The sequence below is a fragment of the Momordica charantia genome (assembly GCF_013281855.1).
Source record: "Momordica charantia cultivar OHB3-1 chromosome 7 unlocalized genomic scaffold, Mcharantia_2.0 BLBB01000007.1, whole genome shotgun sequence".
Classification (NCBI taxonomy): Eukaryota; Viridiplantae; Streptophyta; class Magnoliopsida; order Cucurbitales; family Cucurbitaceae; genus Momordica; species Momordica charantia.
The window spans coordinates 4,416,267-4,488,355 of record NW_028275165.1 but is presented as its reverse complement, the minus strand read 5'-3'; the positions used below and the strand labels follow the sequence as shown (position 1 = coordinate 4,488,355).

General features: G+C 36.2%; 1 protein-coding gene, 2 long non-coding RNA genes and 1 pseudogene across 3 annotated transcripts; all 4 read left to right on the top strand.

Annotated features, from left to right (window-relative positions):
* The first annotated feature begins 18,975 nt into the window (after positions 1 to 18,975).
* LOC148210039 (uncharacterized) lies at positions 18,976 to 21,650 on the top strand (annotated as a pseudogene).
* A 2,388-nt stretch (positions 21,651 to 24,038) lies between these two features.
* On the top strand, positions 24,039 to 27,096 carry LOC111023443 (uncharacterized). The gene is made up of 3 exons (XR_002603118.2): positions 24,039 to 24,275; positions 25,041 to 25,085; positions 26,393 to 27,096. It is a non-coding gene; the product is annotated as an uncharacterized LOC111023443 (long non-coding RNA).
* A 22,490-nt stretch (positions 27,097 to 49,586) lies between these two features.
* On the top strand, positions 49,587 to 56,328 carry LOC148210038 (exosome complex component RRP41 homolog). The gene is made up of 13 exons (XM_088126755.1): positions 49,587 to 49,893; positions 50,042 to 50,085; positions 53,287 to 53,383; positions 53,472 to 53,518; positions 53,591 to 53,651; positions 53,782 to 53,820; positions 53,917 to 53,984; positions 54,283 to 54,361; positions 54,439 to 54,475; positions 55,291 to 55,407; positions 55,629 to 55,714; positions 55,872 to 55,961; positions 56,100 to 56,328. The coding sequence occupies exons 3-13, from the start codon at positions 53,330 to 53,332 to the stop codon at positions 56,145 to 56,147; spliced, it is 726 nt and encodes a 241-aa protein (XP_087982881.1). The 5' UTR covers positions 49,587 to 49,893; positions 50,042 to 50,085; positions 53,287 to 53,329; the 3' UTR covers positions 56,148 to 56,328.
* A 7,755-nt stretch (positions 56,329 to 64,083) lies between these two features.
* On the top strand, positions 64,084 to 66,466 carry LOC148210037 (uncharacterized). Its single transcript, XR_015792287.1, has 3 exons — positions 64,084 to 64,242; positions 64,809 to 64,852; positions 66,112 to 66,466. It is a non-coding gene; the product is annotated as an uncharacterized LOC148210037 (long non-coding RNA).
* The last annotated feature ends 5,623 nt before the right edge of the window (positions 66,467 to 72,089 follow it).

Below are 72,089 nucleotides of genomic sequence, written 5' to 3'. Positions count from 1 at the left end.
AAGTGTTATTTGAAAAAAGCTTGAGAATTCCTTAGTCAGTTTAAAGAGTATGTAATCCGCCAAGTGCCTCGATCAGAGAACTCTGATGCTGATGCATTATCCCGGCTCGCCTCGGCCTATGAAATCGACTTGCTACGGTCAGTTCCAGTGGAGGTACTGTGCGAACCTTCCTTTAATCAAGCTAAAGTAATGGACATGCAACCTAGTTCGCACACATGGATGGACCCAATTAAGGAGTATCTTGTAGGAAACGTGCCGCCTGATCGAGTCGAGGCGCGTAAGCTCAGATGTAGAGCTGTCGATTACCTGATGTAGGATGACAAGCTTTACAAGCGAGGATTTCCCTCCCACTTCTCAGATGCCTTGACCTGGACAAGGTGAACTATGTCATGAGAGAAGTCCACGAACTCGATCCATGGCAGTGAAGATGGTCCACCAAGGCTATTACTGTCCAACCTTGGATCAGACTCTAAGGAGTTCGTTAGAAAGTGCCACAAGTGTCTGATAGTGTAATCTATAAACCACATTTCATGACATTCAGGTGGGAATTATCTAGCAATTTTTGGTCATTTCTAGCTTATTTATGTGCATAACTGATGTTTTTACAAGATCGAGTCATTAGAAAGAATTGAAGCATAAATGATAAATTAAGAGGAAAATTAGAGCAAAGAGGCGCCGCAGCGCCATTATGTAGCGCTGTGGTACCTGCAGGTCAGAATTGAAAGCAAAATCTCGAAGAAGCAGCTCCAGTACACAGCACCATGGCGCTTGCAGACAAAACTTGGGCCTCTTTCCGTTATGACAGTACCACAGCGGTGTCTTGTAGCGCCATGTCACTCACTAATGGCGCCATGGCGCTGTAGCGATGCCCTCACATAAGTAAAATATTAGTGCGCCGTTTTTGGGGACTACATTGGGGAATTGGAGTTTTTAGAGGTTTGGTTCGAGAGTTGAAGCAAGGAAGGCAAGGAAACGATTTTCGAAGGCTCGTGATCGTGGAGATTGAGTCGAGGGCGGTCAATCGACACTACAGCTTTAGTTTCTCTCCTTTCTTTTATCTTTTCAAGGTTTATTATGAAATTCTCAGTGGGATTTTATTGTGTTTTCATGAACACGAGTAGCTAATCTTCTTGTTATAGGGATTGATGTAGCCGCTGGATTTATGAGTTGGATTTATTAACAATTGTCTTGATTGATTTGTATTTAATCTATTTGTACATTTATTCGCGTAATGCTTTTAATCTTTTGATCACGGATAAATTGATGTTAAATCTGAATCTTACGCTCGGGAGAGGTAGTTTAGATTAGAACTTGAATGCATGACTGAGGTAGTTCTAAGATCGAGAGATTTAGAATTATCTTAGAGGTTGTTAAAAGAATAAGACTTAGGGCTTTGCTTGTTAATGAAACTAGATAGAGATATTGGTTTCTTAATAAGTGGGAGAATTAATTGTACTCGGGAGAGACAGTTATGATTATTGATTTCTTGACTTATAAATTAATTGCATATTCAATCATGACATGTTTAATTTGTCCGCTTGTAGGTTCAATTGGTGAAATCACTTCCCTAGGTGTCGTTCTCCATAAGATTTTTCTTGAGAGTCTTTTATTCGCTTATTTGATCTTTTGTGTGTCAAAAGAAACTCTTTGTTGTTTCTCTAGATAAAATTGGACAATAATATATGTAGTACTTGAGTGACTAAAAACCCTATCCAGTAGACGATATCGGTAATTACTTACCCTTTTTGTTAAAACTTTACCCTTACACTTAAGGTAAGCATTTTCTGTTACAGTGCCAGGGATTTTCGAATATACAACACTGACCTCCGAAGTTACTCACTCTAATCTCTAGCCCTTGGCAGTTTGCCCAGTGGGGCCTAGACTTGATTGGGCCACTTTCCACTAGCAAAGGACAGACAAAACGCGCCATAGTCACCGCCGACTACTTCAGTAAGTGGGTCGAGGCTAAGTTGCTAGCAAAGATAATCGAGGAAAAAGTAATGAACTTCGTATAAAGGAATATTATTTATCGGTTCAACATTCCCAATGCCATGATTACGGATAACGGGAAGCAGTTCGATAATGAACGCTTCAAAAAATTTTGCGATGACCTCAGAATCAAGCATCTCAGCTTGTCACCTGCACATCCTCAAGCTAATAGACAAGTTCAGGCCATAAACAAATTCATCAAACGATGATTGAAGATGAAGCCCGAGTCTTTTAGAGGGTGCTAGGCAATATACTTGCCAGAAGTCTTGTGGTCGTACAGAACCACGACACTCTGATCTACCGGAGAAACCCCTTCCAGCTTAGCCTTTGGGTCAGAAGTTGTTATACTAGTAGAGATTGGCTTACCAACTTTGCAGATCAAGAATTTTGACCAACAAGCCAACGATGACGTGCTCTTACTGAACCTCGGCCTCCTCGAAGAAAAGCGAGCTCACTTACAACTTCGCCTTGTTGAATACCAAAACGCATGGCGCGACACTACAATGCAAGAGTCAAAACCCAGGCATTCAAGGTTGGTGACCTCGTCCTAAAGAAGATCTTGCAACATGTAGGATCCCTCAAGCCAACTTGGGAAGGCCCATACAAAGTCCAAGAGGTACTTCGGCCCGGTACATAGGTCCTGGATAACCTGAATGGCAACAAACTGCCTCATCCTTGGAACACCGACCATCTTCGTGTTTATTATCAATGAATATAAAGCAATTTACTTGTAAATAGGTTGTACACATTTTGTTAATGAATGACCACCGTCAATATTCAAGTCTACCTTAAATAGCTGAGCTACACTCAAATGGGGTCGTAGGATGATGTTAGAACCAAGCACGCAATACAACCAATCCAGTAAAACAGTTAAAGCGCAGCTCAGTTTGGATCAATCCCCCCCATAACAAACACTAAGCGTTAAAAAGATGGAACTATCTTAACACGTTGTTAGACTTGAAGCAGGAAAAATTAGAAGAAAGCAGATTAGTAGATGGAGAAAGTTTAGAGAGAGAGGAGTAGAAGGAGGAAAATATGGTAGACACACGATGTAAGTGGTTCGGTCAAATTAGACCTACATCCACTGAGAGCAGTATCTTCACTATATCAGGTAAAGAGATTACAAAGGATTTTTTTTTAAGTGGTTCGCATCACTCTGCCCTTTTAACATTTGGAAGCTATATATAGCTTAGAGTACAAAAATGTTATTTTACACTACTGCCCTTAAGTGACAGATGGTTTCAACTATAATTGCACCACGTGAAATATCAATTCTCCACCTTTGGAACCTTCTGGATAGTGAAAAACTGCCCCCCTTTTTTTTTCACAACTTTGTTTCAGGGTTAGCGATTCCGGCCAATTTCAGACAGTGTTCGAATTTGGCCTGGGTTACAATCTTCGTCAACATATCTGCGGCGTTTTCTGAGGTATGTATCTTCTCCACCTCAATTAGACCTCGTTCTATCTGTTCTCTTACGAAGTGAAATTTTATGTCGATATGTTTCGTTCGATTGTGAAATTGTTGGTTTTTGGAGAGATATATTGCACTTTGATTGTCGCAATATATTCTGACTTGTGGTTGGTTAACTCCAAATTCTTTTAGGAGTCCTTTTAGCCATAGGGCTTCCTTCACTGCTTCAGCTAGGGCAATAAATTATGCTTCTGTAGTAGATAAGGCAACTACAGGTTGAAGTGTTGATTTCCAACAAATAATATTTTTCCCAAGTAGAAACATATACCCTGAAAGAGATCCCCTTTGGTCTAGATCTCCTGCATAGTCAGCATCTACATAACCATAAAGCTCTAATTTTTTAGTTATGTTTTTCGTGTATAGTAATCTTGTCTCACTAGTTCCTTTTAGGTACCTCAAAATCCACTTTACTGCTTCCCAATGCCTTTTTCCAGGTCTAAACATATACCGATTGATTAAGCTAGATGAATAGGCCAAGTCAGGTCTAGTACATATCATTAGGTACATGACACTGCCTACTGCACTTGTATAGGGAACAGTTTCCATATACTTGATATGTTCAGCTTCTGTTTCAGTTGGAGAGTTTTCTGTGGATAGTTTGAAATGTTGGGCAATGGGTGTTTTTACAGGTTTAGCCTCAGTCATTTTGAATTTTGAGACTATTCTTTTACAATATGGAGATTAGTTTACATGTAAAACCCCTTCAGTTTTGTTTCTCAAGATTTCCATACCCAAAATTCTTCGGGCTGCCTCTAGTTCTGTCATTTCAAATTCATTTTTCAAGCAATCTTTGACCTCAGTTAAGTCATTTTTCTTTCTTCCCGCTAGTAGCATGTCATCCACGTACAAAAGGAGATATATTTTCTCCATTAGGGGTGTTGTTTTCACATAGAATCAACTGTCATATGAACTCCTTTGGAACCCATTTTTAGTCACAAAATTATCAAACCTTTGGTACCAACACCTTGGGGACTGTTTTAGTCCATACAGAGATTTGTGTAGGAGACATACATGATCCTTTTTACCTTCCTGACAGTAGCCTTCAGGTTGCTTTAAATAGATTGTTTCTTTCAAGTAACCATGTAAAAAGGCTGTCTTTACATCTAACTGATCAAGTTCTAAGTCCTTTTGAGTTACCAAGGTTAGAAGTAGCCTTATGGAGATGTGTTTTGCTACTGGTGAGAAGATTTCTGAGTAGTCTATACCTTCTCTTTGTGAGAAGCCTTTTGCAACAAATCTTACTTTATACCTTGGTTTTTGAACTCCGGGTATTCCCTCCTTGAACTTATATATCCATTTTGATGATATGGATTTCTCTCCTTTAGGGAGAGGTACAATGGTCCATGTATTGTTTACTTCTAGAGATTCCATCTCCTGATTCATTGCATTTATCCAATCTTTGGCATGGGATCCACTTACTGCTTCTTGAAAGCTTGTAGGTTCAACATCATTGAGTGAGTGAGCCACACTCAAGGCAGCAGCAATCAAATTAGTGTCATCATATCTTTTTGGAGGTACAATTCGCCTCCTCTGCCTATCCCGAGCTAGAGAGTAATCAGAAAGGTCTTCTGATTGCCGAGGTAGGTCCTCTAGGTTTTCAGCTCCTTCTTCCTCAACCTCTTGATGCATTTCTTCTATAGTGTTTTGGTTTGGTACCAAAATAGGTAGCTCCACCTCCACTGTGATACTCGTACTCTCATTATCACTATTTTCATTTGTGGGCTGCTGTAACATGAACATTTCCTCTTCACGAAACACCACATCTCTACTGTTTATACATTTGTTTTCTGTAGGTTGCCATAATCTGAAACCTTTAACACCTTCTATAAAGCCTACAAACATGCATTTAATAGCTCGTGGTTTCAATTTTCCTTGGTTTATGTGGGCATACCCAACACAACCAAAAACCTTTAGGTTTATTAGTTTAGGAGGATGTTTGGTCCACTTTTCTTCGGGTGTGAGGAAATTATTTGCAGTGTGAGGACATCTATTCACTGTATATACTGCATAAGAGGCAGCTTCTGCCCAGAATTTTTCAGGGAGGTTTGCATCCGTTAAGAGACATCTCACACATTCCATAATTGTGCGGTTTAGTCTCTCTGCTACTCCATTTTGTTGGGGAGTGTGTCTCACACTCTTATGTCGGATTATTCCAGCCTCCTTGCAGTAGGAGTTGAATTCTTCTCCACAAAATTCTAACCCATTATCAGTTCTTAAGTATTTTACTGATCTATTGGTCTGATTCTCTACCATCTTCCTCCATTCTTTAAAGTTTTCAAGTGCTTGATCCTTAGTCTTTAGAAAGTAAATCCAAGATTTCCTTGAAAAATCATCTATGAAGGTTAGAAAATACCTCGAATTACTCAGAGAATGTGTTTGTGCTGGTCCCCATAGGTCAGAATGTATGTAGTCTAAGATGCCTTTAGTTGTATGTTCTGACTTTTGGAAGCTCTGTCTCTTGGATTTACCAAGAATGCATTGTTCACAGAAACTGACTTCTTTGTGTAGACCTTGAGGTAGAACTCCTTGTTTTTCAAGTTCTTGTAGTCCTTTTGTGCTGATGTGAGACAACCGCTTGTGCCACAAATCTCTTTGAGATAGTTGTCATAAGCAATGTCTTTCACCACATACAGACCATTGTTTTTCTCTCCCACAAGAACAATCTTTGAGTCCTTTTTAACTTCTAGAGTTCCTCCTTGGCCATTATAAGTGCAGCCAATTGCATCTAGCATTCCAAGAGAGATTAGGTTTCTCTTGAGATTAGGAACATGTCTAACATTTTGTAATAATTTTGATGTTCCATCCTTCATTTTTAAGACAACTGATCCAATGCCTACAACCTCACAGATGTTATTGTTTCCCATATACACTGATCCACCATCCCATCTTCTGTAGGTATGGAACCATTCTTTCAATGGAGTCATGTGATATGAGCAGCCGAAGCCTAGTACCCATTCTTGATTGTCCCGAGAGCTTCCAGTATAGGCACTGTGTCCTGTGGCTGTTAAAACATCAAAGTAAGTACAAGCCGTTTCTCCCACCGATGCTTCCGCTTGTTTTGACTTGTTATTCTTCCAATTTTGCTTCTTTTTGAGAAAGAAGCAATCTTTCTTGGGGTGTCCTATTTTGTGACAGTGACTGCATCTTATTTTTGTTTTTTCTCTCTCATCCTGTTGTGGTTTCGAGTCTTTCCAGTTATTTTTAAACTTTCCTTTCACAAAGTGGCATTCTGCTTGTGTATTATCTCTTTTCAACGTAATTAGCTTGAGTTCTCTAGTCTTGACAGCAGATATGATTGCATCCGTTGTTATTGACTCTCTGCCATATTTTAATGCTACCTTGACTTCTCTGTAGGCTTTTGGTAGAGAGTTTAAGAGAATGAAGGCTTCATTTTCATCCCCAATCTTTTCTCCTAGGTTCTTGAATTCTGATGACATCTTCTTGAAGTCATCAAGATTATCGGAGAATGATTTTGTATTATCCATCTTGTAGGTAAAGAATTTCTCCCTGAGATATACTTTATTTGGGAGATCTTTAGAAGAAAAAATTGTTTCTAGCTTTGTCCAGACTTCATATGCTGTCTTCAAATCTATAATTTGCCTTAAAACACTGTCACTTAAATTCAGAATTAAAGTTCCATATGCGATTTCCTCCATTGTTTCCTTTTCCTCTGCTTTGATCGACTGGGGTAACTTGGTAGGATCTTGAATTGCCTTCGAAGCCTTTTGCTGTCCAAGTACAGCTTTAATTTTGACTTTCCACAATTCAAAGTCGCCCTTTCCAACGAACTTCTCCATTTCAAATCTTGCTACAGCCATGATTTGAATCTTGATTCTTGCAGGTGACTACTGTTCTTCTTCCAACTTAGCTCTGATACCAGTTTTGTTAGAGTTGAAGCAGGAAAAATTAGAAGAAAGCAGATTAGTAGATGGAGAAAGTTTAGAGAGAGAGGAGGAGAAGGAGGAAAATATGGTAGACACACGATGTAAGTGGTTCGGTCAAATTAGACCTACATCCACTGAGAGCAGTATCTTCACTATATCAGGTAAAGAGATTACAAAGGATTTTTTTTTTTTTTAAATGGTTCGCATCACTCTGCCCTTTTAACATCTGGAAGCTATATATAGCTTAGAGTACAAAAATGTTATTTTACACTACTGCCCTTAAGTGACAGGTGGTTTCAACTATACTTGCACCACGTGAAATATCACACGTAAAAGTATAGAACATCGAAGGTTGGTTCAGCGATCATGTAAACACGATTGAGCTCGGTGTAATAAACATCCAAAACTATTCAATGCGCAAGTAAAACGAAAATGTGCAAGTCTATTCAAGTCAAATGTTCATTTTAAAAGAAGTTCATTCATTTAAAGGAAATTTCTGTCGAAGTGTATAGGCCGCAGTGGAGAATACCAGAGTTGATGCGAAAGCATAAATGTTCCAACCTCACAGTGTAACGCCCCAGGCCAAGGATTCGACACCTCTTTGCCCTGGCATTCTCCTGCGAGACTATCCCTACAGATCAATACGAATCCGCAACTAGGAGGTCACCCAGCGGAAGATTGCTCCAAGTCAAGCACACTTAACTTTGGAGTTATTACGATTGAGTTATCGGAAAGAAAGGTGCACCTTGTTGGTATAGGTAGTGACTATCAATTCTTTTAAGACTTTCTTGACCATTCTTCCATGATCCTATGATCCCTGTCATTCGGATGTGGTATCAGTTCATTCATGTACGCTTCCTCTCTAGTCGGGCGTCACACATAGGAAATACAAAAAAGAAAAAGGAATGAGAGACCAAAATAGGGTTCGAAAAAGAAGAGTGCAAGCACATCACGAGCCTCCGTCTTGGTCAGCTCGAGCATCAGTAGGGTCGTCAACCTGGACTTCTTCTTCTTCTTCCATCCCGACCTCATAGGCTTTGAAGACTGGGGTCAGGTCCAAGTCAGAAGCAATCTTCCTCACCTCGTCAGTCGCTATGTCAAAGCTGCAGTTGGCCAGGTCTCACCAAGTCTGCAAACTCTGGCAACCTTGATCACGTCTTTCAACTCGATATAGTCTGGCCACTTTTTCAGCAAGGTTGCCTTCTTCAGGTCCTATTTTAGCTTGGCAGCTGTCTCTTCAGCCTCTAATGCCCTCACCTCAACAATACGAACGTCGAGCCGAGCTTAGCTCAAGTGGCTAGACTATGTCATCCTCTATTACTTTTAACCAAAAATTACATAATCATAGTACAGTCTTCAATTTTCCTCAACATCTTTTAAAGGTATATACGCTAGCCTAAAATTGTTTCAGAACTTGAGTAATTTGGGACGAAAATCAAAACCCTAGATTACAAATTCTCAATCCAAGAAATGGGGGGCGGGGGGGGGGGGGGGGGGGGGGGGGGGGGGGGGGGGGGGAAATCGAAGAACAAACCTAAATTTGCCTGCCAGCAGCGTCAGCAACAAGGGGCAAGTGAGGGGTTCGTCTTAGAAGGCAAGAAATCAGACTGTAAACGAAGCACAAAACACTGAAAACAAACAATCCGTTAAGATGAAAATAACTTTTAATCTTATCAATCTTTCATGAAAATTGAAAATTGAAAAGATTCACTATAGAAGTCCACTTGGAGAAATCTAAACCAAGAACACAAATCTCACTCTCCAGATTAAGTTTCAAAAATCAAACCCTCTTCTAAACTCATCTTCTTCAAATTTCACTCTGCAGATTAAGGTTCAAAAATCAAACCCTCCTCTAAACCCATCTTCTTCAAATCTCACTTTCCAGATTAAGGTTAAAAAATCAAACCCTCCTCTAAACCCATCTTCTTCAAATCTCACTTTCCAGATTAAGGTTAAAAAATCAAACCCTCTCTCCTTCAAAAGTCACTCTATTAGTTCTGTTCACTCCAAGGAGAATCAATTGTCATTCTTCTTACTGTTAGCAAGCAATATAATACAATAGAAGAAGATAAAATAAGAATTTTTTTAAGAACCAAGCAAAATTTAGGGCTGGATCTAAGCTAGGGAAATTTAGAGTTACCTTACGAGTGAGTAGACCAAACGTGCAGCAACCCAAAGTTTCAGTTCACCGTCGCCACTATCACCACCCGTCGTTCAAGCACCTTCGAAGAGGGAGCCACCACCACTACGCCGTTGGAGTTTTGCCGAAGAAAACGAGAGAGGAGGATTTCGATTGTCGAGAACGAGTGACCATCGAGAGAGAGATTGGAAGGGAAGCCGAAACGTATAACGCAAAGAGAGGAGGGAGAATTTTTTTTGACGTAATGTTGTACACTAAAATTTTAATTAACTTTGCGTGCAGGCCCACCAAAATTTTCCCCCTCATTTTTTTTTTCAGCTACTGCCACTTTTTAATAGCATTAAAAGGTAAAATACTATAATTGAATGCTATAAAAAGCAGTATTTGTTGTAGTGAATTATCGCTGAGCTATGCTAGATTTGGCAAAACATAATAATATATTAAAAGGTGACCATCTTACACTAATATTTTTGAACTATTATGTTCATTTTTCTATTTACTAGGCATACCACTACTAATAAATTGTATTTTTTAGTACAACATGTGGAATGGGGATTCGAATTCACGATCTTTTTATCGGAGATAAGTTTCTTAACTAATGAGAAAAAACCCCTATTTCTACTGTAGGAATAAGCAAAAAATAACTGAGAAATTAAAAGAAAACACAAGAATTTACATAGAAAACTACAACTAGAGTAAAACCACGGTCCAAATAAAACAATAAAGAAAACACAAGAATTTACATAGAAAACTACAACTAGAGTAAAACCACGATCCATAACTAAAAATTTTATTATGTGAAAAATTATTACAATCAAATAGATTTCTCTCTCTAAATTACTCAAAACACTCTATCAAATCAAATACTATTCAGCTAACAAGAACTAGTATACCAGACTTAAAGTGTTTCAATTGAGATGAATAAAACTCGAATGCATAAGCTCCTTTTATAGCACTTGGAGCACATCACTTCGTGTACCTTTTGATGTGGGACAATTTACTCTTCTAATATTTTGCCAAAATCCAACAAATTCCACATTGGCGAGATAATTAAGAATTCACAGCCTCTAATGCACTCATTGTCTTCACTGACAATCATAATTCTCAATTTAAAGAACTATAACCTACTTCACCATAAAAGTAGACCATTTAGAACATCGCCTTCCAAGATTTTTATTCTTTGTCACATGTCGATAAATCCTACTGAAATTTATGGTGTAACTTCCAGCTACTTGGCTGACATGGAAGTTCTTCAGCCATTGACATAACTTCCACCACACACCTTGCATAATCGCGAAGCAAATGCTCATGTGTAATCCTATGGAGCCGCTAACATCACATCCTTTATCATGGTAAAGTTGACCTACCATGAGGATGGATTATCTCTCTCTTCTGAAGAACTCATCATCTCCCTTGACGAAAGAAACATTGTCAATATCCGTCTTAGAGCATTTTGACAAACTGACTCTGTTAGGATAATTTTTCTTCATGCACCCAGACTGTCTGCATCCTCAATAACCTTTCTTTTGCACAAAATTTGTACTCTTCATCCAATTGCTAGATAATAGTGTGTGAATCTTCCTACGAAGTACGTCATTCACTATTCGCCTTCTTTCCTCTGTTAAAAGTTTACTAGTAACCTTTGAAAAATCCAAAGTCTCCATATTGTACATCAAGATCGGTTTCATATGTTTATAAGAAGGTGGAAGTGACAATATGAGCATGAGTGCCTTATCTTTGTTATCTATCATTACTTCGATCGACTCCAGCTCAAAGATGATGCTATTAAAAATATTCAAATGGTCTGAGATTTTCGTATCATGCTCCATTCGAGAGTGTAAAACTGCTCTCTTCAGGTACAACCAATTTGAGATGTCCTTTGCCTGATAGAACGCTTCGTGCTTCTCCAAAGTTTTTTGGCTATCGAAATTTCATGCACGTTTGCAAGGATATTCTTAGCCAAACCTATTCTTATCGCGCTTGCAACTCTCAAATCCATTTGCTTCCAATCTTCATCATTTATACTATACTTCTTTTTACTCTGGTGGAACTACTGTTGGATTCCATTGGACCAACATCACTGCTTAACTTTTTAAAAGAGCTGTCACTCGATTTCCTTTGAAAGCCTTGTGTAACCCGTGGCGGATCCAAGATTTTACGTTAGTGGTGTACAATGCATATAAACATAATGGAAAATATCAATTTTAAACTTGTACTTGACAATGTATATCAATTTGCACCTTACAAAGTGTTATAATTTTCATCTGCAAATTTTACCATTTGATAAATTTTCATTCGAAAATTTGTTGAAAAAATATTTTCAGATGTCAAATGAAAAAAAATGGTATGAAATAATGGATAGGATTTAGGGAAACAACATTAGAGTTGATTTTTTTAGCTTAAATTTGTAAGTTTTTGTAGAGTTATTTAATACTATGTTTTGTGTATTAATCGAACTTAATTTTAGAATTAGTTTTTTATTAAATTAGTGAGTTTTTGTGAATTTTTTTTATTTAATAGAGGGATAAAATTACGACATTTATATAAGTTTAGGATTATGAATTTAAATTTATTAAAAAATTTTATTTAGACATAAAAGTTGAAATTGTTTATTTTAAATAAAAAATACAATTTTCTAAAAAACAATATTTAGATGTAAAAATATGTTTCAGATTCAATAAAAATATATTTAAAAAAGAAAAATTAAAAGAAAAAAAAAGATACGAAAAAATAATAATAATAATAAAAAGCATGCTCTATCTATGACTTCCATGCTATGACGACCTATCACAGATTTACAGGGTACTGAAGATAAGGCATAGAGGTAGGGGATCACCACCGGGGAAAATATATTTTTGACAATATGATGAATTATATTAAATATATATAAAATCTGAGGGGCACGTGTCTTCCTGTCCCCACGTGGATTTTCCCTTATTTGTAACCTAGACTGCCTAGCACATCTTTGACTTGTACTTGCCACAAGCCAAAGTTGATCATTCCGTCAAATTTCTCTACGTCAATCCTAACTGGACTATAAATAATGACATATCTGCTTCATACTCCTAGCGAATATGCAAATAGTAAACAACCCACACTATTAACTGAACCATGGCTCGTTTCAATAAATATTTTCTGATGTGGAAGTTCGGACAATATGCTGCAACCACAAAGCATACTCAGAAATTCAATAACCAAAAAATCTAAAACTATGATACCACTTGATGGGAAAACCCCCCTTATTTCTACTACATGAATAAGCAAAAAATAACTAAGAAATTAAAAGAAAGAACAACAATAAAAAAAAATACAAGAATTTAAGTGGAAATCTGACACGACCGTCCCAAAACACCTACTAGTCCTAGAATGAGCCGCACCGACTACAGACCCCGACTAACTACGAAGTCCGTGGTCAACTTCTTCTTACCTTTAACCTGAACTTTGACTAACAAACCCTGAATGAATGTGCAATAAAATAATATTCTTTACAGAACAACCATTCTTTCATCCATTCTAAACATTCTATTATGTCAAGCTGGTGTCAATATAAAACTCTTTTTCAAACAAACTAACGTGAATATAGAATGTCATGCAACTCTTGAATTACTCTCAGTGGCAGAAACTGATCTACTTTATCCTTGAAACTCAAAAAGTCAGAAACTCAAGTACAGCTTGGGGGAGGAAAAAACAAATGATAAACAGTAAGGTGAAAAGCTAAGTGAGTGGTAAGTTAATAAGAAAATAATTTCATAATACTTATTTCATAAACCATTGGAATTCAAGCTGAACATTATAAAACTCATAAAGACTTGAGAAACTTAAAACTCAACAAATTTTCTCATAAGAAACTTGTAACAACAATTTATTTCTAGGTAAACCAAAAGGGCAACACTCCCAAGTCCAGGATTCAGATCGGGATTTGGAATCCGAATCTGGCCCGAATCGGCCCGGCATTCCTATGCGTCCCCTGCGACCCAATTACGCCAACTTCTCGATCTGCTCTAAAAGCACATTCTAAAACATGTAAAACATTATTCTCCAAACATAAAACAGGCTCATGAAAACTCAACATCACACATGTACCCATATTTTATTATGGTCTACTGGCACAGAGTAATCTCAAATACACAAAGCAGAAAATTTTCTCAACGCGCAGAGTCAAATGGTCCCAACGACCTTCTATTTCTTGGTATATTATAGAAACACATTCACATATCATACGGGTAATCACCTAGATACAATAACATGGTGGTTTGAAAACTATAATCAATCTCATAAACTGTTCTAAAATTCTTTTCTTATTCATTCGAAAAACTTTTCTAACTTTCTCAAATCATTTCTAAAACCTTTTTTTGGAACATTTCATATACTTATAAAATCTCTTTTTAAATAACATTTCAGACATTTCTCTAAAATCGCAAAACATTTCTAAATTCTCACAAACAAACACATTTTATTTCATTCTCAGCAGATACGCTAAAACATACATAATATATATTTTCTCGAAATTCTATAGTAATATATATTATGGGTGCACATTATGGAAGATGAAATCGACCTGACCGACCAAAACCGACCGAAATAGGGTCGGTCGGTCGGTTTTGAAGATAGAGGGGCGGTCGGTCGGTCGGTCGGGAATTAAAAGGGATTGTCGGTCGATCGGTTGACCGAAAAACCCCCTTAAAACCGACCGACCCGACCGAAATATAAACTAAAAAATATATAATATATATATATATATAATATTATAATTACTAGGGTTAGGTTTTGAAATATAACCCTACACACGCCGTCTCCCCTCCCATTTTTCATCTCCCTTGTCTCTTTCTCCCTCAACGCTCTCTCTCAGCCAACACCACCACCAGCCACTGCCTCGTCACCGCCGCTCCTCACAATCTTTCACTCCTCTATCGCGCTGCCCGCTGCTGCCGTGACGCTTCGTCTCCTGTCTCTCAATCTTTGATTTCTTCGTGCATGTACTTTTATCTCTCAAATCTAAGATTTTAGGTATGAAATATTTTATTTCCTTTTAGATCTATGATGTTTTTGGTCCCTTTATTCCATTTCGAACACTTTTTTGAAAGATATATTTTTTTCCGTTATTCCTCTTCATCTGATATGCGAACTCTGCTCCAGGAGTGGTAAAAAAAGGGAATCGGTTAACCGACCTAAACCGACTGTAATCGACCGACATTTGTCGGTCGGCGAGGAAGGAGGAAAGTCGGTCGGTCGGCTTCCATTTCTGGAAACTGACCAATAGTCGGTTGATGGAGATTTTCACGTAACTTCATCTTTTTTTTTACCCAATTACTTTTACTTTTCTTATTTAATTTTACATTCACAATTTCATTCGCTCTTGTCCACTCAACAAACACCAAATCACCTTCTTCTTCAACCTACGACCCTTTCTTCTTTCTCCCTGTCACATTCCCTTTTCTTTTTCTTCTCCTTTCTTTTTCTGCAAATTCTTCAAGAACAAACATAACCCTCGTTAATTTGTACCCAAAATATCAAAAATTAACTCTTAATTTCTCCGTCTTTCTCTATCATTCTTCCCTATCATCAAACCCTCTCATCTTTACCCATTTTGTTTCCCATCTACAACCATTGATTCCCAACTTCTTCCTCAAATTTCTACCATAAAACCCTTAAGCTGTAAATATATCATATATTCTTTGTAAAATCAAGTCTCATCAATTTATCGTCATTCTCAACTAAGAATCAAGAGTTTTTCAGACCTTAAAAAAATACCCATAAAACTCAAACTCGTGAAGGACACTTCATTTTGTAAACATCAACAAATTTACAGTCCAAAAATCCTATGATTTAGGGATTCCTTAATTAAAAATTCTAGAAATTTACAAAATTCCAATTTCTACCACTCTCTTCATCTTTCCCTTCTCTGTTTCTTCTTCCTCTTTCCCTCAGCACAATTAAATCCTTCTTTTTTGTTCTTTTTTTGTTCTTTTCCTCTCTTTCCTTTCCTTTTTTTTTAACACATGTCACACACCAAACAACCCCACCCACACGTGCCCCTCAAAAATGCCCTTTGGAAGAAATATCATCCAACTTTTTCTCTTTTTTTTTACCAAAAAATAAACCTAAACATCCCTTGCAGAAACTCTAGACTAGAGAAAAATCTGTAAGATAGAATGGCATTCAGAGGGGGTGAATAGGGGTGCCTGCAACTTTTTAAAATTATAAATAAATTAAAGAATAATAAACAATTATACAATCAACAAAACAAGATTAATCAAGAATAAGAATTATTGAACAAAATATTTAAGCAAACATATATACAATATAGCAAAAAAATTCAAAAAAGATAAGTACTGAATTTAAAAAGAGAAGACAAAAGAGTGAGTGACGCCGAGAATTTTTATAGTGGTTCAGAAATTCCTACTCCACTCCCCAAATATCCTTCTTGGGTATTTACTACAACGGCCCTCTTATATAGGTGAGAACCAAACCGATCGACCCTCTTTTTGTCTTAGGCTAAAAAGAAACCCACGATCCATTTTACGATTCAAAATCCAACCAATTTACTTTTCTCACAACCCAATGTGTACCTAGACCTTAATACAAAACCCAATTTGAAAAATAAAGAATGCAAAAACACAAGTGAATTATGCACAATTTTGCACCAAAGTAATGGCTAAAGAGCAATACTCTAATGTATCTCTCACAGAAAATAAACAAATTATGTGTAGGAGATAATGAATACTTTACAAAACGTTGAGAGAAGAATTTGAAGAGAAAGATTTTGCTTTGATAATTCGTGTGTGGAAAGGATGAATTTTGAGGCTTTAAATAGAGTTTCGTGGATGAAACTTGGCTAATGGATTTAGGGCAACAAATGATGAACGGTGTAAATTAAGAGGTGAGGTAAGGAAATGAAATAAAGAGGATTTTGGAGATTGGTGGAAAATGATATGAAATTTGTGGAGATTGGAGTGATTGTAGAGATTAAGAGATTTTTGGGAATTTAAATTGTAGAGATTGAAAGTGTCACATGTCGTCTTCTTGCCACGTCAGCATAAGCGTGTCCTCTTGATGCCACATGTCAACTTCTGAGTGGTTCACTTGTCCATGTCATCTGCCACGTAGGATTTTTCTCTTGGTCATAGCATCTTCATTTGAACTCCAATTTGAGTGATTCGACAAGCGTTGATTTTATCTTTTCGAGCTTTACGCTACGGACACTTTGAAACACTCAAATTGTTAGTTTATACTTGGGTTAAAATTCACTATGTGAAAAATTATTACAATCACACAAATTTCTCTTCACAATCTCAATTACACAAAACACTTTCTCAAAGCAAATATCACTCGGTTAGCTCGAGCTAGTATTCCCTGCTTAAAGCGTCTCAATTGGGATGAATAAAATCCAAAGGCACGAGCCCCTTTTATAACATTTAAGCACCATCTGCTTTTTATACCTTTTCGATGTGGGATAATTTGTTCCCCTAATATTTTGCCAAAATCTAATATTAACTAATTGAGTTATGTCTAGGTTTGACCACCACTTGGTAGTAACTAATAAATTATTTAAATCTTAAATATTTTTCCTCTCTTTAATTTTTTTAGTACATCTCTCTCTTTAATTAGTTACCATTTATTACTAATTCAAACAATATATTAGTAATTTGTTAAAACTAACCTGCACATTTTTTTTAGAAACTAACATGCAGGTTTAAGTTTTACTAGTTTGATACAAAGATGAATATATAGGGTCATGATACATTTGAAATATTATAAAGGAATCAAGTTTTTCATCTCTGCTTACGTGAAGATTTATGTGTATGCACCTTTGAAATAAGGATGTTCATTTCGGGCGCCGTTTACTTACCAGGAATCGTAATGAGAATGAATCAGAATGAAAATCAATCGAAATGAAATTAATCAGAATGAGAGTGTTATTCCTTTGATATTGTTTACCATAAATTTTCTAGAATCGAAATCAAAATTCCTTTGATATTGTTTACTAAAACTGTCTAAAATCAGATTTATAATAATATAACAATTACTATACTCCTTTCTTCTTTCTAACTAGTTACAAATACATTATTGTGCTAATCTTTTCTAAACTACAATAATAATAAATTTTAATTTATTTTATTACTATATTATTGATAGTAAACATTTTTTACTATAGTAATTTATTTAATATTATTAAATAATTAATATTTAAAATAAAAAACATCTTTTTTTTATTAGGACAACCATCATTTAATATAAAATATTATTAAAATTTATTATTCTAATATTTAATAATAAAGACTTATGTTTTTAAAAAATCTATTGATATTAATTAATAATAACAAAGTAAAATTAAATAATTAAAAATATACATATAAATTTATAATATTTTAAAATAAAATCACATCAACTAATAAAAATTGTATAAATTCTTATTAGAAGAAAAATTATTAGTACTGTGAATGAAAAAAATAATAATAAAAGTATAAAATAATTAATTAAAAAAGTTATTTATGGGTCTCATCAATAGGTGAGAGAAAGTTGTAAAATAATTATAATAAATATGCGGGACTGACATAGTAAAAAATATGAATGAGATTGACGAGGTTGTAGGAGACCAATGAAATTACACCATTTTAGGAAAATGAGACTACAAAGTTTGAGTTGAATCACATCCTTGATTCCATTCATTTGGTAAACATCATCAAAGGAAATGAAAATTTTGATTATCACTCCTTGATTCTCAAACATGACCTTAATTGAAAGAGAAAATAGAAAATGAAAATTATTAAAATGATTTCTTTAAAGATATAATGCATATTCTTATGAAAAATGTGTATTTTTTAATAGAAATATTTACATAAATATCATAAAATAAATATGTCTTAATATAGCATAAAGAAAAATTACACAAATAACATAATCCAAATCAAAATTTTAACTCAAATGTAATAAAAATCTTAGTTATCGAGTTATGATGCGAAAGAAGGAAAAAAAAGTCATGAGACATTTTAAAAATTGTGTGGCCCCCATGGCCTCGGCCATACGCAAGCCCGCTATCAGTGCTTCGTACTCTGCTTCATTGTTCGAAGCTGAGAATTTGAACCTTAAAGCCTATTCGAAGCGATATTCATTTGGCGCTTGGAGCAGGACTTCAGCTCCACAGCCGAGGAAGTACCAACACTCTATTTTGGAAAGAGTATCAGTGTCGAACACGTGTCATACACAGACATGCTCCAACACGCTTCCATACGTGTCGGAAAATCTAATATTTTTTTATTAATTTTAATTTTTGACATGTTGCTGATAGGGGTGTTCACGGCTTGAGTTGGGTCGGGTTAGACAATATTTTTGGACCAACCCAAAAGTTCGGGTAGATGAATTCACCAACCCGATGAAACCGAAACTAATAGTTAACCCAACCCAACCCAACTCTATATTTTCGGGTTGGGTTGAGTTGGGTTACTGGGTTGGCGACGAGTACTAGATCTGGTGGACGGCTGCAGACGGCGATGAACGGCAGCAGATCTGGCGGTGGACGGCAGCAGACGGCGACGAACGGCAACAGATCTGGCGCGGATGGCAGCAAACAACGACGAACGGCAGCCGATCTGGCAAGGACAACAAAAAACTATGATGAGCAACAGCATATCTAGCAGTGAGTAGCGATGAACAGTAACACAACGAACAACAATAAACAACAGTAGATCTAGCAATGGATAGCAGCAAACGGTGATGGGAAGTAGCGTGCGACGGCAAATAACAAACGACGAGGTAAAGAGTTGCGAGATTAGTATATGAGATTTGTGGAAGAGGTGAGAATAAGAGATCAATAGTGAAAGAAGAGATGAAGACGAAGGGAGATGAGAGAATGGAAATGGAGATGACGGAAGGAAGAGGGAAGGGGAGGAAGAGGGAGACAAGGTAGGCGACTGGGGTTTCTTTATAACATATATGTTGGGTTCAATTCGATTCGGGTTGAACGGGCCAAAAATTCATTTAACCCGTGAACCGAACCAAATTTTTTGTTCTTACAAAAATCAACCCAACTCAACTTGAAAAAATTTCTAACCCAACCCAACCCTTACGGTTTGGGTTGGGTTGTTCGGGTTGCTCGGGTCACTGGGTTTTTTGAACACCCCTAGTTGCCGACACGTTGCCGGCACGCTGGAGGACACGTATTAAGCCCAATTTTTTAACTCTAATCTTTTGGGCTTTTAAGCCCAAAGCCCATATTTATTCATGTTTCTTAAGAACTATAATCAGTCCACTTATCTTTTAAAGTTTTTATTTTTAATTAAAAGAATTAGAATTAGGTTATTGCATTTATTCAAAACTCGTTCCCTCCCTCCTTCTCCGTTTCTTCTTCTCCACGCGCAATGTTTCTTCTTCTCCACGCTTGATTTTTCTTCTTCATTTTTCATCAGCGGCTTCTTTAGTTCTCTTCGGCAGTTCAATACTTTCTTTGGTTCTATTTCCTCCACAACTGGTGGCTGGTAGTATTAATACAGTCACTCATTTTTCTTTTTAAGGTATGTATTTGTTTTTTTTTCTTGTATAAAGTGGTTGGTTGATTTTCTCTGTTAATGTACATTTTTTTTATTTTTTTTTGTTTTTTTTGTGTATCTTTGTTTAGGATTGAGTCATTCTTCTAGTCAAAATGAAATACTTTCAACAAATTCCAACAATAATAAAGATGAAACAAAACCATTGTGGCGGTATGTGACAAAAAATCAAAGGTTAAATGAAAGAGGAGGTAATATTTCTTGGCAATGCAATTTTTGTCAAGAAATTAAGAAAAGTTCTTATACTAGAGTTAGGGCTCACCTAATAAAATTAAGTAGTTATGGAATTGGAATGTGTTGGAAAGTTACCGCTAAGGATGTTGTTGAAATGCAAAAGTAATTGGAAGATGAAGTAAAACTTAAAAGCCACAAGAATGCTCCAAAGAAAAGTTCATTTGCCACCTTCCAACCATACCCAATCTCAATTTTTTGGAAATACAAGTAGCTATTCTTTTTCCGCCATGGAACAAAAGAAAAGAAAATGTAGTACTAGTGCTCTTGAAAAGTCATTTAATATGGCAACCCGTGATCCTTTGCATGCACAATTTGCTAGGATGTTTTATTGCTCAGGCTTGCATTTTCATTTGGCTAGAAATCTACATTATGTTAATGCATTTATGTTTGCTGCAAATAATACGTTGACGGGTTATATACCTCCGGGGTAATATGTTGAGAACAACACTTCTTCAAAGAGAAAAGGCTAATATTGAAAGATTGTTGCAACCTATCAAAAGCACATGGAGTACAAAGGGAGTAAGTATTGTCAGTGATGGATGAAGAGATTCTCAAAGAAGCCCTTTAATAAATTTCATGGCAATTACTGAAGGAGGACCAATGTTTCTTAAAGCTGTAGATTTCTTTGGTGAGATTAAAGATAAACATTTCATAGCGAATTTGATGAAAGAAGTCATTAATGAAGTGACACATCAGAATGTCATCCAACTAATCACTGATAATGCTCCTAATTGTAAAGCTGCAGGACAAATTATTGAGTCGCAATTCTCAAACATAGTATGGACGCCATGTGTAGTTCACGCTCTCAATCTTGCTTTGAAGAATATTTGTGCTGCAAGAAATATTGAAGGTAATGAAGATGTATTTAATGAAAGTGGTTGGATTTATGAAATTTCTAGTGGTAAATAATTTGATAATAAATCATTCCATGAGGCTTGCTATGTTCAATGAGTTTGTATCTTTGAAGTTACTTTCCATAGCAGAAACACGCTTTTCCTCCACGATCATTATGCTTAAAAGATTCAAGCTAAATAAAAGCGGTTTGCAAGTAATGGTTATTAGTGATAAATGGTCTTGCTACAGAGAAGATGACATAGGGAAAGCAAAACATGTAAAAGATTTGGTACTTGATCATATTTGTGAAGGGATCGGATCCCGCAGAGGAAGCGCGCGAGCTCGTGTGCTTCGATCTTGTTTTAGAATTGCAACAAAGAAAAAACACATAAGCATGAATAACAAGAAGTTAGTGATACATACCTTTGAAGACACCTGTTCAATATAGATATCAACGCCACCACAAAGTCTCATTCGCTATCCTCTCAACGTTAAGAACTCGGTTTGTGGGAACCGTCTTATAATTGGAAGGGAAATCGAGAGAGCGAGATAGATTTTCTCAGGAACCGGGGACCAAAACGGAAGGGGAGAGCCTCCCTTTTATAAGGGAGGAAGAGTAGTGGGGAAGTCACAATTTTCCCACTCACCACTTCCCACTTCCCACCATTAATGATGGGAAGTGGGAAAACCTCTCCACTTTCCACCAAGTGGTCATTTTCCATTTTTTTTCTTTTTTTAATTTTAATTTAATTAAAGCTATTTTAATTGAATTAATAATTAACTAAATCATATTTAATTAATTACACAAAAAAAAAAAAGAATTGTTCATTTAATTAAATCATATTTAATTAAATTAATCAACATATCCCATTAATTTAATTAAATCATATCTAATCAAATTAAACTTAAATTAATTAACCATATTAGAATCAAATTCCAATATACATCTCTATCATAATTTTGAATCCAATTCAAAAATTAACCTTATATTATAATGTATTAATATACATTATGTTAATTGCATCTCATACAATTAACTTTAATTTCCTTTAACAAATTTGAACAATTCAAATTCTTTTCAAGATTAAATGTTCTTAACTATCATTTACGAGCTAGCAAGGGGACCTAATGGACCTACAGATCAGAGTCTCCAATGATACAAGATTAATTGATTAAACTCATTAACAATATTAATCAACATTCGTTAACTGTCGGTCATTCCACTAAAGACCCACAGTTGCACTCTTCTCACTGTAGAATATTTTGCGTCCATGGATTTTGACCATTAATGGTAAGTCAATCCTTCACGAGTTTTTGTAACTATAGTTGGGTCAAATTACCATTTTACCCCTGTGTTACATCTTGTACCTTAAGTACCGCTGATCCTCTAATGAACAATCCGGTTATGGTCCAACCAATAACTGGAAGTCCCTTTCAGGCCAGTGAGAGGGTGGAGCCTCTTGTTCAAGTCCTGGAGTCAGCACTTAAGAGAACACTCATCTACTTACCCTGAAGTCGGGAAGAAGTGAATTCCATCTTGTGTAGTTATGTTTCCAGCTCCCCACTCGGTTTCGTCCCCAAAATGGTAGGCATATTGAGTCGGCGACTTGAGCCACTCTCACCAGTACAAATCAAAGGACGAGCCCTAATAGGCAAGAGTCCATAACTCACTCAGGATTGAGATCGAGTTACCTTTTCATCCTATTGAAATATTAATCTATTAGCTAACGGTGTTATAGTTAAAGATTAATTATTTCGTGGTCCGATCTTATACAAACTCATTGTATAAGATACCCCCACTCGCATGTCTCCACATGAATGACTTGGATCAAGTCATTTGTAACTATTACAGAGTGGGCCGTATCCATAGTGTTACCAGGATACGGTACCCAACCTTATCCATATACTATAGACCCTTTAGGTTACTACTGGAACATTATCCACTTGTATATCAAATATATATTGTATATATACACTGTATATCAAATATATATACTGTATATTAAATATATACTGTATATCTGTTATGTACTGTTCCAGTTACATGACATAATCTCAGATGTTAGTTTATTGGATTGAGTTAATGCAATTCTATCAATAACAACTTTATTGTTGAATATTTGTTTTATGTTTACAAACCACGAGTTTAGGGCATAAAACCCAACAATTTGGTGGGATAAGTTCAATTATATCCCTTCTTTTACTTCACCCATATATGATATGATCAGAGCTTGTGATACAGACAAGCCTTGTCTTCATTTGGTATATGATATATGAGATACAATGGTCGAAAAAGTTAAAGCAGCAATCTACAGACATGAAGGAAAGCATTTGGATAAAGTCTTGTCTTTCTATGATGTGGTGCATTAAATTTTGATTGATCAATGGAACAAAAATAATACTCCACTACACTATCTGGCACACTTCTTAATCCAAGGTACTCTAGAACTACCTCCTATTTTTATTTCTAATCACACTCTAGAGTTTGATATATATTTTATATTCTATCTAGGTATTACAGTGAAGAGTGGCTTCAAAAAGACAATAATCGAGTCTCACCACATCAAGGTTTGGAAGTAACTTGAGAGAGAATGAAATGTCTTAAAAGGTATTTTAGTACAAATGAGAAACGCTCAAAGGTACACCTGGAGTTCACCAATTTCTTTACAATGGCTACAGAATTTGCTGACTATGATTCTATAGGTGAAAGGTACTCTATGGATCCTAAAAGTTGGTGGGCCATCCATGGTGTCTATGCACCAACTTTGCAGACATTACGTAAGGACTGTTTAGTCTTTTTGTAACAAAAAAGAAAGAGAGAAATTTGGGAACTATTAAAGATTAGAGTTTAAAGGGTATATTGGTCTTTTAACTTAAAAGAAAAGAGGAAAAAAAAGAATTTGGTTTGAATTTTTAAGGCGACACGTGTGTGTGTGGTGTTGCCTTAGGGAAGTTGTGTATGACGTGTTTAAAAAAAAAAAGAGAAACAGAAAAGGAAAGGAAAGAAAAGAAAAGAAGAAAGAAGGGAAAAAAAAAAGAACAGAGAGGGGTGAAACGAAAATGGAGAAGGAAAGAGGAGGGAGAGGGAACGATGGTGAAGAAGAGAAAGAAGTGGAGAAGAAGAGTTTGAAGAAATTTGTTTTAAAAACAGCGGTATGGAGTTCTGGATTCATAGTTTGGTAAGTTTTTTAAAACTAAGTAGGAGAAATCATGGGTTATAGGACTTTTTAAGGTGAAATTTTGTGGGTTTTATTCTTTAGAAATTCTGTGAATCTGTGGATTTTTGTGGTTATATTCAAGAAATTGCTTAGAAGAAAATTTGAATTTCTGGCCTTAACAATCGTTTTACAGAAAACGTAAATGTTATTATGGATATCTTTAATGGTGGAATTTGAGGGGAATTTGTGAAGAAGAAGAAGGAAAATGAAGGTTGAGTTTATGGAATTTTAGAAGGTTTGAAGAGTAGGAATTTAGAGAGAAGTTCATAAAAAGAAAAAGGAAAACGGAGAAGGGTAATTGATAAGAGAAGGAAGAAGTTGCACAAGAAGAAAAAGAAAGAAGAAAAGGCTGTGGGTTTGGTAGGAGAAGAGAGAGGAGAGAAAAAGAAGATGGGTTGTTGAATAGAGGAGAGAGAAAGGGATTTTGGGATAAAAATAAATTAAGAAAAGTAAAATGAATTGCCAATTGGTAAAAGAAATGAGGTAATTCGTGGTTTGAAAATTAATGAAGGAAAATGTGAAGTTGAAAGGAAAGAGAAAATTGAGTTATGTTTGTGGGTCCCACACGTGTAAGGTGATAAGAAAGAGAAGTAGTGGGCTTTCAATGAAGAGAGAGGATGAGGAATTTTGAATAATTGGTTTTGTTTGAATATACTGTGATTAAAGTTTGGAAGTAGTTGATATTAGAATTAAGTAAAATAATTTGGTATTAAATCGATATTTCAGGTTGGTCAGAAATTGGAGGAAAGGACGACCGAGTTTAAAGGATTTGTGAGTGGTTGCTTTATTCAACGTTTTTGGATATTATTATTGACTTGTGAGTGGTTAATTTACTAAATGTTTTGGATATTATTATTGGAATTTGTGAGTGATTACTTTAGTAAATGTTTTGGTTATTATTGGAATTTGTGAGTGGTTTATTTTGGAAATGTTTTTAGAAGTATATCATAGTAGAATTTCAAGAAAGTACATATGTTATGTGTGTTTTAGCATTTCTGCTGAGAAATTTCTTTTGCCGAGAATTTAAAAATGTTTGGAAAATTTATAAATGTTTCTGAAAATTTAGAAAATGACTCTGGTTGTTTAAGAATTTAGAAATGTTTTAGAATTTGGAGAAATGATTTGTGGTTTAGGAATATGTTTGAAGTTTATTGAAATGTGGTTAGAAAGAGTGATTTAGAAATATTTTTAGAATAACTGTTTATGATAAGAATTAGAAATGTTTTATATTTTCAGTGGATTGTACGAAGTTTTTAGAAAGAAAGATTTCAGAAAGATTTTGAGAAACTATTATGAAGTGTTATTAAGATCGAGAGATTTCATAATCGTTTGAGAAATAGAATGTTGTGAAATGACTTAGAAAGAAAGATTTGAGAAAGTTAGAAAGAAATATTTTAGAAATGAATTGAGAAAGAAAGAAAATTTCTTAGAAAGAAGAATTTTAGAACAGTTTGTGAGATTGAAAATTTTATGCAGAAATAAGTTTTCAAACCACCATATTGTTGTATCCAGGTGATTACCCGTATGCTATGTGAATGTGTTTCTATAGTATACCCAGAAATAGAAGGTCTTTGGAACAATTTTACTCCACGTGTTGAGAGAATTATTCTGCTGTGTATATTGAGATTATTCTATGCCAGTAGACTAGAAATAGAATTATTCTACTGTGCGTATTGAGATTACTCTACGCTAGTAGACCAGAATAGAATGTGGATACATGTGTGGTGTTGAGTTTTCTGAACCTATTTATTGGTTGAAGGAAAATGTTTTATGTGATATTAGAAAGTGTTTTCCTAATTCTGTTTAATATTTCAGGAGAACAATTTACAAATTTATTTAGAGAATGCGTGCTATTACACGTTTATTATGAGAAAGTCTTTATGGGTTTTAGTTTCTAAAGTTTTATGAGATTTAATGAGAATATTTATTAGAACAGTTTTATAAGGTTTGTTTTGCAAAACTTAGAAACTTCAGTTGTTTATGAAAGAAGTTTTTACAATATTATTATTATTATTTTGTATTAATTTACCACTCACTGAGCTTCTCAGCTCATTCTTTACCCTTTGTTTTTCCCCCAGGTTGTATCTGAGTTTCAAAGAGAGAATGGACCAGTTTCTGCCACCCAGAGTCGTTAAGAAATTGCATATCATTTGTAGTTACATAATGAATAGTGTATCTAGAAGAAATTTAAGAATAGAAGTGATGTTAAAAGTTGGTTTAAAAGTCTAGAAGTTTTTCGACTATAGACTCTGCACCTAGTGGGGTCCATGGTCGGCGCGGTCCGTTCTTGAACTAGTAGGTGCTCTGGGACGGTTCGTGTCACATTAGCTATGAAGCTACTTGTGCAGCCTTCATCTTCCTCATGTTGTGAATGACACTGAAGTACATATTCATTTGTGTATTCTTTAAAGAGGAATAAGATGAAACCTCAACATGACTTAGTGTTTATCCATAGCAATCTTCGTCTTCTATCAAGAAGAACTCCAGAATATGCAAAACGAGATACAAAATTGTGGGACATTGCTAGAGATTATTTTGATTCATTTGAGGATGTAGGCATGCTTGAAATAACTTCCCTAGGATGAGCTAGAATTGGAGGTTTTAGTTTTTACTGATGATGGAAGTCAAATGGGTGAAGTAGATGACTCTGATAATGTTGGGAAAATGTGTAAAAGGCTTGGTTGATTTTAATTTCTATTTTTTGTGTTTAAAACATGTTTGTATTGGATATTGGATATTGTTGACGTTGATTATGATATGAATTTTATGGTATTTATGTTGATGTTTAAAAGGAAAAGTTTAATTTAAAAGTATTAAATATTGATAACATGTTAAAATATACATACATATAAATATTAAAAAAAATTCATGTGTCCTAGGCGTGTCGTGTCCTACTTTTTTGGAAATTGACGTGTCGTCGTGTCCGTGTCGCGTATCCGTGTCTGTGCTTCTTAGTCCACAACCTTTTTCGCTGGAGAACTTGTCCACATTCACAATCCAACTGTGTTTACTTATCTCATCTGAGCTGGCGGGGCAGGGTTAATCAGTGATAAAGTCCGTAACCGCTTGGCCTTTCATTATTGTCCTTGATTCGAAGCTTATGTTGTGCTCGCTAAGTTTGAGTGTCTACTTCATGAGTGTTCTCGATGTCTCAGGCTTTTGGAAGACCTGTTTGAGGGGAAAATTTGTCAGGATTTTCACCTTGTGAGCTTGGAAGTACGAACGCAGTTGTCGTGCTACTATAACCAAAGCTAGCGCTAGCTTCTCCATATGCGGATAGCGTGTCTCGGTGTTCATCACTGCCTTGCTGGTATGGTATACTGGACTCTACCAACCTGCTTCTTGCTTGATTAGGTCCGAGCTTATCGCACTTGCCGACACTACGAGATTGAGCTCGTCTCCTAGTAATTGTTTTTAGAGCAGCAGCATTGAACTCAGGTAGCTTTTAAACTCATCGAAGGCTATATGGCATTCTTGTGTCCATTCAAACTATTTTTTCTTCTGCAAGACTTTGAAGAACGACATACACTTATCGGTGCATCGCAACACGAGGTGGTTGAGCGTGATTCGCCTGTTGAGGCACTAGAGTTACTTCAGGTTCTGATGAGGTTGCATGTCTAATACAGCTCGAATTTTCTCGAGATTTGCCTCGATCCCGTGCAGATTGAACATGAAACCCAGAAATTCGCCAAAAGAGACTCCAAATGCACATTTATGCAGACTAAGCTTCATTTGATATCGTTGGAGGACCTAAAATGTATCCACTAGGTCGGCAATGTGCGAGGTCGCTTGTTTGGTCTTCACAAGCATGCCATCTATGTTGAATTCCATATTTCCCTTATCTGTTCGACAAACATTTTGTTTATCATGCGCTGGTAGGTCCCTCCAGCACTCTTTAGCCCGAAAGGCATCACCTTATAGCAATAGAGCCCCTGATTTATGATGAACGTGAATGGATGTGAATTCCAGAACAGAAGCATTATAACGCATTCTTGGAATTTTCTTTTGAAATTTGAAACACATAACATAAAACAGGGAAGAAAACCAACCTTTGTAGAAAATCCCTGCAAAAAGACAGTAGCTTGATTGGTCAGCCTCGAGTCATTCTACTTGCTATAACTTCGGCGTGGACCGAGTTTGTGGGAATTCATTTTAGAAATTCAGAAAAGGTGAGAGATTTTGGCAGAGTTTTTTTACACCATAACCTTGAAGAACTTTTTGCAGAGGTTCTGCATTTATGCAGGTGGGGAAGATAATTGCCTCCTTCCTGAGAAAATGCAAAGAGATTGTTAATTAACTTAATTTAAAACATATTTTAAATCAAAATTAATAAATTAAATAAATTAAATATGATTAACTAATTAAATCAAATTTAATTAAATGATTAATATTTAATTTAATTATTTAAATATTAAATAAATAATTAAAATAATTTAATTAATTAAATATTATTTTATTTCATTAAATATCATATATTTAATAAATCATAATCAAAAGCTTCCCACGTATAGTTTTAATGTGAATCATATTTGTATTAATTTTAACCTATAGTTTAAATATGAATCTAATTTATATCAATTATTTATTGAATCTTATTAAAAAAATATCTTTCATTTATAATATAATGTATCCATATACATTATAGTTTAATTGTATATTATACCACTAATTTACGTTCCCTTAATAAATTTGAACAATTCAAATTCTTCCAAATTCTTGATCCTCATTTTACCCGTCGTGAGCTAACAATAAGACCTAATGGACCTGTAGGCTATAAGCTCCAATGATTCGAGATTAAATAATTAAACTCATTAATTAATTTAAACAACATTCATTAACTATAGGTCATTCCACTAAAAAGCTATAGTTGCACTCTTATGCACTACAAAACACGTTGCGTCCATGGATATAACCATTAACAGTAAGTCGATCTTTCACGAGTGCTTATAACCTCAGCTGGGTCAAATTATCATTTTACCCATGGGTTACTTCTTGTACCTTAAGTACTACTAATCCTTTAATGAACAACTCAGTTATGGTTCGACCAATTACTGGAAGTCCCTCTTGAGTCAATGAGAGGGTGGGCCCCTCAAGTCCCGAAGTTAGTCCTTAAGGGAACACTCATCTACTTCCTTAAAGTTGGAAAGGAGTGAATTCCATCTCACGTAGTTACGTCCTCAACTCCCTATTCGGTTCGGTCCCCAAAATGGTAGGAATGTTGAGTCGGCAACCCGGTCACTCTCACCCATACGAATCAAAGGACGAACCCTCGTAGATAGGAGTTCGTAACTCACTCAAGATTAAGATCGAGTTACATGATCATCTTGTAAATTATTAATCTAAATAGTTAACGGTGTTACAACATTGATTAATAATTTCGCGGCCCAGTCTTGTACAAACTCATTGTATAGGATACCGTTGCTCACATGTCACTATATGAATGACCTGGATAGAGTCGTTTGTAAATGTTACAAAGCGAGTCGTATCTATAGTGTTACCAGGATGAGGTACCCAACCTTATCCATGTGCTATAGACCATTTAGGTTATTACTAGAACATTATCTACTTATATACCAATAACATATATAATTTATATACCGAGTATATTAATTGTATATCAAACATATACATGTTCCAGTTACATTAAATAACCTTGGATCTTAGTTTATTGGAATACAAGAAATGCAAAGCAATGAAAAATAATAACTTTTATTAATAATAAATAAATGTTTACATATTACAAACTCACGAGTTCAGGGCACTAAACCCAACAGAACGAGGTGTGCTCCTGGTCGGGAATGTGCATTTGATTTGATTGTACCCCGAGTAGGCATCCATGAACCTCAAGAGCTCATGACCCGCAGTTGCGTCTACTAGTTGATCGATCCGAGGAAGTGTGAAGCCATCTTTTTGGCATGCTCTGTTTAGGTTAGTGAAATCTACACACATCCTCCATGTTTCTGTTAGATTTTTTTACTAACACAACATTCGAGAGCCACGCGGGGTAATTAACTTCCTTGATATATTCAGTTTTCAAAAGTTATTGAACTTCTTCTACAATAGTTGTGTTTTTTTCAGCGTTTACAGGCCGTCTTCTTTTGTATTACAGGTCGCACAGAAGGGTCTATGTTAAGGTGATGTACCATTATGCTGGGGTCAATCCTAGGCATGTCTTCATGTGACCACGTGAACACATTAGAGTCGTTTTTCAAGAATTGGACGAGCTCCTCCTTCTTAATGGCCCCCAACTTCGTGCCAATGCTCACTCGCTTCTCTTGGTCGAGCAATGGGACGAGCACTAGGTCTTTTACGGGCTCTCCCCGATTTGGCTCGCCCGTCACTTTTTTCTCTTTGAGCTTGAACCCCCCGTGATTGTTGCACAGGTTGGTTTGAACACTACTACTTAACATTCCCTATAGGTCTTCTGCTCATGTAGCATTTCCTAGAGGTCTTCTGTTCGCGTTGCACAATTCCAATTCCCTTGGAAGTTGGGTATTTCAGTGCCTAGTGCAATGTCGATGGTACGACCTGCAGGTCGTGGATGATAGGTCGATCGAATATTGCATTGTATGCTGACCTAGCCTCGACTACCACAAATTCTGCCTTTTTTGTGATCTGGTGCTCTCCTTCCCTCAGAATGATAGGAATGTTTATGCATCCTTCGGGGGTCACTGGTTCACCTGCAAAACCCACCGGTGGGTTGGGGCTAGGCCTTAGCTGACCTCGCTCCCATCATAAGGCTATGTAAGTAGAAAACGACAAAATGTTATCTGAGGTGCCTCCATCGACCAAAATCCGTTTAATTGTAACGTGGTCGATCTAGGCCACAAGGCCGTCATTGTATGGGGCATGTATACCTTCAAGGTCCTTATCTGAGAACTTAATTTGGTGGGAGGTGACATGTGTGTAGCTGGCTCACATCTCGTGTCGCGCCTTGCGGGCGAGTGCCTTGTGTCACAACCATACTAGTAGAGAGTAGGTTTTGACACCTACGTAGTGGACAAGTGGTGGCGACATGCATATGTTGCCCGTCGGGCCATGTGGAGGGCCGAGAGAGAAGTGTCGTGATTCGATCAAGGAGGATGGTGCATCACCTATCACACCCAATGGATGTACTCAAGAATGCCTAGAGAAGGCATATGCATAATGCAAAGCGAAGGCGATGTTAGTGATGTTGGTGACAAGCTCAACGGGGGCCAGTTGGGGCCCCGGGCCATGACCCTAGAAGTCGGGGTTCCATCGAGAGTTTAGACGAGCGACTTTAGAGTTAGATGCATATTAGTGAGATATGTAAGCATGCCAAGTTTCGTGTCGAACGGAGTTCAAACGTGCGCTCTACGTTGGCGAGTGATTCCTCGCCATTTTGCACGTACACTCCTGCCAGACAAAGAATGCCTTAGAATGTACCTTAGGGGGAGGCATGGTGTCAACTCTCCACCACCCTTAGGCCCTGTGGCCTAAGTGAGCTACCCCACGGTACGTGCGTGTGTATAGCGTGGGTGAGCGTTGTAAGTCCAAGGTCTTGGGCGTCTTCCTTCGAGAATCGGAATCTCAAGGACAATGTCGGGCGATACGGGTGTGCCGGCATTGCGCCTCGTCCCATAGGCTGGAGGTTGTACATAAGGGCCGTTATGTTGTACGGTATGCTCGTAAGACAAGGCATGACTGCGGGAGTCGTCGTGCCTCGATTATGTCCGGATGGATGGATGTCCGAAAGGTCCCGATCATAAATACTAGTCCATGGGTCGGTTCTCGGTATGCATGTCCAAGTGATCAGCGAAGCCCGATGACATCCCGATGCTCGGGGTGGCATCCTACAGTACGGTAGGCACTCGATAAGTGAGAAAAAGCTAGTCTTTGCCAGGTAAGCGGCAAGACTCATCCCAGTTGCCAAGTTTAGTCATTCCTTCTCTGGATCTCGGTAGGAATCATCCCAGCAGTACCCGGTAAGGCCATTTAGCCCGTTATTGACTAGTTTCTCGACAGAAATAGTCTTAGAGGCGTTCGATGGGCCCGATAAGCTAGTTTTGACATAGTTAGGCGGCAGGAATCTTCCAGTTGTACCCGGTTGGCGTTTTAAGCTCGTTCTGAACCCGTTATAGGTCAAAACTCATCCCAGTAAGGTCTTGGCTCATCGTAGGAGCGGGACGGCCGAGTGGCCGAGAACCAAGATGGTTGGAAAAGTGAATTGAAGCTAAGTCAAGGAAGAAAGAACCTCGTCTAAGGTCCGACGAAGCCACAAAGGGAGCGAAAAGTAGATTAGGGTTAGAGTTCCCCGTAAGGCTGGCCATGGTCGAGCTTAGATCATGGCACCACACGATTGAAAAATGTACGACCGTGAAAGTTGGTATCAGAGCCATTCTTTGTGCGTTTAGTCGGACAGTTTGTCAAGCCAAGTGCAGTTTGATGACTTCGCAATTGTGTCAAGAGTGCCGGTTTGGCAAGGCAGTTGCGCCAGTCAGTATTAGAGGCAGAGAAAGAAGGGTCAAAGCCGAACTTCTTGCGACTCAATGATGTCAAGAGTAGGCATCTGATTGAGGGAAGTTCATCCCGTCATAAAGTGGGAACCAAGCTTATTTGCCAAGAGCTTGGGTGTTCTGTTGAACAAGAAAAGAAACCAAAGTCAAACCAGGTAGGGTGTCTTCGAAAGAGCCATTGCCATCAGAGGGATAGTGTCAATGGCTGCAAGCAGACAAGCCGGGGGTCAATGTGACATGCGTCGGTCAAGTGCAAGAGTGAAGGCATGTGAATCCCGAGTGGAAGCGGACCGTCGTTCGTGACTTTTGGGAAACAAAATCAAAAGTGTTGAGAAGAAAATACAAGGGAAAGTCTTTTACCTTTGAAGAACTTTTCTTCAACGAATTCCCGATGAACACCACCAAATGGTCTTCTGTGCTATCCTCTGGGTACGAGATCTTTGCTTGTCGGAGCAACAGTAGGGAATTTTTGAGAGAGCAAAAACCATGAGAAACCAATTCCTCTGTGTTTTTCTTTGCAAGTATTTTTCTTGAGAGAGCCTTGCAGAACTATTCTACTGGGTACCAAAAAGGAGGTGATGCGGGATAACTGCCCACATCACCACATCACCACATCACCACTCCCCAACGTTTTTGGGGGGAGAGGTGGTGTTTGTTTGTTTTTTTTTTATTAATTAAAATCAATTAATTAAATTAACTAATTAAAATTAATTAATTAACATTTAATTAATCAATAATTTAATTAATTATTAATCTAATTAATAATTAATCAAATTCAAATATTAATTAAATATAATTATAAGTTTGAATCATATTCAAACAACTCTCTCTTGTAAATCTATAGTTTTAATGTACATCTTATGCACATTATTTTTAACCTATAGTTTTAATATGAATCTTATTCATATTAACTTTATTTGAATCTCATTCAAATAATTTCTCTCATAATATATAGTTTTAATTTAGAGTTAACTATATATTATAATGTATCAATATACATATAATCCCTTAAGTAATTTGAACAGTTCAAATTCTTCCAAGTCCTTGATCCTCGTTTTACCCGTTATGAGCTAGCAAGGGGACCAAATGGACCTACAGATCAGAAACTCCAACGATGCGAGATTAATCAATCAAACTCATTGATCGAGTTAATCAACATGCGTTAACTACGGGTCACTCCACTAAAGACCCGCAGTTGCACTCTTCTCACTGCAGAATGTTTTCGTGTCCATGGATATATGACCATTAATGACAAGTCAATCCTTCACGAGTGCTCGTAACTCAATTTGGGTTAAATTACCATTTTACCCCTGAGTTACATCTTACTCCTTAAATACATTGCTCCTCTAATGAACAACCCGGTTATGGTTCGACCAATAACCAGAAGTCCCTCTCGGGCCAATGAGAGGGTGGGGCCCCTTGTTCAAGTCCCGGAGTCAGCATTTAAGAGAACACTCATCTACTCCCCTAAAGTCGAGGAGGAGTGAATTCCATCTTGTGAAGTTATGTTCCCAGCTCCACACTCGGTCTCGTCCCCAAAATGGTAGGAATATTGAGTCGGCAGTTTGGGCCACTCTCACCCATACAGATCAAAGGACGAGCCCTCACGGGCAGGAGTCCATAACTCACTCAGGATTGAGAATGAGTTACCTGGTCATCCTAAGAAACAGCAATCTATTAGTTAACGCTATTACATCTAAAGATTGACTATTTCGTGGTCCGGTCTTATACAAACTCATTGTATAGGATACCCCACTCTCATGTCTCCACACGAACGACCTGGATCGAGTCGTCTGTAACCTTTACAGAGTGGGCCGTATCCATAGTGTTGCCAGGATAAGGTACCCAGCCTTATCCATATACTATAGACCCTTTGGGTTATTCATGAGACATTATCCACTTGTATATCAGGGGTATATCAAACATATACCTCGTATATCAGGGGTATATCAATTATATACCGAGTATATCAAATATATACCCAGTACATATACTGTCCCGATTACACTAAAATAACCTTGGATGTTTAGTTTATTGGATTTTGGACAATGCAATGCTATGAATTCAACAACAAATTTATTGAATAAAACTTTATTGAATATACATTTGTTTTTACACAAAATACAAACTACGAGTTTAAGGCAACACACCCAACAAAGTTAGAGTGTTTAACTAAAGATAAGAAAAAAAAGGAAAAATACCTAATCTACAAAATCTTTGACTAAAACTAATTCAAGATTAAAACCTTTTAACAAAAAAAAAACGTTAAAAAAACCAAAATGGTCATTTCATTTATTTCTTCATTTTTTTTCCTTTTGATAACAACAATTAAATAATCTCATTTTTAATTTAATATATTATCACTTAGAAAAATAAATTCTTTAATAAAACTCAAATTAACTACAACTTACTTATTTAAACAGAAAAGAAAAGAAAATATAAAATAAATAAAACAAAATAAAATAAAATTTTAGCCGGACCAAATACAGTGTCTACAGCTTGCCCCCATTTGTGTATCCTTGCAAAAGTAAAAAGGTAGACAAAGGGAAAATGACAAAGGGTAAGGCGAAAAATTTTATTCAAACAAGGTAAGATAGAGATGGACCAAACTTGACACTAGGTAGGATCTCAACATGTAGAGGACTTGTACTTGATACAGGCCTTAACCTCGATCTTCGATCGGGTTCGATTTAACCAACAGGATAAAAGCAACGGATCTGACTTTAACACAGGCTTCGACCTCAACTTTTATTTATTTTGCAATAAGAAAAAGAAAAAAAAAAGAAAGAAACGCCATTTTGACTTTTAAAACAAAATCCTTTATTTATAAAAGAACGTTTTATTTTATTTGAATTTAAAAACATGTTTAAAATTTAAAACAAATCTTCTCTTTTAAATCCCACCTGAAATTATCAATAAAAAAAAAATCTTTTTGTTAAAAAGAAATTTCATTTATCAAAATCTTTTATTTTTCGAAAACACATTCAAACATATTTTAAAAGGTTTTGTTTGTTATTTTGAAAAGTTTTGTTTATTTAAAACAAATCTTTTTTAAAAAAGGGAGTATTCTAGATACTTTAAACTTTTTTTAAAACATTTCTTTTAAGAAAGTATCCTGCGTAGGATACTTCAAACTTAAAAAAAAAAAAAAAGAAGAAGAAGTATACACAATATCCTCCATATTCAGGTGTACCTCTGGGTTCGTCCAAATCTTGCTTTACTGGAGTTCTGTTGTGTTGCTGCTAGAGTTAGCGGGTTCGTCGCCGAAGTTTGTGGTGCGTTGCTACCATCTGCAAAGTTGCCGTCGGGATGGGTCGCTGGAGTTTTTTGTAGAGAGAGAAAGATGAAGTGGTGAGAGGTTGAAGAAGAAGGTGACTCATTTTAAGTGAGAGAAAGAAACTAAGTTTTCTAATAGACGTTATGCTCTTCCTTCTCTGCCCCTTTGATGCTACATTAATCCTCCTTTTATAGGGAAAAACAAAATTAGAGTGTTTAACTAAAGATAAGAAGAAAAAAGGAAAAAAAATACCTAATCTACAAATTCTTTGACTAAAACTAATTCAAGATTAAAACCTTTTAACAAAAAAAAAAACGTTAAAAAAACCAAAATGGTCATTTCATTTATTTCTTCATTTTTTTCCTTTTGATAACAACAATTAAATAATCTCATTTTTAATTTAATATATTATCACTTAGAAAAATAAATTCTTTAATAAAACTCAAATTAAGTACAATTTTCTTATTTAAATAGAAAAGAAAAGAAAATATAAAATAAATAAAATAAAATTTTAGCCGGACCAAATACAGTGTCTACAGCTTGCCCCCATTTGTGTATCCTTGCAAAAGTAAAAGGGTAGACAAAGGAAAAATGACAAAGGGTAAGGCGAAAAATTTTATTCAAACAAGGTAAGATAGAAATGGACCCAGCTTGACACTAGGTGGTATCTCAACATGTAGAGGAGTTGTACTTGATACAGGCCTTAACCTCGACATTTGATCGAGTTCGATTTAACCAACAAGATAAAAGCAACGGATCTGACTTTAACACAGGCTTCGACCTCAACTTAGATCGGGTTCAATTTAATCGAAAGATAATTGTTGCGTCCACACAATCGTGTTGACAACATGTGCAAGTATATATGAAATTGCCGATTGTAGCACGAAACGAGGTCGAATCCACAGGGACTTTGGATTATGTGCTAAACTATATTGACAGATACCAAAATGTAAAAATAAGAGAATATCGGTGTTTGTATTCTAACTAAACGAAATATAATAAATAAAGCGGTAAATGATCTCAATAGCAGACACACTTCGATAAGCTGATCACAGGAAGAGGTTACATAACAGATCAACGAAAATGAGGGGTTAACAGATATTGAAAAGTGGAGGAGACTTAACATGCTTTCACAGACTTCTCAACCTACCCTCTAGCTTGACAACATTCATTAATGCCCAACTTGACATGGTTCCCTTCCGAGACACCCAAACATGGATACCCACAACTCTCGTTGCTAAGTTTCCAAGCAATAAAAACAAGTTCTATGCATGATTAGGGGACCCCATTCTTGAGCATCCACAAATTACTATAGAAAAGTACTAATCACAAGTAGAGCAAGTCGACAATCCGTAAGCCCTCCCAGGTCGAAACTAGCATATAGAACAGAGTGACCAACAATGTTAGGTACGAATTAAGAAATAGAAATAGCTCTATTTAAAAACAAATGAAGTAGCTAAAGGTTCAGTTGTTCATCAGTTACAATATGTACATCTCCCCCGAAATGAGGTTTAGCTCATAAAGAAATAAGAAAATACAATGGGTAAAGGAAGAAGACAACCCATTTCAAGGGAATAGCAGAAAACCGAGGAAGAAGATGACGGCTCGATGCAGTAGTAATTATCCACCTCTGTCATTAGCTTTCTGCCCCGAAAAATGGAAAGATTCCTCCTCTTTGTTGTTTCAGCTCTAAAAAACGTTTCTCTATTAGAGTCTGTGTGTGTCGACCAGGGCACCCAGCTGAAGATCGTACGGACATGGTAAATTCTCGTGTCTAGCTGTTAACTGCGTAGTAATTCCATGCTCCCACGTCGCGTCGCTCCAACTTTCGTATGCTCTGACTTGAAGATGCTTTGTTCACTATTCTCTGGACCTAGCACTCTCTTTATGCTTTGTCTTTACTTCCAAACCTATGCAATTAAGCCTTAAATCATAGCATTTTGTACAATATTTAGCTAAAGCATTCAAGACTTGGGACTTTTAGCTCGGATTCCACTTTCTAATATTATCTATGATATTTAAGAGCTAAAATGGACACACTTTGACAATTATTTACATAAAAACACCCAAATATACACTAGAATAACTATCTTTTGGAGAGTTATCATCACACCCCAAACTTAAAATCTTGTTTGTCCCCAAGCAAGAGCATGCAATTCACTTCTGTTAACAAAAAAGGAACGTTAGAAACCTGCACTTCAAACATCTAGCCCTATGCCTCACCCTTTCATTTTGATTAAAAATGATAGAACTTACATACTATGTTAAGTACTTCAACTGGAGTAAAGAAATGGAGACAGCCTAAGTTTGTTCACACTCTGGAATGCGCTATTTTCTACCCATCTCTAGCTTCCTTCTACTTCCTAACCTCAAGTTTAACTTCTCCTAGAGATTTCTTTCTCAAGCCCCTGTCACTAGCCTAAACCATTCACCTTTGTACTACCAACTTGGGTTTTTTTAACCATGGGCTACTAGCCCTTTCTGATCTTGCAGCCTCCTTATGTTTTGGATGTGGGCTACTAGCCCCTCCTTTATTGATGATTTTTTTAAAGGGCTGCATACAGGATTAGAAAGATTCACGATTGTATACAAATACTAATAAAGGTATAAGAACTGAAAGTTCACTTCCCCAAACTTAAAAGATGGCATTGTCATTAATGCAGCAAAGGACATCTAGAATGCAATGCTCCAGCGCACCCCCAAACTTAAAGCGAGACTAATATGAAACTGTGAAGAATGGTCGCTAAGTGTATAAATACAGGAGTAAGGGGTGATTGCTAACAACTAAAGGGATCAATTATAAGAGGTCCATGCTAGCTATACAAAGATAAGGCTTGGCTTTGGATAGATAACCATTGAAATTCCTCCCTAAGGTAAGCGCTACTTGGGGCCAGTATTACGAGAGAGATGCTAGAGCATGGACGGGCAAATATGAACCAGATGGTGAACAAAAGAAAGCTAACACTCATTAAAATGCTCCAGCATCAACAGGGAAAACTACACACTAGCAGGCTCTAGCATCGAGACTGTATATACGAGGCAGGGCAAAAGGCAAATATTGAGAACACAAGATTACTAACAACTTTCTTTTTATCATCACTTTTGAGGGGGGATTCACATACTGAACTACAAAAAGAAAAATATGCAAAGACAGATTTGAAAGACAGAAACTTAAAATGCAGAAATTAAAACTGAACTAAACTAGACTAAGGAAAATAACAAGTAACAACAACCGGGGGGGGGGGGGTCCTTTTCCAAAGCAAAAGGGAAGGGAACTTCCCTTTCGCGGGTCAAGCATGTCAATGTTCTTTGTCTTCTTTCTCATCCAATGAGTCGTCCGTGGGATGATCTTTCTCTCTGGATCTACATCTTCTTCTCTCTCTTTGATGATGGGGCCGACTCTTGTGAAATATGAGCAGTATATCTCTTCCCCTCAATTGGGGAAATGAAAATTCTCTTTTTTACCTTTTTGTTTTTCTTGGAAGTGGTGACTAGACTTGCTCCTTCTTGCTCGATTCGTACCTTGGCCACTGGTTTGGAAGGTTTTTCCTTTTTCTCTTTGATGCATGATGCTTCCAGCTCTCTTTTCGGTCTCCTCGTCCTTGATTCTGAACCTTTTTGAGTCGGGTTGATGTCGGGTGGCTCTATTTTAGGTAAGTTTTCTGGCTTTTCCTCTACAATGATGTGCACTTTATCCACCAAGGCTGTAAGGCTATTATTTATTGAGGGCACAAGATGCTAGAGCATCTACCCTCTCTCCACTTGGTTGGCCCTCACTAGCAAGCATGCTATGCTGGGGCATCTGACAACTCAACATTTTTATACTTTTCTCCCGGTGCTGAGGTCTCTATCTCAACAGTAGCATCTTCCTTTACCATCATCTCTTTATTCCCATCACGAAAACCTTCTTGAGCTCCAGCATCCCTACTTATACAATGCTCCAGCATTGCTTCTGCACTCAATTCCTCCATTAAAGCTTCATCTAAAATCTTCAACATTGAACATTATCCTGATTCAGTAAGAAACTTCATGGAATCATAGACTGAGAACTTCACTTCCTGATATTGTAAGTGCATAGTTAGCTCTCCTTTATGGACATCCACGAGTGCTCTTCCAGTGGCAAGGAATGGTCTCCCAAGGATGATAGGGACCTTCTTATCTGCATTATAGTCCAAAATAATAAAGTCAACAGGGGAAATAAATTTGTCTACTTGTACCAGAAAATTTTCGATTTTCCCTTCTAGATGCGTGATTGATCGGTCTGCTAGTTGCAATGTGACTGTTGTAGGCCATGCTTCTCCCATTCCCAGCTTTTTGTAGATGGACAAGGACATGAGATTGATACTTGCCCCCAGATCGTAGAGTGTTTGGCCTATCTTCTGTCCTTCAATGGAAACAGGTATGATAAAGCTCCCAGGATCCTTCATCTTTTCCAGAATTTGCTTGTAAGGATAGTGCTACAGGCCTTGGTCATCGCCACAGTTTCATATTCTCCTACCTCTCTCTTCTTTATGAGTATCTTCTTTAGGAAGCGCATTGGATGTACCATCATTATTTCCTCCCTGATTTTCGCTCCAACATAAGTTAGGGTGGTTCCTCCAGCCCAGATTGTACGTATTGGAGTATGGATTGCCATTGTTATGAGCATTTCCCAAATAGTACATTGACTCTTGATTGTTATGGCAATTGTTGTAATGATGCTTTCCTTCACAAAAAGAGCAAGACATCTCTTGGATGTGGCTAACATTTGCCTTACCGGCAGATGCTCCTACTGTACTTTGCTGTGTCATGCTCCTCGTAACCAAATCTGTCAAATTTTCAATCTTTCAATTTAAGGTGGTGAAAGACTCTGATTCATTCAATCCCTTGCCTCCTTTCCCTTGAATGGCTCTAGGGTCAGACCATGAATGGTTGTTGGACGATATCCTTTCCAAGATGTTGAATGCTTCAGCATAAGGTTTTGCTAACAAAGTGCCATTTGCTGAGGCATCGATGACCAGACGTATGGCGTCATCCAAACCATTGTAGTATGTTTCGATCTAGATGCATCTTAGGATTCTATGATGAGGGCATTTTTGTAGAAGTCGTTTTAAATGCTTCAAGGACTCACTAATTGACTCCCCAACAAATTGCTGAAAATTGTTGGTTTCGCTTCTATACTTGACATTTTTGCTTGGTGGGAAGTACTTAATCAAAAATTTTCCCGCCAAGTCATCCCAGCTTGTAATCGATTCTAAAGGGAGTGACTCCAACAAAGTCCTCGCTTCATCTCTGAGTGAATGAGGGAACAACTTAAGCCGCAACACTTTCTTGCTACATCCTTCATCCTTAAACGAATTGCAAACTCCCATGAAAACTTCATATGTGAATGTGGGTCCTCCGTAGGATGTCCGTGAAACTGACTCGCTGTCTGGATCATCTGAAACTAAAGGGATCGGATCCCGCAGCGGAAGCGCGCGAACGCGTGTGCTTCAATCTTGTCTTAGAATTACAACAAAGAAAAGATATATAAGCATGAATAACAAGAAGTTAGTGATACATACCTTTGAATACACCTCTTCAATGTAGACATCAACGCCACCACAAAGTCTTCCTTGATATCCTCTGGATATTAAGAACTTGGTTTGTGGGAACCGTCTTATAATTGAAAGGGAAATTGAAAAATCGAGAGAGAGCTTTTCTCGTTTAGAGTTTCGGAAACTCTATTAACCGACGTTCGAACGATTGAAAAGAAATGAGAGAACCTCCCTTTTATAGGGAAGGAGGAATGAGGAGGAAGTCACCACTTCCCCACTCACTTCCCCACTTCCCATGAGGTGGGGAGTGAGAAAACCTCCCCACTATCCACCATTAATGGTGGAAAGTGGGAGGTTTTCTCCCATTTTCTTTCCTTTTTTTTATTTTAATTAAAATAAATTTATTTAAAATAATAATTAATTAAATCTAATTTAATTAATTAAAAAAATTATTAATTTAATTAAATTAAATCTAACTTAATTTAACCAAATTAATATATCACATTAATTTAATTAAATCATATTTAATTAAATTAAACATAAATTAATAAATTATATTAGAATCAAATTTTAATATTTATCTCTCTCATAATTTTGAGTCCAATTCAAAATTAACTTTATATTATAATGTATCAACATACATTATATTAATTGCATCTCATACAATTAACCTTAATTCCCTTTAACTAATTTGAACAATTCAAATTCTTTTCAAGACTAGCTATTCTTAACTATCCTTTACGAGCTAGCAAGGAGATCTAATGAATCTACAAATCGAAAAGCTCAATGATATGAGATTAAGTGATTAAACTCATTAACCACATTAATCAACATTCGTTAACTGTCGGTCACTCCACTAAAGACCCACAGTTGCATTCTTCTCACTGTAGAATATTTTGCGTCCATGGATTTTGACCATTAATGGTAAGTCAATCATTCATGAGTGTACGTAACCACAGCTGGGTCAAATTACCGTTTTACCCATGTGTTACATCTTGTACCTTAAGTACTGCTGATCCTCCAATGAACAACTCGGTTATGGTCCAACCAATAACCGGAAGTCCCTCTCGAGCTAGTGAGAGGGTGGGACCCCTTATTTAAGTCCCGGAGTCAACACTTAAGAGAACACTCATCTACTTACCCTAAAGTGGGGAAGAAGTGAATTCCATCTTGTGCAGTTATGTTCCCAGCTCCCCACTCGGTCTCGTCCCCAAAATGGTAGACATATTGAGTCGGCGGCTCGAGCCACTCTCACCCATACAAATCAAATAACGAGACCTAACAGGCAGGAGTTCGTAACTCACTCAGGATTGAGATTGAGTTACCTGATCATCCTATTGAAATATTAATCTATTAGCTAACGGTGTTACGGCTAAAAATTAATTATTTCATGGATCAAGTCATTTGTAACTATTACAAAGTGGGTCGTATCCATAGTATTACCAGGATAAGGTACCCAACATTATCCATATAATATAGACCCTTTAGGTTACTATTGGAACATTATCCACTTGTATATCGAATATATACTGTATATATATACACTATATATCAAATATATACGTTGTATATTAAATATATACTATATATCTATTATATACTATTCTAGTTACATCATATAACCTAGGATGTTAGTTTATTGGATTTGGGTTAATGCAATTCTGTCAATAACAACTTTATTGAATGAATATTTGTTTGATGTTTACAAACCACGAGTTTAGGGCATAAAACCCAACAGAAACATCGCTGACTTGAGTTCAAACTTTGGGGCTACAATTTCAGCTCCATGATTACTGGGTTGAAATTATAAAATGTCAGAGCTGCATACGCCCTGATTTCTCTGTCGATGTCATCTGCCAGTAATACAACATTGAGAGGTGGTACTGCTACCTCAGGGTTAGCAGCAACAGGAACCCGGTCTACTATTTCCTCAATCCTCACATTCGGTGGAATAGGCTAGCGCAAAGGTGGGTTAGGCGGATTCATATCTGCTTAAGCTTGGACTCTCCTCTGTTCTCTTCGATTTCTATGGAAAGTACGCTCTATCTCAGGATCTATAATATATTCCAAGCTCTCAAAATCGTTCATGCACCTACAACTACACGAAACTGTGAGAAAAAGAAAATTCAATTAAGCTCTGTATCTACAAACACTATTGTTTAAAATAAAATCACTAAGTCCCTAGCAACGGCGCCAAAAACTTGTTGTGTCCATACAATCGTGTGGACAACACGTGCAAGTATACACGAAATTACCGATTGTAGTACGAAACAAGGTCGAATCCACAGGGACTTTGGATTATGTTCTAAACTATATTTGCAGATACCAAAATGTAAAAACAAGAGAATATCGGTGTTTGTATTGTAACTAAACGAAATATAATAAACAAAATGGTAAATGATCTCAGTAGCAGACACACTTCAATAAGCTGATAACATGAAGAGGTTACATCACAGATCAACGAAAATGAGGGGTTAACATATATGGAAAAGTGAGGGAGACTTAACATGCTTTCACAGACTTCTCAACTTACCCTCTAGCTTGACAACATTCATTAGTGCCCAACTTGACATGGTTCCCTTCCGAGACACCCAAACATGGATACCAACAACTCCCATTGCTAAGTTTTCAAGCAATAAAAATAAGTTCTAGGCATGATTAGGGGACCTCATTCCTGAACATCCACAAATTACTATAGAAAAGTATTAATCACAAGTAGAGCAAGTCGGTAATCTGTAAGCTCTCTCGGGTTAATACATGAGCTAGCATACAGAACAGAGTGGACCAATGTTAGGTACGAATTAAGAAATAGAAACAGCTCTATTTAAAAATAAATGAAGTAGCTAGAGGTTCAGTTGTTCATCAGTTACAACATGTACATCTCCCCCGAAATGAGGTTTAGCTCATGAAGAAATAAGAAAATACAATGGGTAAAGGAAGAAGACAACCCATTTCAAGGGAATAGCAGAAAGCCAAGGAAAAAGATGACGGCTTGATGCAGCAGTCGATTATCCACCTCTGTCGTCAGCTTTTTGCCCCGAAAAATGGAGAGATTCCTCCTCCTTGTCGTTTTAGCTCTAAAAACGTGTCTCTATTGGGATATGTATTTGTCGGCTAGACAACATGTCTCTTTTATATCGGGTCCCGTTTTTAGGGCACCCAGCTGAAGATTGTACGGACATGGTAAATTCTCATGTCTGGCTGTTAACTGCGCAGTAATTCTATGCTTTCACGCCGCGTCGCTCCAGCTTTCGTTTGCTCTGACTTGAAGATGTTTCATTAACTCTTCTCTAGGCCTAGCACTCTCTTCATGCTTTGTCTCCTGCTTCGGCCAAACCTATGCAATTAAGCCAGAAATCAGAGCATTTAGCACAATATTTAGCTAAAGCATTCAAGACCTGAGACTTTTAGCTCGAATTCCACTTTCTAATATAATCTGTGATATTTAAGAGCTAAAATGGACATACTTTGACAATTCTTTACATAAAAACACCCAAATATACACTAGAATAACTCTCGTTTGGAGAGTTATAAAAAATGCAATGGACCTGGCTAGACAGGCTTCAATATAGAATAATTTGCATACTCCACACACCCTTGAATCCAGCTATGACATTTAAGGCCAAAGCATTTTCTTTCTAGGGCAACCAATAAGAAACTGTCGTCGACCTTATCATATCATAAGCCTTTTCGAAGTCTAATTTTAGGAGGTAACCTTTCTTCTTGTTTGCTTTCCATTCCCCAACGACCTCTGGAGCAACCAGAATTGCATCAAAAATATTCATGCCTTCCACAAAAGCTGCCTGTAGAATTTTCCGAAGTCTTTCCGCTAGAACTTTGGTAATGACCTTGTACAGGGAAGTGATCAAACTAATTGTGCAGAAATCGGTGACTTTGTTGGTTTTCAACTTCCTAGGAACAAGGCAAAGGTAAGTCTCATTAGTTCTACGATTAACAATCCCAATTAGAGAAAAATCTTAAAACACTTTGAGTAGGTTTTCCTTCCGAATGTTCTAAGACTTCTAAAAAAATTCGTTTAACATTCCATCCGGGCTGGGTGACTTCAAATTTCCCAAATTTCGTATAGCAGTATGGATTTCCTCTTCGCTGAGAGGGGATTCCAAATCACGGCTCTTCTGTTGACTCAAAGGGAACCAATCCATACTATCAAAGCAAAAACGCAGCCCATCCTTTGCAGTATACAGGGAGGAAAAAAACCCAAAATTTCTTTCTCAAAGATGTTGGTTTCCTTGCATTTGACTAATTAAATTAGGCCTCTAAATGTTAGTTGGGTTGCTCCTAGCGATCGGGGCTTGTACTCATGACTCTAATTTTATTTTTGTTTGTGGCTTGTTTCCACGAGAATGGAAGTAACCCATACAATTATATTCATATTCTGGATTATTTATGCGCCATTAGATAATAATTTCGTTTTTAATTTTCTATTTTTGAAAATTTACTTATTTCCTCGCAATTTCTTTACTAATGGTTTTCATCTTTTCTTAACCAAATTCCAAAAATAAAAATAAGAACCAGTTCTTAAAAACTATTCTCTTTTTTTTTTTAGTTTCAAAATTTGGTTGGGATTGTGAATACATTTTAAGAAAGTAGATAATAAAGACAAAGAAACTTATAGGTGGAGTAGCATGTGTAATCTTAATTTTCAAAAATAAAAGAACCAACGGTTATCAAATGGGCCTTAATTTTGACAATTTATTATTTTTGCGCTTTTGCCACTGTGTATTTGTGTTTCTATTTTTGTAATGAAAATTCAATACTTTGTTGCTAAAATCTACAATTTGACTGGTCTGGTTTGTTATGCTTTGGCGTTTTCACATGAATAGCTAATTATATCATACAAATAGATATTTAATATGAATAGGTATTTTATATGGTCTCTCATGAAGTTTTTAATCATGAATTTGAAATGAACTTTTAGAGTCCTCTTTTATTGTGCGTAAATAATTTGTTCAAGTTATATTTTAAAACAACGAGCTTAGATATTATATTGTGTGAATGATCTCTGGTAACTTCATAAGGCATCAGAGCTCCCATTATAGTTTTCAAGGGTATATATTGGAGGCTATAGTCCTACAGTAATCAAAGGTCTAAAAATCTTGGTCGTATCCTCCTAATCTTTTCTTAACAAAATAATTTTCTTTGTTTGTATTGAACTTTTTATTGATCGATATATGTAAATTTCCTTGGACGCTCTAAATTTCATATGTTTGGATTTTGGAACGATGTGTTTCTTCCTAAATCTGTAAGTGTGTCTTGTGATCATGGCTGATTTTTTAGGAAACGTGACATGGTTGTATGTGATGTGTGTATCACATGTTTAGGTTTTAAAGACGATGTCACTTTTTGTCTAATCCTTACGTTGCTGAAAATAGAAAGTTAATATGATTATTAGATGTCAGGCTTGAACAACTCTTAAGAGATTACCAAATCTCTTAAATCGACAGCTCCACGTAGATAAACATGTTTAACTAGAAACGGGCCTGACCATCTTAGACTTTAACTTACCTGGAAACAACCTTAGGCGATAATTGAATAACAATACTGAGCCTCCAGGTTCCAAATTCTTATCCATTATTTACTTATCATGCCATTTTTTAGTTTGTTCTTTATATATCTTAGCATTCTTATAAGAAAATTGACGAAACTCATCCAACTCATTTAATTGTAACAAATTCATTTCACCTCGCTTATTTTATTGGGAACTTCAATCTTGTACTAAGAAAATAAAATTATTAAAATGTTCGGGATATAAAAAGGCTTAAAAGTAAACAAGCATGACAGTAATGTACAAACTTCCCTCATATTGATTTTACTTTAAAGAACGTTGGAGGCTTACAAGTGTCAATTATTCTCTTCAAACTCATTCGACCTCTCTTCTGTTACTGCCATGTCGCATTTTCTCTTTTTCAAAGTACAATATGCTTGAAGGTCCAGCTTGAGGGGTAGGTGACTTACTTGTATGCATTGAGTTTTGAAAATTGGAATTGTGGGTGCAACTTTAACATAGAATCCTTCATCTGTACCTATCTCATCTTCTCCTATTTCTTCCTCTACTTGATCCTTGATAGGTTTGGTCACCTCTCCCTTCTTTATGTCTTCATTTGTCTCCAAAGAATGTCGAGGGAAAGGAAAAGTGGTCGAATATTGAGGGTGACGAGTTTAGGTCTATTGTAACCTCATGCTTAATTACCTCAACCAGTTTCTCGGCTTCAACTTCCTTATTCTTCCATATCTCGTTTATCACTTCAGGGGTTAGTGGATCATCGTTGTTCACTAGAAGCTCAGGTTCGTCGTATTCAAACTCGCTCCATACATTGATTATCTCACATTTCTCTTCCATATTGTTAGTAATGTTTCTGGTGGACTCTTCCTCAACTCATCAACCATCTGCTCCATTTGGATATGCAACATGCGTAATGCTTCATCATTTCTTGCCATAAAATCTATCATCGTCTCTTCAAGGTTAGAAATTTCCAATGATTGCATTTGTCCTGACATCCATGGTTGTTCATACTTTTGTTGAGGTTGTGTCAGAAATTCTGGTGGAAATGCCTGCTCATATAGATGAATATGTTCAGGTTGGTACTGTCCCCAAAAGATATTCGAATGAGCTAGCCTTCTAATCTTAGTTGTATGTATTTGAATAAGGGATGAAATCTTGTTGATTCCTAGGTGGACTTGGATAATAAAAAGATGTAAGATTAGATTGACAGTATTCAAATGAATGACAACTATCACCACAATATAAACAACAGAAATGATTAGTAGGAGCTATGAGCGTGCTACTTCCATTGGTAGATTGTACAAAAATTGAGGATCCATTTCAAACAAGCTATTAGCTTTGTACAAGTAACCTCCCATTTATTTTTTCATTTCTTTCTCTTTTTTAATTTTTTCTTTTGTTTTGTTGACCTTTGTTCCCCCTTTAACCTCCTTAGGAACTTGTGCAAGAAAGCCTATGTACTAAAAAAATTGTCACTTTAAGGTTAGATATAACAATTAATCTCAAGGAACAAGAGGTATGAAACAATCACAATATATGAAATAGTTCACTTAAAAGGAAAATGATTTTGAAAATTAAGTCCCCGACAATGGCGCCATAAACTTATTGGAACTTTTTATACCTTTAAAAGATAAGAGACACGTGCAAGCATACACGGTCACAAGTAATACTGGGGAGTAATCTAAGGTCAAATCCTCAAAGACTTTTCAAGATACAAACTTTCCAAATTATTAAATCTTAATCATTTGGTTAGTGGTTATAGCCTGCGAATTGCCTTATAAGCTCCAAAACCACCTTTCCCAAGTTCATTTGCATCAGAGAATTCTAATGTTGTGGAAATCGAACCGCACAGATTCTACATTTGTATTATCATTTCCAGATAGATATGTAGGTTAAAACAAACAACAATAAATCCACCAGCAAAAATGAAAGTGCATTCTAGATTCTAATGGTGTTAAAAAGAAGTTTTCTTAACTTAATTATTGTACGTGGTTTATTCCTGATGGGCACCAGTTCGTTCGAAGATGAAGACGATGGGTTGGAGGAATTGGGAATTGAAGGGGTAGACGAATGTAGCGTATTGGGGGAGGAGGAAGGAAGAGAGAGAGAGGAAGAAAAGTAAAAAAAAATCTCAACAAAACGTAATATAAAATTAATAAATATTATTATATTATTAAAATTACCAATTCATCTCCACCTCAGCGGACCGTTAGTCATACTAATGGAATTTTAACGCTAGAGACCTTTTAGAACTACCTTCTAAAGGTCGGAATACAAACTGTCATTTTTTAAAACTTAAAGACCGAAATCTAAATCTATATACAAATTCAGGAAACAAAAATATATTTTATCCAAGGAGAGAGAGAGATTGCAGGGTGTTTTTTTCAGCCCAAGTGAAAAAAAGTGAAGAGAGACGACAAATAATGTTTTTTTAGAAAGGGTTGAAAAATCCCAATTACCGTTTTTTTTTTTTAACTTAAATCATCATCTCTCTCCCTGTTTTGAAACTCTAGTTCCTCTCTCGCTCGAGCAGTCGCCAAACCGCCCTTGTGTTTTCAGAAAACCCAGCCCCACCCCTCTCCGGCGACACCCTGCGGCGGCGCACGAAACCGTCCCTCTCCCTCGACTTCTACTCCAGCTAGCAGCAACCAAACGGCCGTTGCGGCACAGATCCACGAACAGCAACGTGCGGCCTCCTGCGACGGCGACGCACGAGCGGCGGCGAACGAGAACCCACCCTCGTTCCGGCAACTTTTGGTGCTGACCCACACTCGTTCGGTGCTAGGTCTGTCTTACCCACCCCTTGCATTGTTGAATTCCTTACATTGATACAGCCATAACTCAAGTATTATCAGTGCCTTAGACTCTCTTTTTAGTTTGATTAAAGTTTTTCGAACCAAAGCTTAACACCAAATTCATGTCTTTTGGATTAGGATTAGGATCAGGATCTTTCGGCAAAGCACTAGGACACTCTTTGGTAAGTAGTTCTTACTTGGAATATGTACTATGTGTCCGTCTGTCATTGCATGCTTGTGATTATTAATTCCTCGATTATGATTATGTTTCGAATATTGTGATTAAGTTGTTAATTGCTTATATGGTTTTAGGGTGTTGCTACGGTTTCCCTTGGGTTGTGATTATTGAAGTATGTTGAATATATTGTTCGGTTGTATGTATGGAATCATGCTATTTTTGTTCGTGAGAAGTGTTATATTTTTGGTTGGTTTTAGTAACGAACTCCATTTGGGATATTGGAAAATCCTGGGGCATTACATGGTATTATAGCAGAGTTGTTATTGGCCTAGTAATTAGGGTGTTTAGGGTCATGGTCTTTCTCCGTCTCCTACCCATCCTCGGGTATGTGTGGACTTAATTTGTCTACTTGTGCTTAAGTTGCTTGTTTTTTTTTTTTTTTTTTTAAATTGATAGTATGATGCTTGTGAGTAGATGCTTCCTTAATTAATTAGATAGCATTAACTTTATGCATTTTCATATTCTTTTTATAAGAAATTGAAAAAGATGTATAAACTGCATAAAAAGGAGACTATGTGTATAAACTGCACAAAAAGGAGACAATGTAAGGGCGAGGGGGTTGTAGATTAGTGGGATCGTCTATTTTGAGTGGGCTGTGACCCTGGCCAATATTAGTGGGTGTTCGAATAGCTATGCTACATAAAAATATTTTCAATTATATCAAACTTTTTAATGGAGAGTGGGTGTATCATAGGTTGATGTATCGTAAAATATTTGTTTATTAACAAATTTAGACAGGTAGATATGTCACTCCCCATGCTAGACACGAGAAATCAATTCATCTCATAGGCTAGAAATGACCCACCCACTAAAACAGTGTATTCCTCCTATTTATTTTTATAGGACCTAAATGAAAGGAAAAACTGTATGTATGCAAGATTAAAAGTTCAAAAACGAACTAAATAATTCATTACTTCAAAATGCATCATATGTTCAAATATATAAACAAAATAATAATAATTTAGGAGGACACATAATTTTTTATAAATTAATTTAATTAATAATTTTTAACACGTTAAATATAATATTTAGAATTTTAGAAGATTAAGAATCATCAATTGGAGAAAATACTACAAAATTATAGAGTATTTAGCTTTGAAAAACGGTTTAAATAATACAATTTTAGCTTTGACTTTGGTTCATTTTAGATATTATTCTTTAAAAATTTTTATTTTGGTTTTGTACTTTCAATTTTTTTCCATTTTAGTTTTTTTTACTATCAAAATGCTTGTGTTTAAACCTTTGGTATCCCACTGGGTGGAAGGCATAATTGCACCGCATTTTGGGAGCCAACAGTAGAAAAATTTAGGACCAAACTAGAAAAGTGGAAGAACATTTTGTTGTCAAAGGGAGGAAGACTCACCCTTGCTTCCTCGGTTTTGAACAGTATTCCCCTATATGCCTTCTCTATTTTCAAAGCCCCTACTAAGGTTATAAATGAAATGGAAAGAGTAGTCAGGAATTTATTATGGAATAGCTCGGGTTCTCACCCCCAACATCACCTGGTGAATTGGGATCGAACTTCCCTCCCAAGAATCTACGGGGGCCTTGGGATTGGTGCTCTCAGACAGCAGAATGAGGCCTTATTACAAAAATGGCTGTGGAGATACACAAGATGAAAAACCCCTTTGGAAAAGAGTAATTACCAGCATTTATGGGGTTGAGTCAAGCAGTTGGCTCCCCTCCTGCCAAGGAGGAAGGCTTCGAGTGGCCCTGGGAGAGACATTGCTAAGCTGACAAATTGCTTCTTGAGTTTTACTTCTTATAAGGTTCAAAATGGGAGGAAAGTTAAGTTTTGGAGGGACACTTAGCTGGGGAATAGCTCCTTGGCTGCCCAATTCCCTGATTTATTCAGTATCTCTATTAAGAAAGACAATAAATTGGCAGATTGTTGGTCAGATGAGCAGGCTGACTGGAACTTTGGGTTTTAGAAGAGGCCTGAGAGATCACGAGGTGGATCACTGGATTCGGCTTGTGAATCTACTGGCTTTTTTTTGGTTTAGAAACGCGGACGACAAATTGATGTGGAATTTGGAAGGGGAAAAGAAGTTCTCCATTAAATCTGCTTTTACAAGCTGATTGAGGGTGACCCCAAAGCTCCTCCCCCCTTTTATTAAAGCCATCTGGAAATTCTCTTGCCCTAAGAAGGTAAAAGTGTTTTTACGGAGCCCTGCCTATAGAAGTCTTAATACCCATGAGAAAATACAGAAGAAAATTTCAAATTGGGTGCTGTCCCCTTCGGTCTGCCCTTTATGCCTTAGAAATGCCGAAGATATTGATCATCTCTTCATTCACTGTCCCTTTGCCTACCAGGGTGGGCCTTCTTTATGCGAAAGTGTGGTGTTTCTGGTTGTCTACCCCGTTTAATTGAGGATTGGCTCTTTGAAGTGACTCAAGGGGGGCTTATGAAAGGAAAAGGAGAATTTTTGTGGAGTTGTGCGGCTTGTGCCTTACTTTGGGGGCTATGGAAGGAAAGAAACCAAAGGTTCAAACAACTCGTCTACCTATCAATATTTTTTGTGAGACGTACAGATTACTATGGCCTCTTGATGCCTTACTTGTAGAAATTTTTTTTTGTAATTACAGTATAGTCTAAGCTGTAATGTGGTAGCTCTTTGGGGGGGTCTCCTCGGCCCCTACCTCTAGGCTGTCTCCTTTTTGTTCATAATATATTTTTGTTTTTATTATAAAAAAAACCATCCAAATGCTTGTGTTCGTCCCTATATTTTAAAAAAGGCCAATTTAGTCTGCAACATTTTGACCCTTGCAAGTTTCATTGGGTATAAAATTTGTGTTAAGCAAATAATGTCAAACCGGTCAAATTTTAGAAGTTTAGGAACCAAAACAAACATTTTAATAGCACAAGAGTAAAATGAACAAAAGTTTAAAGTAGATAGACTAAAATAGTATTTAAACCAAAAATATGTAATAGCATTTTGGTAAATAAAAATTGGTTTATTTACAAGAACCCATTAAGCATCCATTCAAATTTTCAAGCTCATCTCTATTCTATTCCCTCTCGCTTTTTTGAGTTCTCCCCTTTCTCTTTTCTTTTTGCTGCATGAAGCTTTTTTGGAGTTTTCCCATTTTCTTCGACTTTCAAAACTTTAGCCATTGCACCACTTATTCATTTTTGTCCCTTCAGTCACCATCCCTCGCTGCTGCACAACTTACTGTGTTTTGCAAGGATGGAGTTTGTGAGCCCCGAAGGACTTCGCTTTGATGGTCGCCGTCCCATGGAAGTATTTCTCATTCTCATTCTCTTGGTTCAATTTTTTTTACTCTGCACTTGTGCCCCGTTCAATTTTTCACTCTTTTGTTTAATTTTAGATGAGGCAAATTCGAGCAGAAATTGGCGCTGTTTCTAAAGCAGACGGGTACTTGCTTTCACTTCTCTTAACCTTTGTGAGTCTTCTTGATTAACTGAAAATCATCCATTTGTTTTATAGTTCTGCTGTTTTTGAGATGGGTAATACCAAAGTTATTGCTGCTGTTTACGGTCCAAGAGAGGTACAAGATTTCAACAATTATTGTATTTACAAACTTATTGAGCTGTTTATTTTTACAAAATCCATTTGGGTATTTAATTCTGAGGCTTATGATGTATGGTTGTGAATGAATGCTATTGTTGACTGTGTAGGTTCAGAATAGGAGTCAACAGTTGAGTGACCAAGCGCTGGTTATACTTTTTTCTGGATAATCTTATTTTGAAGTTTGAGTTCTTAATGTGAATTTGGTAACTCAGTGCTTGATTCTGTGATCGTTTCTCTTTTAGGTGCGCTGTGAGTACACTATGGCTAATTTCAGTACTGGAGATCGCATGAGAAAACCTAAGGGTGACAGGTTATTTGACTGTTAATCTTTTGAAAGTTCTGGTTCTGTTGTAGTTGTTTCCATGGAATAGGAGCATGATGAATGGTGATATCTTCGGAAGAATAAAATATATCAAAATAAATTGTGGAAAAAAAAAGATATCTTCGGAAGAATATGGTTAGGGTAAAACTAATAGTGCTGGAATATCTACTTCAACATTACTTGGGTGTTACCAAATGGAATGATTTAAAAACTGAAACTATGTTAGAGCTGGATTTATATCTATTATATTGTATGTTTATTAAGCTACGGCATTTGTCACATTCAGGCGATCCACAGAGATATCTTTAGTTATTCGCCAAACGATGGAGGAATGCATTTTAACACATTTAATGCCTCGGTCTCAGGTTTTTTACACATATTAATAGCTGCTCCTCTATGATTTTGACCTATATCTTTCCACATTCTTAGTTTTTATGTGCAGATAGATATATTTCTCCAAGTTCTTCAAGCAGATGGAGGTACACTATCTTTCTTTCTTTAGCTAAGGACAGTTGCAAGGTTTTACACATAGGGCCAGCTGCTTTTTTTATCTCGCTTGCCGCAATTAATGATTAAGTCTATTAGATTTATTCTTCATTATCATTACTTATATTTCAGACATTTTAAGTTCATATTCTCTTTTTTTGCCATCTTCTTGTATATTTGTATCTTCTTCAGACATTCCTCGTACTTTTATTTTCTTTTACAAAATAGAAGAATGTAGAATTTTTTCCATACTCTTCCCCTGCTATCTCATTCTTTTTGCCTCCTTTTCGTCAAAAAGCTTGAAGCGTGCAGTCATATTTTTGTTCATTACAAACCATACGATTTAAATTTAACAACATAACCATCTCTCCATTTCTCATGCTACAATCTTTTTAGGTATTTAAAAATGTGGCCAATGCTCTAGGGGAATATGGTCAAAAGCATGTTATAGGAAACTTGGTTTAAAAGTACATAGTTTTCAAAGGCTCAACTAGAAATATAAATAAATTTTGAGATATGAGCAATTTTAAACTTCTATTTTTAGTTTAATCATGTTGATGCCTTATCTCATGTTTGTGTATTTCTTCTTTAATCATAAGAGAGTTCTTGTTTCTTCTGTATAGCTTCTCAAAGAATACATTTATTTCTTATGGCGTAGCTTATAAGCTGCCAATCAGTGTGTTTAAGCATTGATAATGTTCTGTCTTTAAGTGGTAGTGATTTCTGAGAGGTCATTCATTAGTAGTTTACTTTTCTTCCATGAACAATTCAACTTCAGACATATTCTAAATTTTTTTTTGGTCTGTAGGCACTAGATCAGCATGTATCAACGCTGCAACTTTGGCGCTTGCTGACGCTGGAATTCCCATGCGTGATATCGTTACTTCTTGCAGTGCTGGATACCTTAATAGCACTCCTCTACTAGGTAATTTATACTTCATCTTTCCTCATTCAATCGCGTTCAAAAAATGCAACCCAACATTTGGATGAATTAGATGTCCGCATATGTTCATATAACTCGTGTTTTCCTTCGTTCATATAACTCGTGTTTTCCTTCTTTCTTTCTCTTCTGTGACCTTTTTTTTTCTTTTAACGTTGCATGGAAAATTAGAAGAACTAATATGAATAGGAATATGAAATGGGCAGATTTGAATTACGTCGAGGATAGTGCTGGTGGCCCTGATGTCACTGTAGGCTTTCTACCTAAGTTGGATAAAGTCACTCTTCTTCAGGTTCATTAATTTCCTACTTTTTCTCTATTTTTCCTGCTTCCAATTTTATATTGCATATTGTAATTTGTAAACCTAAACTGTTATTCTGCAATTAATGTTCCAATTTCGTGGATTGTTAGACATTTCAGCTCATTTTCACATGATCCATTTGATGTAGATGGATGCTAAATTACCCATTGATATATTTGAGAATGTCATGCAACTAGCGATCGAGGGCTGCAAAGCCGTAGCAAGTTACATCCGAGAAGTAAGGACTCGACGACTTCTGATTTCTTTTTCGTTTTAGCTGTACAACAAGAAGCCTTTATTATTGAACCATTTCCATTGTAACAACCTACCTTTTTTTTTTTTTTTTTATAAAACCATACTGTTATGTGTGCTGCAGGTTATGTTGGAGAATACGAAGAAACTCGAATATCAACGTGGTGCGTAGTCGGGAACAATATTGAGCATTCTTACAAGCAAGGATACTTCACCAATGGATTGGAAATGATCTTTTTAGAAAAGATTAGTAAGAAACTGATCGCATGTGAAATTTGTAGTTTTAATTGTTTTAAAGAAAATATAAGAAAATAATAAATTAGTTTAATGACAATTTAATTAGTTTTTTAAAAGTAGAAAGGGGTCAGTCTTAATATTTTTTCTTATTTACATTATCTTTTAAAAATTAATTTTACATCATATGAAGAAACTTTTCATACAAAATTTTAATTCAACACATTATGTTATATGAATGTTAAACTAGAAGGTATATTTCTTTTGTGATTCATATTATATACAAGAATCACAAAATATACAATGTTATGTCAATTTCATGTTTTTATTTGTTACATTTTAATTGATACTTGTAACGAAATTCCTTCCTTTACTCAAAAATGTATTTTTAAACGAGTTAGTGGGGAATTGTTGGGAATGATTAATTCTCGCTAAATTTATGTTTCTTAAATATAGAATTTACTAATTTTAACTTTGTTATTTTTAAAACCATCAAAATTAGAATATTGTTCCTATATAAATAGATGCTTGATTTTTGTTTTATGAGACACTTCCCTCCCCATCTTTTCTATTGTTTATGGGTCATTCCAGTATCTATTCCAGCTCCTAGTCATGAGTTTACATGTCTTGAAGTTGTTGTGTTGACCTTAGGTGCGAACAATTAAATCTCAGTTGCACCATGGTTGAGTCGAAATTTTGTTTTCAGGATAGTGGTTTTTCCACGGCATAGTTTATTTCAATCCGCATTTTTCCAGCATGTATCCAACACAAACATAGACTTATATTCATCTATGATAGGTGAGTAAGGTGAGTGTGATCAATATGTATACAACACGAACATAGACTTATATTCATCTATCATAGGTGAGTAAGGTGAGTGTAATTTGTTAGATCTCTCGTTCTAAGATTTTGGTATGACTGAGGATGTCTTTTATTGTATATGTGAACTGTTTGTGTTTTAGAATATTGTTGGTGCTTAAACCTTTATGATTCTAAAGTATTGTGAGTGTTAAAAAACTTATGATATTGTGGGTATTTGTAGTTTGATATATGGTGGGTGTTTGAAGTTCGAGATATCTTGTGATTCTTAAATTCTAATTCATAAATGATTTGAGTTTTAGACTAATTGTGTATGCTTTGGTTAGTTTTGTTATTAAACAAAAAAATGATGGCTGAGTAATGTGTTTCATGGAGTTCCGGCTCTCGAGTAAGCACATAAAAATCCTAAAAAATATTTATTTATTTTTAAATTAATGGGAAAAGAAGTTTTGTTTTAAATAAGACGAGTCCTTTTTTTCTCTTTTTAAATACAAGATAAATAAATAAACAAAATAAAGTTTTGAAATGATAAAGAAAATAAAATAAAGTAGGATAAAGTGTAACAACCCGTATTTTCCAATACGGTCATTCTGTCAAAATGCGGAAGCGTAAATAACTAATCACTAAATTAACGGAAAGACTTCTTTATTTAATATGATACTATGACAAAAGATAAGGACAAGTCCAACTTTAACAAAAAAAAAAAAAACCTACACTATAATAAAGCCAAAGAATAACTACAAGAACTAATTAAGTTTTCATAAGCTAAAAATAATAGAAAATACTAAAGATTTCAACTCCTCATGCAAGAACGCTATCCCTCGATCACTATCTCAGCAGTCACTTGAACCTTCATCTGAAAACATTTAGAAAACAGAAAAAAAAAATGAGTACAAAAATACTCAATAAGCAATCTCCATAACGAACGTTGAAATTCATTTTCCTTTCAAAACATTCGTAAACAAAAAGACGAACAAATCAAAACTTTTAAAGTCCTTTAAAATCTTTAATACAATTTTCAAAACTTTCAAAATAAACTGGATTTTCGGAAACCAAGTCTTCAAATAAGATAAAATTTCCAGTCAATAAAAAAAAACTTTCATTCTTTCAAAACAAACTTCTATTCATTCAAAACAAACTTTCATTCGATCAAATTTCAAATCCTTCAAAACAAACTTTCTTTCAATCTAAACTTTCAAAGTTCCTTCTAAAACATTTGGTACACCTTTCAAACTTTCAAATAACTAAATCATTCGAACATTCAAAACAATCTTACATTCATTCATACTTTCAAAATCAGAGTGGGAAGTTGCATTATTTGGGTAGCCTACAGAACATATGTGGTTACCCGTCGGTAACACCAAAACAATCAGAAGCTTCTATCAGAGTTGTCGAATTAATATCGACCAGAACAGAGTTGTCGAAATAATATCGACCAGAATAGAGTTACTTAAGTGTGAGGCCATGTGAGTGAATAACACACACATGAATCTTCATTCCCAAGGAATGTCAAACCACAAAAGTGTCTTCCCACAAATAAGCCAGAACGGAAATCCATCAATTCCAAATTAGGCTACTACCCCAAATAAGCAAAACATTCCTCAACACAAAAATCATGGCATATCCGGATAGCCCTATAAAATCAATCAAAATATCTTTCAAATAAAATGCCAAACAAATACTTTATTTCAATATTAAATTAATTCAAAACATTGAAATAATTTAAAGCAAACTTTATCAATCCTCCAAAACATGATTTCAAATATTTCACAAATAAACAAAATATCAATTTCAAACCTTTAAATACATTTAAACAAAACTTTATCAAATAATTTAAGAATACTTCAAATACTTTGCAAATAAACATAATTTCAATTGCCAAATTAGTTTTCAAATCCATAATAAAACTTCAATTTCATATGCAAGATATCAATTTCAAATCTTCCTATCAAATCCAAAATACATTTTAGTTTTTGAAATATGACAAATCACTTACAACACTTTTCGAAGGGATACGGTAAATTATTTACAATACTTTTTCGAAGGGATATGACAAATTACTTACAATACTCTTTCGAAGGGATATGACAAATTACTTACAATACTTTTTCGAAGGGATATGACAAATTACTTACCTCTTTCAGAAATCCTACGAATCTAGTTAACTTCTTCCTTGGTAGTTGTCAACTTAGAGGCCTAGAAACAACCAATATCCAAAATCAATTCTTAAATCCTATCCAAGGATTTAAAATTCAACCAATTACTAACTCAATCTTATCTACCCAATTTTCCCATTCAAAACACTTTTTTATGTAAAATAATTAGGAAAGTATGGATTTGGGGCTACAAAACCAGATCTAAAAACTAGGTTAAAAAGCCTCTAAATTCAACAATAACAAATTTTAAAACTAGAAGAATCGATATAAATCAATACGAACAAAATTTACAAAAAGTTTCTCAATAAAACCAGCTTAAAAACCTTCTAAACAATTGAAAATGTGGGGATTTTAAATCTGAAAAATTTTCTGTTTTATAAAATAAAACTTCCAAGAATTTTCCATAAAACAATTAACAATTTATTGATTTTTATAGAAAAATCAGATCTGAAAACTTTATAGAAAACCTTTAAAATTTGGTAAAAACATATAATTTTTCATGTAAAAATCATAACAACAGACTATAATTTATAGGATACAAATAGGTAAACTTTTTATGTAAAAAGAGCCTCAAAATAGCCCAAAAACAGTTTATGAAAAATTTTTAGGGTAAAAGTCGTTAAAATCTTTTATTTTAAAAAACAAAGACCTCAAAACTTTTCCCAATAAGCTGAATTAAAGAACTACAAATCTAAGAAAAAAATAAACTAAAACAATGAGAAGAAAATCTTACGGATCTTTGAGAGAAAAATACCAAACTCGTCTTCCTTTCTTTTCTTTGAGAGAAAACTAGGTCTAACAGTTTAAGAAAATAAAACCTAGGGTTTAAGGGCTTTTATAACAAACCCTAATGAATCCTTATCTAAAAAGGATAATAAAAAGATAAAGATTTAATAAAACTCTTTCTTTTTATTTTTTTAAATTCTAAGAACAAATTATCTTTTAAAAGTAATTTCTAAAAAAAAAGGTTTATCTTTGAGAAAATAAAAGAAAACAACTAAAAAATAATAATTTAAATATATATATATATATTTATATTTTTTTTCCGGTTGTTACAATAAGAGCAAAAAATGTTTTAAAAATTATTAGTTTTAAAATTAATAAACAAGTAAAACCATTTTCAAAAAACTTCGATGAAGATTGTAAAGTAATTTCAATATTTTTGAGGTGGCAAATTTTTTTAGTGGCTTTCCCGTCATTCATAATTGTTTTTTTTTTTTTTTTGAAACAAACAGTCATTCATAGTTGTTAATTCATATTTAATATTGAAATGTGAATTAATAAAAAATGAGTCATTTAAAACAAAAGAATTTTTTTTTTCTTGGGCCAAATAAATAATAGGTATTTTAAAGGTAAAATTTGGTAACCGTTTTCGAATTGATGTTGTAGAGTGCTAACAGTTTTCCCATACTCAAATCGATTCTTGAACAAAAAATCTGTTTTCACATATCATATTGTTTAATTGGATGACAAATCACATCTCATAGATGGTTGGTGGCAACTCCACACCTCTTCTTTCGAAAGAGATCAAAGATGAAGTCAACCGTTCTACATTGCAACACCATTGCAACAATCTATTTTAAATTTTTCAAAATTATAATGTGAGGTTTAAAGCAAGTTTAAGGGTTTAAGTTTTGAATCTAGTTAACTACAAAAACCTATTAGACACAAAATTAAATTGTTCATAGTTTGATTTTAAATTAATCTTTTAAAAATTGTCATTGCATAGAAAAATGTTTTAAAATTTGTTAATAGAAAGTTGACGTACCGTTACATTATGGTTTTGTTAACATGTCTATAATCTATAATATATTAAAAAGTCTTAGAAAAAATCAAATTTCAAAACATGTCTAATTTCCAAAGCTTCTTAGAAAAAATCAAAAGAATCTGAAAACAAATGAAAAATAAACTAACTAGGTAAAAAATAATTAACTACAAGCATGCAAAGTAACAGTAAACCAAAAGTGAACTTCAAGTAGTGCCTAAGTGATACCAAACAAGCCTAAATCATCTCAAGACACACACACCATAGCCCAATTATTAGCTTGGTATATATCTCTAACCAAGAGGTTATGAGTTCAATCATCCACCTCACATTTCAATTAGTTAAACAAAACTATTATTCTCAAAGTGTAGAAACTAACATCCTTTAGACATAAACTTAACAGACTAACTTATTAATCAAATAACAACTCAATTAAATGAAACGACTTCTACCATCATATCTAAAAATAATAACTAAGAACACAACTAAGCTACGCAGCAAATGGTCTTTTCCAGTCAAGTCTCCTCCTTGCCATCACCATTCCCATGAATGACCCCATTTCCTACAAAATCTGGAGAGAAAAAGGAGTGAATACAACCACGATACCCAGTAAGCAACCCTTACCTAAAAGATCACGCACAAACAACATGCTTACACAACAACACATTCATGCTCATTATTAATATCATGTTTTACATAAAACGGAACAAATTATACAAATGTTTGACCTAATTATGCAACCTACATGCCAGACCCAAGCCTCACATCACAACTCACTAGTTCTCTTTCTTATTCCTCCAAGACTTATTCCTTCAAGTCGTATCAATCCCTGACCTTTGTACTCAGGGCCTCGACAATTCTCTATGGCGCTCGACGTTCGACCCTTGACCTTTGTACCCAAGACTTCAAATTGTTACGTTGAACCCTGACCACGCATAGTGAAGGTCTCGACACTTACTTAAACTCATTAGTTCTCTTTCCTATTTCTCGAAGCCTTATTCCTTCAAGTCGTATCGGTCCCTGACCTTTGTACCCAAGGCCTCGACACATCTCTACAGCGCTTGGTGTTCGATCCTTGACCTTTGTACCCAAAGCTTCGAACTGTTGCACCGACCCCTAACCACACATAGCTAATGCATCAATGACTTTGCAACATATTGGCCCTTGTCATTTCCTCTCAAGGCTCCAATACTCGCCTTCCTCTAAGACTCATCGCATCGACCCTCGAGCTTTGTACCCTAAGCCTTGACACTCATCTTTGTCCACAGTTTGGCGTACCGACCCCCGACCTATGTACCCGGAGCCTCGATACCCAACTAGTGACGTATCAGCTCTCTGGCCCTGATACTCACTCATTCACTTCATAACGTCTCATAAGTCTCACCAGAGTTCTGCATGCTTCTAGCCATGACCCATGCATCAAACGTGTCTCACAATAATTTAGCATGCTTCTTAAACCACAACCAACATGCCAACAATAGAACAATAATACCGATATGCTTTTACAACATAATAATTTTCAACAGTAGCATATTTTACCGTGATTGTAGTCATAACGGAGCATAGTCAAACAATTATAAACTACTAGAATCAATCATAGTCATCCAAAACATCCAACATTCATAAAGAACCATCCAACAACAATATCCAACCAGCATTTAGAGATAAAAGGACACAAATTAAAACATGCAATTCATACATAAACACACAACAAACATCCCTCTAAGTAAGAACTACTTACTACAAGCATCCTAACATGCTACTAAGCTCGTCGAAGGCCTCACTAAATCCAAAAACAACCAAACTTGCGTTAGAAACCAACTCAAAAACACTTTAATCGAATCGAAACTAGTTTTATGTGAGTAGTTCCTACTATCTCATGTCGAAACCACTTGGGTTACGAGTGGGTCGATGTCAAATGAACCCGGCACTTCAAAATGGAGTTCAAAAATGTTTGAGCTTGCTGGTCCAACACTGAAAAGCGATGGATAACTCAAATCAAGCTTCGGTTGAGTGTGGGTAAGCGTCGAACGTTGCTGGAATGAAGAAATCGTAGCGAATCGGCCGCCGGAGATGCGGTTTACACATGCTGGCCGTGGGTATTCGTCGGAGTACCGAAAGATGTCGAAAATCGACGTGCAGGAAGAGGGTCGATGCCAGAAACATGCTACTGGTCGTGGGTTCGATAGTTGTGAAGTAAAACTCGCCGGAATCAACGAACAAGGACCATGTAGCCGAGAGTTCAATGATGCTGGTTGGTATCTAGCAATTTGGGGCTGAGGCCTCGAGCAATGCCGGTTAGGGTCATGATAGGTTTGTTGCATAACGAGGCACCATTGCTGGAGGGAGAGCTTGGTCGCCGTCGAGTCGTCGCGCGGGTCTAGCACACAGAGCTTAGTCACCGTTGGGGTCGCTGCTGCCATGAAGGGGATGGTGTCACCGCTGCTACGAGCTCGTTGGATGGACACTGGCCGCCCTGGGGAAATTGGCTCAAATGACCTTCAAAAGTTTTTGAAATGCTCAAATGACCCACCCCCTTTAATTGTGCCCAAATGACCCACTTTTAACATTGATGATGTGTCAGAAGTAGGTGAAATGACCAAAATGTCATTAAATGTAACAGATGACCAGTGGAATAATTCCCGGCCGAGGTAGAAAAATTCCCGCCCGAGGTAGCTTCAATGCACGACAAAACCAATTTAATGCACACCAACTTGTACCTTAGTAATCAGTAGATGCCATTACTAATCTCAGAGAACATATGTCCTTATCGTGAATATTCTCTCTGCACAATCCTAAAAAATCTAAAAAGTATTGTGAATATTATCTTTAGAAGTTTCAAGATTTTGGGAGAAGTAGTTCTTAATTTTTTATGCTCTCTCCTTTTGCGCAATAATCTTGCTTGATGTCTACATTTGAACATATGTGTTTTTATGTAAGGACCGTTTGAAGTAAAAAAAATAATAAGAAAAATTGGAATAAGGGCATTTTGGTCGTTGGATAAAAAAAAAGAAAAAGAAAATGAATTTTTACTTTCGTGTTTAAAAAGAAATTGGGAAATTGAAAAAAATGGGGTGCAACTGTGTGTGGTGTAAGAGGACACGTGGTGGTAAGGAAAATTAGATTAAAAAAAAAAAGAGGAAAGGAAAAGAAAGAAAATAAAGGAAAAGAAAGAGAACGAAAAGGAAAAATGAGGAAGAAAAGGGGATCTTGGCGATTTCAACCGAAACATAAGGAAGATGAAGAAATTGACGGTGATTGTGAGCCGGATTGAAGAACCAACCTTAGAAGTGGTAATTAAAGTTGTTTTTATTTGAAGGTTTGGGAAGAAATAGGGGTTGAAGAGAAATAGTTTATGGGTTTGTTGTTTTGCCTAAGAAATCTCTTGAAATAGGTGTTGAACTTGGATTTCTGGTTTACGTGAATATGTGTATTGATGAGTTAGCTTCAATTTATACATTTTGGTCACAGATCTGGATTGGTATAGTTTGCAGAAGAAGCTAAAAAAAAGAAATGGAGGGGAAGAAGCCATGGTATGGTGGTTTTGGGTTAAGGAACAAGATGATGAATAGTAGAGGAGAGAGAGTGATTTTTAAATTAAATAAAAAAAAGGGAAAAAAAAGAAGAAAATGTTGGAAAAATTGGGCTATTTGCGTGAAATGGAGTGAAGAAAGAGAAATTTAATGGGTTTGGTGGGACCCACTTATAAGAAGAAAAAGTAGTGAGTTATAAATGAAGAGAGAGAATGGGGAATTTGGAGTAATTGGATTATTTTGAAGTTATTGTGATTAAAGTTTGAATTAAGTTATGTTGAAATTGGAATTAAGTGAAATAATTTGGTATTAAATCGATATTTCAGGTCAAGCGGAAATTGGTACAACGTACAACTCTTTTAAAGAATTTGTGAGTGGTTGTTTTATTAAACGTTTTTGGATATTATTATTGACTTGTGAGTGGTTACTTTACTAAATGTTTTGGATAGTATTATTGGAATTTGTGAGTGGTTAATTTTGGAAATGTTTTTAGAACTATATCATGATAGAATTTCAAGAAAGTACATATATTATGTGTGTTTTAGCATTTCTGCTGAGAATCGTTTTTGCCGAGAATTTAAAAATGTTTGGAAAATTTATAAATGTTTATGAGAATTTAGAAAATGACTCTGGTTGTTTGAGATTTTTGAAATGTTTTAGAATTTGGAGAAATGATTTGTGGTTTAGGAATATGTTTGAAGTTTATCGAAATGTTGTTGGAAAGAGTGATTGAGAAATATTTTTAGAATAACTGTTTATGATAAGAATTAGAAATGTTTTATATTTTCAGTGGATTGAACGAAGTTTTAGAAAGAAAGATTTCAGAAAGATTTTGAGAAACTATTATGAATTTTTATTAAGATCAAGAGATTTCATAATCGTTTGAGAAATAGAATGTTGTGAAATGACTTAGAAAGAAAGATTTGAGAAAGTTAGAAAGAAATATTTTAGAAATGATTTGAGAAAGAAAGAAAAAAATTTTAGAAAGAAGAATTTTATAACAGTATGTGAGATTGAGAATTTTATGCAGAAATAAGTTTTCAAACCACCATAATGTTGTATCCAGGTGATTACCCGTATGTTATGTGAATGTGTTTCTATAGTATACCCAGAAATAGAAGGTCTTTGGACCATTTTACTCCACGTGTTGAGAGAATTATTCTGCTGTGTATATTGAGATTACTCCATGCCAGTAGACTAGAAATAGAATTATTCTGCTGTGCCTATTAGATTACTCTACGCTAGTAGACCATAATAGAATATGGATACATGTGTGGTGTTGAGTTTTCTGAACCTATTTATTGGTTGAAAGAAAATGTTTTATATGATATTAGAAAGTGTTTTCCTAGTTCTGTTTAATATTTCAGGAGAACGATTTACAAATTTATTTAGAGAATGCGTGCTGTTACACGTTTATTATGAGAAAGTCTTTATGAATTTTAGTTTCTCAAGTTTTATGATATTTAATGAGAATATTTATTAGAACGGTTTTATAAGGTTTGTTTTGCAGAACTTCGAAACTTCAATTGTTTATGAAAGAAGTTTTATTATTATTATTATTATTATTTGGTATTAATTTACCACTCACTGAGCTTTTTAGCTGACTCTTTACCCTTTGTTTTCCCCCAGGTTGTATCTGAGTTTCAAAGAGAGAATGGACCAGCTTCTACCACTCAGAGTCGTTAAGAAATTGCATATCATTTGTATTTACAACCTGAATAGTGTATCTAGAAGGAATTTAAGAAATAGAAGTGATGTTAAAAGTTGGTTTAAAAGTCTAGAAGTTTTCCGGCTATAGACTCTGCACCTAGTGGGGTCCATGGTCGGTGCGGTCTGTTCTTGAACCAGTAGGTGTTCTGGGACGGGTTGTCTCATTTTATTTGATCATGGTTTGGTTTATTTTTTGTTACAGTCGGAGTAACAATAACTTTTGTTATTTTGTTTTAAACCCATATGTTCATTCCTCCTGCACTATGCGTTTTAATTTTCGGGTCATTCTCGAGCAAGGTGATATGATTCTTGGCCAAGAATCATGTTTTTGATGAACATCGGGCGAGGTACTAAACTTTCTCGACCGAGGTCAAAGGTTTTCAAAACAGAATGTTTGTTAAACTTACCTCAGGCTTGGCTGTGTATTGAACTCCACCTCGACCGAGAAAATATGTTTCCTGCCCGAGGTTGATGTATATTATATATATATATATATATATATATATATATATATATATTCCATCGCTGATTGTCTTTCAATTGTGCTTTGTAATGCAGAAGAAAATGGTACCGAATCGAAACCCTCATACTTGGTTACGCCGAACCCGTGTACCCCCGTCGGAGATGAAGAATATTGGATTTTACCGGATGACTACGTGCCGAGGACGATTAAGCCACCAAAATTTGTTCCTCGTGTTGGACGCCGCCGCCGCATATTTTTCTTGATTCCATAATTCTCGGCCAAGTTATACTCGACCCCGACCGTAAAATTCAATGAGCTACGAAAATAGAGATTAAAGTTCTGTACATTTAATATGGAAGTTGTTCTTTATTTCAGTTCTGCAAATATTCTCGGGCTCGAACTCGGTCAAGGTAAATATCGAGGTTGGTATCTTTTTCAGTTGTGCAAAAAACCTCGAGCATGAACCAGCTTACCTCGACCGTAAAATACAATGTTCTTCAAAAATAAAGATTAAAATGATCCTAATATTGAAAACGCAATCCTAAACTCCATTAATAATTGATGTTTTGTCTCAATGTATCTAAACGAGTCCCTGTTAAATCATAGTCAATATACTTAAATTCATTCGTATTATCAAATTTAACTAAGTTACGTACAAAATAAGAAAACAATTCTAATGGAATATCAAAAAATAGGTCTATTCGCCTAAAGTTGAAAAGCAAGTTGCCTCCTAAAGTATGCGATCCTAGACTGTCTTAGAGTATCCAATGCGGACCCGATTACATCGTACTCAAAATACTTGACGCAGAAAATCCCACAGTCGCAACCGCCAATCTGCTGTGGTGCTGACGTAACTCGTCGAATTCGCCATGGTTGGATCAGTAGATTGGGTCGGACTTTCATAACATCACATTTGAAGAGCATTACTGAGATGATGGTGCCCATTACCTTCAAATGATCCTCCATAGCATGATCCGTGGTCATTGAATTCAAGGAGTCTCATACTACGATCTCGCCTTCCTCGAAGTCGATACATACCATTACCCAATGCTTGCCCCTGATGTTAAATGGGAGATATATGGCGTCCACTTCCATCCACGTCAAAGGGTAGTCCGTATGAGTGTCGTCAGTGTAACCCATGATGCTCTTGTCCCTCCTGTCCCAATCGTACTCGGCCGCTACTCTTGAAGGCAATGAAGTATCAGATTGCATGCATGCATATAGACCATCCTTACGTCTGAAGTAGTTCTGTAACGTCAAACTTAACCCAATGAGTCATCAACCTATGCACTATGACCAATTTGAAGTTAGTGGATAGGCATTAACACACGTACCGCAAGAACTAGATCGCCAGTTGTGAACTTCCGAGAACATAGGTCAGGCTGCTGCTCAAGCTTCTTCCACACTAACATGAACAGCTCATCGACGACCTATGAATAGTACCCAATTTATAAACATGAATGTATACATATTTACTACATTTAGTGTGGTTAATGACCACTTACCTCGGCTGTGCACCAGTTACCTGGCCTCAATAGGTCGCGGAACCAGGCCTTATTCCTGATGAAGTATGCGGTCTTTCGCGTTGAACGTTTGTCATGGTCATCTAGCAAGACCTGAAATTTGTCATCCTCCTCTTTCGGAATATCCATAACTGGATTGTATTGTATGACCTTATGTCGTTTTCCGTACACCTTCACTTCAACAAACGCACGCAACTTCCATGGTACTCTCCTTTTGCGGTTGCTAAATTTTGGAACGTGGCAATGGTTGTGATATGAGACGTACTTCGTCCGAGTCTACATGCTGTGATTGGTCTGGTACAACCTCGTTCATCGTCGATGCACTATCGACGTATTGGGACTGAAAGTAAACGAGTTAGAACCTCGACAGATTGACAAAATGAAGTATATGATGTACGATTCGATACCTCTGGCATAGGTGTCTGAAACTGGTTCGAGTCCGACTCAACCTCTTCCACGTTTCGAACCCCTGCGTCATCTCCTATGTTGACCTTCAGTACTTCGTGAACCTCTGGTTCTTTCAGGACATCAGATGCATTTTGGACCTGGTGAACCTCTGCCATGTCGACGTCCATGTGGCCTGCTACACCAGCATGACCGCCTACTTTGGCTCTTCGCATATCAGCAGGATCGACTAGTTGACCCTATACATCAAATGACATATCACACCATCCAAATTTTAAAAAACATACGGGAATACAAAATTTAATAAACTTGTCTACTTACCCTGGCAAGCCGTCGCAAATACTTCCGTATGAACTTTAACTCACCTTCCACACCCTTGAACCTGTTTTCCATGGCATCGATACGCATGTCCAACCTTCCTGACCGCTTATACACCTTCTTCTTGATCTTCTTCTTATTTTTGCCCTCTCTGTCTTCAATATCATCGACCGGTGGACATTCGATCACATCGTCGTGGCCCTCGCATGCGGGTCGCGGACTTTGGAGCCCTTCTTCATCATTTTCCACATCATTGGATGCTGGTGGTTCGAATGTCCTATTAAAAAATATCGTCTCTGATTCAGTTTGTTCCAAGCTCTTTGCTGTGGCCTGCACGAAATAAGATATCACTGAGGTGTGGTTTGAAAACAAGTGCATGATAAAGTTAGTCACTTACTGTTGTTGACTGGAATATGTCTCTTTCCAGCATGAGCCATCCTATTGAACGAACACACCTCCACCGGAGCATGCGGGGTACCACGTCATCATTAACTTTTATAGCAACTCATCCAGTCAGGGAAGATATCGTCTCATATCCCCACACCTGTATAAATTATAGAGAATGTTAGCAATCATTAGTGGGTCCAAATAAATATGGCAATTATATGATATTTATTTACCTGAAACACCCACGGGAAACCATACAGACTATACGCTTTCCTCAACCTCCCATCATCCGTCTTATTCGTCAGTGCTCGTTGAAGACTTTTTATTGTCTTCTCAAACGATATGGATCCCCAATCATAGTTGCAGCAAACTTCCCAATCATCTACTATTCTTAGTAAACTACTGTCAAACTTCAAACTTCTCTCCCGTCCATGAAGTACTAGTTCCACGAAGTACACGATTGAGACCTTCACCGCGTCCCAATCATCATCAAACCGTAAGCTTTTGTACTTCTTCTCCAAATTGGCCAAGGTCAGGTTTACGTCATCATAGAAGTACAAGGTTCTAAGCCTAATAGGAATCGTGTCTTTCCTAACATGTGCTCTCGAATATTTTAGGCCGCTTATGAGGTCAAATTCTCTCCGACCGAATGACACCTTACTCCCAAACAAGTTGAAACTAATGGTGTCCGGACTACTATTTTCTACCAATACGTCCCTAAGTAACAAGCTATGTATTTAGAACCCGTTAAATACTAGATCCACATCAATGAGATGGCCACATACAGTCTTCCTAAAAAGACGAAGTTGACGGGGGGTAAGTTTCTCTTTAATATCCTGGGCTGTGTTTGCTAGGTGCGATAGACAAGACACTTGGGACGAGGCATACATCGCGGGAGGGACCTTCGGTACCATTTCCATTTCCTATAAGTAAATGCAAACAAACATGCACACTCAGATTCAAACAAACAAAGTTCAAACAACGAACATGCACTCTCTGTTATTTTTCTCGGGCGAGACTGAGCTCGAGGTTACCTCGATGTTGACCTCGAAGTAGGTAATTGAAGAGGCTCAACTTTAGGCTCAACATCGAGGTTGAGAATCTTTCAATACCTTGGGCTCAACCTCGGCCGAGGTTGAACCCGAGAAAAATAACATAGAACACTTCTTCTTCAACCTCCCACCACACCACCTCAAATATTTCAAATGAACCTCCTACAGACATATTTTGAATAAACCTCACACCCTCACACACAGAGACCATATCGACATAAAAATACAAAAAAAAAATCAAGAACAAAGAAGGCACAAACAGTAATCAGTTTTCCTATTTTTCGAAACACGGAATACACGAGAAACAAAACTTAAATTGATGTCATATTAATCATGTATTCGTTCATCCGAATACCGGAAAACGTAATCGACGGAAAAATCAAACATTGAACTCCTAAACAGAGTTGAAAATTGAAGCCCTAACTTTCAAAGTGATGGAAAAGAACAAAATCTAACAGAAATCGAACTTACCTAGAGCGATTTCGAACCGAGAAGGAGAAGATAAATGGAGAAGACGATGGAACTGGATCGATTTCAAACAGAGAAGGAGAAGACGAACGGCGCGATTATGACCCACCCCCTCACAGTGCCCAACTAAACCACTTTTAGCATTGATTATGTGTTAGACGCAGATGAAATGACCATAATGCCATTAAATGTAACAAATGACCGTTTTCATAATTCTCGCCCGAGGTAGAAACATTCCCACCCGAGGTAGCTTCAATGCACCACAAAACCAATTTAATGCACATCAAGTTGTACCTAACCAATCAGTACATGTCATTACTAACCTCAGAAAACATATGTCCTTATCGTGAATATTCTCTCTGCACAATCCTAAAAAATCTGAAAAGCTTTGTGAATATTCTCTTTGGAATTTTCAAGACTTTGGAAGAGGTAGTTATTTATTTTTTATGCTTTCTCCTTTTGCTCAATAATCTTGCTTGATGTCTACATTTTAACAGATGTGTTTTTATTTGGTACTTGTTTGGCTTATTTTTGTTATAGTGGGATTAGCAATAACGTTTATTATTTTGTTTTAAACCCATTTGTCCATTCCTCCCGCACTGTTTGTTTTAAATTTTGGGTCGTTCTCGAGCGAGGTGATATGATTCTCGATTGAGAATCACGTTTTTGATGAACCTCGGGCGAGGCACTAAAATCACCTCTGACGTGGCTGCGTATTGAACTCCACCTCGGGCGAGAAAATACATTTCCCACCCGAGGTTGAAGTTTATTTTATATATTTTTTCATCTCTAATTGTTTTTCAATTATGATTTGCAATGCAGAACAAAATGGTTCGCCTTTTTGTGATCTATGGGGGTCAGTGGAATTAGATAGGCACTGTATACGAAGGTGGAGTTATGGGTGGGTTAAATGTTGACGAAGGAATAACATATAGAGACCTTGTAAGTGCGATCTTTCGGATGACTAGAATAAATCCTGATCTTTTAAATATTGTTCTACAATGTATCTACAAATTTGAGTACCAAGTGCCGAACTTTTATATATTTGATGATACTAGCCTTGGTTTTTACCTTATAGGTCTTCCACATCCCTTTCAAGTGCCTTTGTATGTATCTGTTATACCAAAGGAAAGACAAGGTAGTGGTAGTAACTCACGTGATGGTACATTATATCCCCAAACCGAAACATTGGCTTCATTTCCATGCCAAGTAGAACAAAATGTTCCTTCTCCTATCCCACTAAATCACATGCACTCACCTATAGATACTGTCAACCCGCCA

Bases quoted from the DNA above. Each gene is read 5' to 3' on its own strand.
- LOC148210038 (XM_088126755.1), top strand. From the start codon at position 53,330: ATGGAGTTTGTGAGCCCCGAAGGACTTCGCTTTGATGGTCGCCGTCCC. The intron at 53,821-53,916 runs GTTATACTTTTT...TTTCTCTTTTAG, and splicing joins AGTTGAGTGACCAAGCGCTG to GTGCGCTGTGAGTACACTAT. The intron at 54,362-54,438 runs GTTTTTTACACA...TTTTATGTGCAG, and splicing joins ATTTAATGCCTCGGTCTCAG to ATAGATATATTTCTCCAAGT.